The sequence below is a fragment of the Callospermophilus lateralis genome, unplaced genomic scaffold (assembly GCF_048772815.1).
Source record: "Callospermophilus lateralis isolate mCalLat2 unplaced genomic scaffold, mCalLat2.hap1 Scaffold_708, whole genome shotgun sequence".
NCBI classification, from domain to species: domain Eukaryota; kingdom Metazoa; phylum Chordata; class Mammalia; order Rodentia; family Sciuridae; genus Callospermophilus; species Callospermophilus lateralis.
Window position 1 is genome coordinate 62,717 of NW_027515187.1, and position 68,489 is coordinate 131,205.

General features: G+C 57.5%; 4 protein-coding genes and 2 pseudogenes across 5 annotated transcripts in view; 4 read left to right on the forward strand and 2 right to left on the reverse strand.

Annotated features, from left to right (window-relative positions):
• The first annotated feature begins 15,622 nt into the window (after positions 1–15,622).
• LOC143386729 (kelch-like protein 17) lies at positions 15,623–18,886 on the forward strand (annotated as a pseudogene).
• A 20-nt stretch (positions 18,887–18,906) lies between these two features.
• LOC143390186 (pleckstrin homology domain-containing family N member 1-like) lies at positions 18,907–25,857 on the forward strand. Its single transcript, XM_076842726.2, is given in 16 exon segments — positions 18,907–18,937; positions 21,366–21,502; positions 21,588–21,668; positions 21,743–21,815; positions 21,966–22,013; positions 22,016–22,092; positions 22,165–22,296; positions 22,384–22,464; positions 23,040–23,109; positions 23,250–23,398; positions 23,511–23,666; positions 23,877–24,020; positions 24,175–24,315; positions 24,493–24,720; positions 24,957–25,005; positions 25,750–25,857. Coding segments are annotated over 16 exon segments (1,623 nt in total). The 3' UTR covers positions 25,776–25,857.
• On the reverse strand, positions 25,746–30,449 carry LOC143386731 (PGC-1 and ERR-induced regulator in muscle protein 1-like). The gene is given in 4 exon segments (XM_076841615.2): positions 25,746–26,765; positions 27,049–27,174; positions 27,682–28,693; positions 29,390–30,449. Coding segments are annotated over 4 exon segments (1,971 nt in total). The 5' UTR covers positions 30,110–30,449; the 3' UTR covers positions 25,746–26,652.
• A 12,219-nt stretch (positions 30,450–42,668) lies between these two features.
• Positions 42,669–43,610, reverse strand: LOC143640895 (transcription factor HES-4-like). 2 transcript variants are annotated; one of them, XM_077108431.1, is made up of 4 exons: positions 43,503–43,610; positions 43,324–43,419; positions 43,143–43,230; positions 42,669–43,054 (listed from the first exon to the last, which is right to left on the reverse strand). In XM_077108431.1, exons 1-4 carry the CDS (start codon positions 43,608–43,610, stop codon positions 42,669–42,671), a joined length of 678 nt encoding a protein of 225 aa, XP_076964546.1. The 2 variants fall into 2 exon arrangements, with proteins under 2 accessions (XP_076964546.1, XP_076964547.1); XM_077108432.1 differs by lacking the exon at positions 43,324–43,419.
• An 11,247-nt stretch (positions 43,611–54,857) lies between these two features.
• On the forward strand, positions 54,858–55,353 carry LOC143386734 (ubiquitin-like protein ISG15 pseudogene; annotated as a pseudogene).
• A 7,273-nt stretch (positions 55,354–62,626) lies between these two features.
• Positions 62,627–68,489, forward strand: part of LOC143386732 (agrin-like) — a 14,825-nt gene continuing 8,962 nt past the window's right edge. Inside the window, exons 1-4 of the mRNA XM_077108429.1 lie at positions 62,627–62,689; positions 62,803–62,986; positions 67,916–68,131; positions 68,222–68,446. Coding sequence (XP_076964544.1) covers positions 62,627–62,689; positions 62,803–62,986; positions 67,916–68,131; positions 68,222–68,446 — 688 coding nt within the window. The remainder of the gene's footprint in view (positions 62,690–62,802; positions 62,987–67,915; positions 68,132–68,221; positions 68,447–68,489) is intronic.

Consider the following 68,489-nt stretch of genomic DNA (forward strand, 5'->3'; position numbering starts at 1 on the left):
TGTCCCATGGCCCCCAGGAGACCTCCTCTGCACTCCCTGCCCAGCCCAGTGCTGTCCCATGGCCCCCAGAAGACCTGCCTTGTACTCCCTGCCCAGTCTAGTGCTGTCCCATGGAGCCCAGGAGACCTCCTCTGCACTCCCTGCCCAGCCCAGTGCTGTCACATGGCTCATTTGGAGACCTCCTCTGAACTCCCTGCCCAACCCGAGCTGTCCCTTGGTTCATTTGCAGACCTCCTCTGCAACCCTGCCCAGCCCAGTGCTGTCCCATGGCCCCCAGGAGACCTACCTTCTACTCCCTGCCAGCCCAGTGCTGTCCCATGGCTGCCAGGAGGCCACCTCTTCACTCCGTGCCCAGCCCACTGCTGTCCCGTGGCCCCCATAGACCTCCTCTGCACTCCCTTCCCAGCCCAGTGCTGTCCCATGGACCCCAGGAGACCTCCTCTGTACTCTCTGCTCAGCCCAGTGCTGTCCCATGGCGCCCAGGTGACCTTCACTGCACTCCCTGCCCAACCCAGTGCTGTCCCATGGACCCCAAGAGACCTCCTCTGTACTCTCTGCTCAGCCCAGTGCTGTCCCATAGCCCCCAGGAGACCTCCTCTGCACTCCCTGCCCAGCCCAGTGCTGTCCCATGGACCCCAGGAGACCTCCTCGGCACTCCCTGCCCAGCCCAGTGCTGTCACATGGCTCATTTGGAGACCTCCTCTGAACTCCCTGCCCAACCCGAGCTGTCCCTTGGTTCATTTGGAGACCTCCTCTGCACTCCCTGCCCAGCCCAGTGCTGTCCCATGGCCCCCAGGAGACCTACCTTCTACTCCCTGCCAGCCCAGTGCTGTCCCATGGCTGCCAGGAGGCCTCCTCTTCACTCCGTGCCCAGCCCACTGCTGTCCCGTGGCCCCCATAGACCTCCTCTGCACTCCCTTCCCAGCCCAGTGCTGTCCCATGGACCCCAGGAGACCTCCTCTGTACTCTCTGCTCAGCCCAGAGCTGTCCCATGGCGCCCAGGTGACCTTCACTTCACTCCCTGCCCAGCCCAGTGATGTCCCATGGACCCCAAGAGACCTCCTCTGTACTCTCTGCTCAGGCCAGTGCTGTCCCATAGCCCCCAGGAGACCTCCTCTGCACTCCCCTTCCCAGCCCAGTGCTGTCCCATGGCCCCCAGAAGACCTACCTTGTACTCCCTGCCCAGTCCCGTGCTGTCCCATGGACCCCAGGAGACCCTCCTCTGCATTCCCTGCCCAGCCCAGTGCTGTTCCATGGCCCTGAGGAGACCTCCTCGGTACTCTCTGCCCAGCCCAGTGCTGTCACATGGCCCCATGAGACCTCCTCTGCACTCCCTGCCCAGCGCAGTGCTATCCCATGGCGCCCAGGTGACCTTCACTGCACTCCCTGCCCAGCCCAGTGATGTCCCGTGGCCCCCAGGAGATTTCCTCTGCACTCCCTGCCCAGCCCAGGTCCTTTCCCATGGCTTATTTGGAGACCTCCTCTACACTCCCTGGCCAGCCCATTGCTGTCCCATGGCCCGCAAGACACCTCCTCTCTACTCTCTGCCAAGCCCAGTGCTGTCCCATGGCCGCCAGGAGGCCTCCTCTGCACTCCGTGCCCAGCCCAGTGCTGTACCGTGGCATCCAGAAGACCTCCTCTGCACTCCCTGCCCAGCCCGGTGCTGTCCCAGGGACCACAGGAGACCTCCTCTGTATTGTCTGCTTAGACCAGTGCTGTCCCATGGCCCCCAGGAGACCTCTGCACTCCCTGCCCAGCCCAGTGCTGTACCATGGCCCCCAGGAGATCTGCCTTGTACTCCATGCCCAGCCCAGTGCTATCCCATGGCCCCAAGGAGACCTCCTCTGCACTCCCTGCCGAGCCCAGTGCTGTCCCATGGCTCATTTGGCGACCTCCTCTACACTCCCTGCCCAGCCCCGTGTTGTCCCTTGGCTCATTTGGAGACCTCCTCTGCACTCCCTGCCCAGCCCAGTTCTGTCCCATGGCCCCCAGGAGACCTGCCTTGTACTCCCTGGACACCCCAGTGCTATCCCATGGCCGCCAGGAGACCTCCTCTGCACTCCCTGCTCAGCCCAGTGCTGTCCCATGGCCGCCAGGGGACCTCCTCTGCAGTCCCTGCCCAGTCCAGTGCTGTCCCATGGCCCCCAGAAGACCTCCTCTGCACTCCCTGCCCAACCCAGTGCTGTCCCACGGACCCCAGGAGACCTCCTCTGTACTGTCTGCTTAGACCAGTGCTGTCCCATGGCCCCCAGGAGATCTCCTCTGCACTCCCTGCCCAGCCCAGTGCTGTACCTTTGCCCCCAGGAGATCTGCCTTGTACTCCATGCCCAGCCCAGTGCTGTCACATGGCCCCAAGGAGACCTCCTCTGCACTCCCTGCCCAGCCCAGTGCTATCCCATGGCGCCCAGGTGACCTTCACTGCACTCCCTGCCCAGCCCAGTGCTTTCCCGTGGCCCCCAGGAGATTTCCTCTGCACTCCCTGCCCAGCCAGGTCCTTTCCCATGGCTTATTTGGAGACCTCCTCTACACTCCCAGGCCAGCCCATTGCTGTCCCATGGCCCGCAAGAGACCTCCTCTCTACTCTCTGCCAAGCCCAGTGCTGTCCCATGGCCGCCAGGAGGCCTCCTCTGCACTCCGTGCCCAGCCCAGTGCTGTACCGTGGCCCCCAGAAGACCTCCTCTGCACTCCCTGCCCTGCCCGGTGCTGTCCCAGGGACCCCAGGAGACCTCCTCTGCACTCCCTGCCGAGCCCAGTGCTGTCCCATGGCTCATTTGGCGACCTCCTCTAAACTCCCTGCCCAGCCCTGTGTTGTCCCTTGGCTCATTTGGAGACCTCCTCTGCACTCCCTGCCCATCCCAGTGCTGTCCCATGGCCCCCAGGAGACCTGCCTTGTACTCCCTGCCCAGTCCATTGCTGTCCCATGGCGCCCAGGTGACCTCCTCTGCACACCCTGCCCATCCCAATGCTGTCCCATGGCTCATGTGGAGAACTCGTCTGCACTCCCTGCCCATCCCAGCGCTGTCCCATGGCACCCAGGCAACCTGCCTTGTACTCCCTGGCCACCCCAGTGGAGTCCCATGGCCACCAGGAGACCTCCTCTGCACTCCCTGCCCTGCCCAGAGCTGTCCCATGGCCCCCAGGAGACCTCCTCTGTACTCTCTGCCCAGCCCAGTGCTGTCCCATGGCTGCCAGGAGGCCTCCTCTTCACTCCGTGCCCAGCCCACTGCTGTCCCGTGGCCCCCAGAAGACATCCTCTGAACTCCCTTCCCAGCCCAGTGCTGTCCCATGGACCCCAGGAGACCTCCTCTGTACTCTCTGCTCAGCCCAGTGCTGTCCCATGGCGCGCAGGTGACCTTCACTGCACTCCCTGCCCAGCCCAGTGCTGTCCCATGGACCCCAGGAGACCTCCTCTGAACTCCCTGCTCAGCCCAGTGCTGTCCCATGGCCCCCAGGAGACCTCCTCTGCACTCCCTGCCCAGCCCAGTGCTGTCCCATGGCCCCCAGAAGACCTGCCTTGTACTCCCTGCCCAGTCTAGTGCTGTCCCATGGAGCCCAGGAGACCTCCTCTGCTCCCTGCCCAGCCCAGTGCTGTCACATGGCTCATTTGGAGACCTCCTCTGAACTCCCTGCCCAACCCGAGCTGTCCCTTGGTTCATTTGCAGACCTCCTCTGCAACCCTGCCCAGCCCAGTGCTGTCCCATGGCCCCCAGGAGACCTACCTTCTACTCCCTGCCAGCCCAGTGCTGTCCCATGGCTGCCAGGAGGCCTCCTCTTCACTCCGTGCCCAGCCCACTGCTGTCCCGTGGCCCCCATAGACCTCCTCTGCACTCCCTTCCCAGCCCAGTGCTGTCCCATGGACCCCAGGAGACCTCCTCTGTACTCTCTGCTCAGCCCAGTGCTGTCCCATGGCGCCCAGGTGACCTTCACTGCACTCCCTGCCCAACCCAGTGCTGTCCCATGGACCCCAAGAGACCTCCTCTGTACTCTCTGCTCAGCCCAGTGCTGTCCCATAGCCCCCAGGAGACCTCCTCTGCACTCCCTGCCCAGCCCAGTGCTGTCCCATGGACCCCAGGAGACCTCCTCTGCAATCCCTGCCCAGCCCAGTGCTGTCACATGGCTCATTTGGAGACCTCCTCTGAACTCCCTGCCCAACCCGAGCTGTCCCTTGGTTCATTTGGAGACCTCCTCTGCACTCCCTGCCCAGCCCAGTGCTGTCCCATGGCCCCCAGGAGACCTACCTTCTACTCCCTGCCAGCCCAGTGCTGTCCCATGGCTGCCAGGAGGCCTCCTCTTCACTCCGTGCCCAGCCCACTGCTGTCCCGTGGCCCCCAAAGACCTCCTCTGCACTCCCTTCCCAGACCAGTGCTGTCCCATGGACCCCAGGAGACCTCCTCTGTACTCTCTGCTCAGCCCAGTGCTGTCCCATGGCGCCCAGGTGACCTTCACTGCACTCCCTGCCCTGCCCAGTGCTGTCCCATGGACCCCAAGAGACCTCCTCTGTACTCTCTGCTCAGCCCAGTGCTGTTCCATAGCCCCCAGGAGACCTCCTCTGCACTCCCTGCCCAGCCCAGTGCTGTCCCATGGCCCCCAGAAGACCTGCCTTGTACTCCCTGCCCAGTCCAGTGCTGTCCCATGGACCCCAGGAGACCTCCTCTGCACTCCCTGCCCAGCCCAGTGCTGTCACATGGCTCATTTGGAGACCTCCTCTGAACTCCCTGCCAAACCCGAGCTGTCCCTTGGTTCATTTGCAGACCTCCTCTGCACTCCCTGCCCAGCCCAGTGCTGTCCCATGGCCCCCAGGAGACCTACCTTCTACTCCCTGCCAGCCCAGTGCTGTCCCATGGCTGCCAGGAGGCCTCCTCTTCACTCCGTGCCCAGCCCACTGCTGTCCCGTGGCCCCCATAGACCTCCTCTGCACTCCCTTCCCAGCCCAGTGCTGTCCCATGGACCCCAGGAGACCTCCACTGTACTCTCTGCTCAGCCCAGTGCTGTCCCATAGCCCCCAGGAGACCTCCTCTGCACTCCCTGCCCAGCCCAGTGCTGTCCCATGGCCCCCAGAAAACCTGCCTTGTACTCCCTGCCCAGTCCAGTGCTGTCCCATGGACCCCAGGAGACCTCCTCTGCACTCCCTGCCCAGCCCAGTGCTGTCACATGGCTCATTTGGAGACCTCCTCTGAACTCCCTGCCCAACCCGAGCTTTCCCTTGGTTCATTTGGAGACCTCCTCTGCACTCCCTGCCCAGCCCAGTGCTGTCCCATGGCCCCCAGAGACCTACCTTCTACTCCCTGCCAGCCCAGTGCTGTCCCATGGCAACCAGGACACCGCCTCTGTACTCCCTGCTCAGCCCAGTGCTGTCCCATGGCCCCCAGGAAACCTCCTCTGCACTCCCTACCCAGCCCAGTGCTGTCCCATGCCGCCCAGGTGACTTTCACTGCACTCCCTGCCCAGCCCAGTGCTGTCCCGTGGCCTCCAGGAGATTTCCTCTGCACTCCCTGCCCAGCCCAGTCCTTTCCCATGGCTTATTTGGAGACCTCCTCTGCACTCCCTGCCCAGCCCAGTGCTGTCCCATGGCCCCCAAGAGACCTCTTCTGTACTCTCTGCTCAACCAAGTGCTGTCCATGGCCCCCAGGAGACCTCCTCTGCACTTCCTGCCCATCCCAGTGCTGTCCCATGGCTCATTTGGAGATTTCCTCTGCACTCCCTGCCCATCCCAGCGCTGTCCCATGGCACCCAAGAGACCTGCCTTGTACTCCCTGGCCAGCCGAGTGCTGTCCCATGACCGCCAAGAGACCTCCTCTGCACTCCCTGCCCAGCCCAGTGCTGTCCCATGGCCCTGAGGAGACCTCCTCGGTACTCTCTGCCCAGCCCAGTGTTGTCACATGGCCCCATGAGACCTCCTCTGCACTCCCTGCCCAGCCCAGTGCTATCCCATGGCGCCCAGGTGACCTTCACTGCACTCCCTGCCCAGCCCAGTGCTGTCCCGTGGCCCCCAGGAGATTTCCTCTGCACTCCCTGCCCAGCCCGGTCCTTTCCCATGGCTTATTTGGAGACCTCCTCTACACTCCCTGGCCAGCCCAGTTCTGTCCCATGGCCCCCAGGAGACCTGCCTTGTACTCCCTGGACACCCCAGTGCTATCCCATGGCCGCCAGGAGACCTCCTCTGCACTCCCTGCTCAGCCCAGTGCTGTCCCATGGCCGCCAGGAGACCTCCTCTGCAGTCCCTGCCCAGCCCAGTGCTGTCCCATGGCCCCCATAAGACCTCCTCTGCACTCCCTGCCCAACCCAGTGCTGTCCCACGGACCCCAGGAGACCTCCTCTGTACTGTCTGCTTAGACCAGTGCTGTCCCATGGCCTCCAGGAGACCTCCTCTGCACTCCCTGCCCAGCCCAGTGCTGTACCTTGGCCCCCAGGAGATCTGCCTTGTACTCCATGCCCAGCCCAGTGCTATCCCATGGCCCCAAGGAGACCTCCTCTGCACTCCCTGTCGAGCCCAGTGCTGTCCCATGCCTCATTTGGAGACCTCCTCTACACTCCCTTCCCAGCCCCGTGTTGTCCCTTGGCTCATTTGGAGACCTCCTCTGCACTCCCTACCCAGCCCCGGTCTGTCCCATGGCCCCCAGGAGACCTCCTCTGTACTCTATGCCCAGCCCAGTGCTGTCCCATGGCCGCCAGAAGACCTCCTCAGAACTCCCTGCCCAGCCAAGTGCTGTCCCGTGGCCCCCAGAAGACCTCCTCTGCACTCTCTGCCAAGCCTAGTGCTGTCCCAGGGACCCCAGGATACCTCCTCTGTATTGTCTGCTTAGACCAGTGCTGTCCCATGGCCCCCAGGAGACCTCTGCACTACCTGCCCAGCCCAGTGCTGTACCATTGCCCCCAGGAGATCTGCCTTGTACTCCATGCCCAGCCCAGTGCTATCCCATGGCCCCAAGGAGACCTCCTCTGCACTCCCTGCCGAGCCCAGTGCTGTCCCATGGCTCATTTGGCGACCTCCTCTACACTCCCTGCCCAGCCCTGTGTTGTCCCTTGGCTCATTTGGAGACCTCCTCTGCACTCCCTGCCCAGGCCAGTTCTGTCCCATGGCCCCCAGGAGACCTGCCTTGTACTCCCTGGCCACCCAGGTGCTATCCCATGGCCGCCAGGAGACCTCCTCTGCACTCCCTGCTCAGCCCAGTGCTGTCCCATGGCCGCCAGGAGACCTCCTCTGCAGTCCCTGCCCAGCCCAGTGCTGTGCCATGCCCCCCAGAAGACCTGCCTTGTACTCCCTGCCCAGTCCAGTGCTGTCCCATGGACCCCAGGAGACCTCCTCTGCACTCCCTGCCCAGCCCAGTGCTGTCACATGGCTCATTTGGAGACCTCCTCTGAACTCCCTGCCCAACCCGAGCTGTCCCTTGGTTCATTTGCAGACCTCCTCTGCACTCCCTGCCCAGCCCAGTGCTGTCCCATGGCCCCCAGGAGACCTACCTTCTACTCCCTGCCAGCCCAGTGCTGTCCCATGGCTGCCAGGAGGCCTCCTCTTCACTCCGTGCCCAGCCCACTGCTGTCCCGTGGCCCCCATAGACCTCCTCTGCACTCCCTTCCCAGCCCAGTGCTGTCCCATGGACCCCAGGAGACCTCCTCTGTACTCTCTGCTCAGCCCAGTGCTGTCCCATGGCGCCCAGGTGACCTTCACTTCACTCCCTGCCCAGCCCAGTGATGTCCCATGGACCCCAAGAGACCTCCTCTGTACTCTCTGCTCAGGCCAGTGCTGTCCCATAGCCCCCAGGAGACCTCCTCTGCACTCCCTTCCCAGCCCAGTGCTGTCCCATGGACCCCAAGAGACCTCCTCTGTACTCTCTGCTCAGCCCAGTGCTGCCCCATAGCCCCCAGGAGACCTCCTCTGCACTCCCTGCCCAGCCCAGTGCTGTCCCATGGCCCCCAGAAGACCTGCCTTGTACTCCCTGCCCAGTCCAGTGCTGTCCCATGGACCCCAGGAGACCTCCTCTGCACTCCCTGCCCAGCCCAGTGCTGTCACATGGCTCATTTGGAGACCTCCTCTGAACTCCCTGCCCAACCCGAGCTGTCCCTTGGTTCATTTGCAGACCTCCTCTGCACTCCCTGCCCAGCCCAGTGCTGTCCCATGGCCCCCAGGAGACCTACCTTCTACTCCCTGCCAGCCCAGTGCTGTCCCATGGCTGCCAGGAAGCCTCCTCTTCACTCCGTGCCCAGCCCACTGCTGTCCCGTGGCCCCCATAGACCTCCTCTGCACTCCCTTCCCAGCCCAGTGCTGTCCCATGGACCCCAGGAGACCTCCTCTGTACTCTCTGCTCAGCCCAGTGCTGTCCCATGGCGCCCAGGTGACCTTCACTGCACTCCCTGCCCAACCCAGTGCTGTCCCATGGACCCCAAGAGACCTCCTCTGTACTCTCTGCTCAGCCCAGTGCTGTCCCATAGCCCCCAGGAGACCTCCTCTGCACTCCCTGCCCAGCCCAGTGCTGTCCCATGGCCCCCAGAAGACCTGCCTTGTACTCCCTGCCCAGTCTAGTGCTGTCCCATGGAGCCCAGGAGACCTCCTCTGCACTCCCTGCCCAGCCCAGTGCTGTCACATGGCTCATTTGGAGACCTCCTCTGAACTCCCTGCCCAACCCGAGCTGTCCCTTGGTTCATTTGCAGACCTCCTCTGCAACCCTGCCCAGCCCAGTGCTGTCCCATGGCCCCCAGGAGACCTACCTTCTACTCCCTGCCAGCCCAGTGCTGTCCCATGGCTGCCAGGAGGCCTCCTCTTCACTCCGTGCCCAGCCCACTGCTGTCCCGTGGCCCCCATAGACCTCCTCTGCACTCCCTTCCCAGCCCAGTGCTGTCCCATATACCCCAGGAGACCTCCTCTGTACTCTCTGCTCAGCCCAGTGCTGTCCCATGGCGCCCAGGTGACCTTCACTGCACTCCCTGCCCAAACCAGTGCTGTCCCATGGACCCCAAGAGACCTCCTCTGTACTCTCTGCTCAGCCCAGTGCTGTCCCATAGCCCCCAGGAGACCTCCTCTGCACTCCCTGCCCAGCCCAGTGCTGTCCCATGGACCCCAGGAGACCTCCTCTGCAATCCCTGCCCAGCCCAGTGCTGTCACATGGCTCATTTGGAGACCTCCTCTGAACTCCCTGCCCAACCCGAGCTGTCCCTTGGTTCATTTGGAGACCTCCTCTGCACTCCCTGCCCAGCCCAGTGCTGTCCCATGGCCCCCAGGAGACCTACCTTCTACTCCCTGCCAGCCCAGTGCTGTCCCATGGCTGCCAGGAGGCCTCCTCTTCACTCCGTGCCCAGCCCACTGCTGTCCCGTGGCCCCCATAGACCTCCTCTGCACTCCCTTCCCAGACCAGTGCTGTCCCATGGACCCCAGGAGACCTCCTCTGTACTCTCTGCTCAGCCCAGTGCTGTCCCATGGCGCCCAGGTGACCTTCACTGCACTCCCTGCCCTGCCCAGTGCTGTCCCATGGACCCCAAGAGACCTCCTCTGTACTCTCTGCTCAGTCCAGTGCTGTTCCATAGCCCCCAGGAGACCTGCTCTGCACTCCCTGCCCAGCCCAGTGCTGTCCCATGGCCCCCAGAAGACCTGCCTTGTACTCCCTGCCCAGTCCAGTGCTGTCCCATGGACCCCAGGAGACCTCCTCTGCACTCCCTGCCCAGCCCAGTGCTGTCACATGGCTCATTTGGAGACCTCCTCTGAACTCCCTGCCAAACCCGAGCTGTCCCTTGGTTCATTTGGAGACCTCCTCTGCACTCCCTGCCCAGCCCAGTGCTGTCCCATGGCCCCCAGGAGACCTACCTTCTACTCCCTGCCAGCCCAGTGCTGTCCCATGGCAACCAGGACACCGCCTCTGTACTCCCTGCTCAGCCCAGTGCTGTCCCATGGCCCCCAGGAAACCTCCTCTGCACTCCCTACCCAGCCCAGTGCTGTCCCATGGCGCCCAGGTGACTTTCACTGCACTCCCTGCCCAGCCCAGTGCTGTCCCGTGGCCTCCAGGAGATTTCCTCTGCACTCCCTGCCCAGCCCAGTCCTTTCCCATGGCTTATTTGGAGACCTCCTCTGCACTCCCTGCCCAGCCCAGTGCTGTCCCATGGCCCCCAAGAGACCTCCTCTGTACTCTCTGCTCAACCAAGTGCTGTCCATGGCCCCCAGGAGACCTCCTCTGCACTCCCTGCCCATCCCAGTGCTGTCCCATGGCTCCTTTGGAGATTTCCTCTGCACTCCCTGCCCATCCCAGCGCTGTCCCATGGCACCCAAGAGACCTGCCTTGTACTCCCTGGCCAGCCGAGTGCTGTCACATGGCCGCCAAGAGACCTCCTCTGCACTCCCTGCCCAGCCCAGTGCTGTCCCATGGCCCTGAGGAGACCTCCTCGGAACTCTCTTCCCAGCCCAGTGCTGTCACATGGCCCCATGAGACCTCCTCTGCAATCCCTGCCCAGCCCAGTGATATCCCGTGGCGCCCAGGTGACCTTCACTGCACTCCCTGCCCAGCCCAGTGCTGTCCCGTGGCCCCCAGGAGATTTCCTCTGCACTCCCTGCCCAGCCAGGTCCTTTCCCATGGCTTATTTGGAGACCTCCTCTACACTCCCTGGCCAGCCCATTGCTGTCCCATGGCCCGCAAGACACCTCCTCTCTACTCTCTGCCAAGCCCAGTGCTGTCCCATGGCCGCCAGGAGGCCTCCTCTGCACTCCGTGCCCAGCCCAGTGCTGTACCGTGGCCCCCAGAAGACCTCCTCTGCACTCCCTGCCCAGCCCGGTGCTGTCCCAGGGACCATAGGAGACCTCCTCTGTATTGTCTGCTTAGACCAGTGCTGTCCCATGGCCCCCAGGAGACCTCTGCACTCCCTGCCCAGCCCAGTGCTGTACCATGGCCCCCAGGAGATCTGCCTTGTACTCCATGCCCAGCCCAGTGCTATCCCATGGCCCCAAGGAGACCTCCTCTGCACTCCCTGCCGAGCCCAGTGCTGTCCCATGGCTCATTTGGCAACCTCCTCTACACTCCCTGCCCAGCCCCGTGTTGTCCCTTGGCTCATTTGGAGACCTCCTCTGCACTCCCTGCCCAGCCCAGTTCTGTCCCATGGCCCCCAGGAGACCTGCCTTGTACTCCCTGGCCACCCCAGTGCTATCCCATGGCCGCCAGGAGACCTCCTCTGCACTCCCTGCCGAGCCCAGTGCTGTCCCATGCCTCATTTGGATACCTCCTCTACACTCCCTGCCCAGCCCCGTGTTGTCCCTTGGCTCATTTGGAGACCTCCTCTGCACTCCCTACCCAGCCCAGGTCTGTCCCATGGCCCCCAGGAGACCTCCTCTGCACTCCCTGCCCAGCCCAGTGGTTACCCATAACCCCAGGTGACCTTCTGTGCACTCCCTGCCCAGTCCAGTGCTGTCCCTTGGCTCATTTGGAGACCTGCTCTGCACTCCCTGCCAAGCCCAGTGCTGTCTCATTGCCCACAGGAGACCTCCTCTCTACACTCTGCCCAGCCCATTGCAGTCCCATGGCCCCCAGGAGACCTCCTCTGCACTCCCTGCCCATCCCAGCACTGTCCCATGGCCCCCAGGAGACCTGCCTTCTACTCCCTGTCCAGCCCAGTGCATGGCCCCCAGGAGACCTCCTCTGCACTCTCTACCCAGCCCAGTGCTGTCCCATGGCTCATTTGGAAACCTCCTCTGCACTCCCTGCCCAGACCAGTGCTCTCCCATGGCCCCCAGGAGACCACCTCTGTACACTCTGCCCAGCCCAGTGCAGTACCATGACCTCCAGTAGACCTCCTCTGTCCTCCCTGCCCAACACAGAGCTGTCCCATGGCCCCCAGGAGACCTGCCTTGTACTCCCTGCCCAGCCCAGTGCTGTCCCATGCCCCCCAGGAGACCTCCTCTGCACTCCCTGCCCAGCCCAGGGCTATCCCATGGCCCCCAGGAGACCTTCTCTGCACTCTCTACCCAGCCCAGTAGTGACCCATGACACCAATGACCTTCTGTGCACTCTCAGCCCAGCCCAGTGGTGACCCATGACCCCAGGAGACCTTCTCTGCACTCTCTACCCAGCCCAGTGGTGACCCATTTCCCCAGGTGACCTTCTGTACACTCCCTGCCCAGCCCAGTGCAGTCCCATGGCCCCCAGGAGACCTCCTCTGCACTCCCTGCCCAGCCCAGCGCTGTCCCATGGCCCCCAGGGTACCTGCCTTGTACTCCCTGCACAGCCCAGTGCTGTCCCATGGCTCATTTGGAGACCTCCTCTGCACTGCCTGCCGAGCCTAGTTTTGTCCCATGGCCCCCAGGAGACCTCTGCACTCCCTGCCCAGCCCAGTCGTGACCCATGACCCCAGGTGACCTTCTGTGCATTCCCTGCCCAGCCCAGTGCTGTCCCATGGCTCATTTGGAGACCTACTCTGCACTCCCTGCCCAGCCCAGTGCTTCCCCATGGCTCCCAGGAGACCTCCTCTGTACTCTGTCCCCAGACCAGTGCTGTCCCTTGGCCCCCTGGAGACCTCCTCTGCACTTCCTGCGCATTCCAGTGCTGTTCCATGGCCCCCAGGAGACCTCCTCTGCCCTCCCTGCCCAGCCCAGTAATGACCCATGACCCCAGGTGACCTTCTGTGCACTCCCTGCCCAGCCCAGTGCTGTCCCATGGCCCCCAGGAGACCTTCTCTGCACTCTCTACCCTGCCCAGTGGTGACCCATGACCCCAGGTTACCTTCTTTGCACTCTCTGTCCAGCCCAGTGTTGACCCATGACCCCCAGGAGACCTTCCCTGTACTCTCTACCCAGCCCAGTGGTGACCCATGAACCCAGGTGACCTTCTGTGCACCCCCTGCCCAGCCCAGTGCTGTCCCATGGCCTTCAGGAGACCTCCTCTGTACTCTCTGCCCAGCCCAGTGCTTACCCATGGCCTGCAGGAGACCTCATCTGCACTCCCTACCCAGCCCAGTGCTGTCCCATGGCCCCCAGGAGACCTCCTGTGCACTCCCTGCCCAGCCCAGTGCTGTCCCATGGCCCCCAGGAGACATCCTGTGCACTCCCTGCCCAGCCCAGTGCTGTCCCATGGCCCCCAGGAGACCTCCTCTGTACTCCCTGCCCAGCCCAGTGTTGTCCCATGGCCCTCAGGAGACCTCCTGTGTTCTCCCTGCCCAGTCCAGTGCTGTCACATGGCGGGGTCCAGCTGCTCAGACCACACTCCTTCTTCTCACCTTTGCAGACTGCTTCCATTTCTCCATCATGGCCAGGGTCACAGGAACAGACTCATCCTTCTTCCGCTGAGGTCCTCCAGGAACTCTGTCCCCATCCTCTCCTCCGTCATCTTTGCTTGCTTCCTACACCAGATACACCATGCCTCATTTGGAGACCTCCTCTACACTCCCTGCCCAGCCCTGTGTTGTCCTTTGGCTCATTTGGAGACCTCCTCTGCACTCCCTACCCAGCCCAGTTCTGTCCCATGGCCCCCAGGAGACCTCCTCTGCACTCCCTGCCCAGCCCAGTGGTTACCCATAACCCCAGGTGACCTTCTGTGCACTCCCTGCCCAGTCCAGTGCTGTCCCTTGGCTCATTTGGAGACCCATGACCCCCAGGAGACCTTCCCTGTACTCTCTACCCAGCCCAGTGGTGACCCATGAACCCAGGTGACCTTCTGTACACCCTCCCCCAGCACAGAAGAGTCATGCTGGGGGAGGGTGTAGAAGCCACAGGTGCCCTGATGGACAGGCCTGTGCTGTCCTCACCTCCAGTGCACCTGGCAAGGAGTGAAACTGCTCCTCTTCCTCCTTAGAGCTGTCTGAGTCACTAAATTTAGCAGGCTCTGGTCATTGTCTTGCAAGAACTTGTAGAATTCTGGATCTTTTTCCTTCAGCGGAGAGAGCTGGTCCTTGTGCTCAGAGGCACTGCCTTTATGCCTACTGAGAAGGCAGGAGTCAGTAAGCCAGTGAAAAACCAGCAGGAGGTTGGCTTCTTGTCCACATAGCCACTTGTGGGCCTCCTCAGAGAGACCACAAGGTTATTCTGCTCCCTGCACAGCAGCCATCAACAACAAGCAGGAGGTTTCCCACAATGTTAAGTTTTCAGAAAACATAACTCTCTTCTGGACTCCTGTACCCAGAAGCCTCTCCCCATTGCTTTAACCTCTAGCACACAGACACTCAACCTGTGCTCTCCCCAGACTTGCTGTGCTGGCACCATGCAGTCCCCACAAAAGACCTGTCCCTATAACTCATCAACAACATCTTCAAAACCACCAAAGTCTCCTTGCAAACCACCACATCTCTCAACTCTCAATCACCATAATGGCCTCTCCATTCCCACCCTCCTCACCTATGATCCTTTTTGGCACAGAAACCGGAGTGACCTTTTCCCTTTTTTAAAAAATGTCACAGGATGTTGCTTCACAGCTCTCGCTCTGAGGAAACTTCCCATTTTACTGGGTGATCTAACCTGATTCCTCATCACCCACCCTCTGGGTGCATCTTCAACTACTTTCCCACTTCTCCTACCAGTCACCCCTTCCTCATGGGTTCCCACTTCAAGACCTTCTCCGTTCCTGCTGTACGGTCCACACAGCCTACCCCTTCGGGCTGTCACTCAAAACTCAGGCTGTCGCCCTCCCAAGTTTGGCCACTTGGCATCCACTTTGTTACTGTAGTTAGGACACTGGAGACTGACTCCAGGGCTCCTCAAGCGCTAGGTAAGCGCTCTTCTTCGGAGCTACATCCCCAGCCCTTTCTGCTTTGAGACAGGGTGTTGATAAATTGCCCAGGCTGGCCTCAAACTTGGGCTCTCCTGCCTCAGCCTTCCCAGTGGCTGGGTCTGCAGGCACGGAGCCGGCCCGGCTCTCCGCTCAACCTCCCTCCGGCCCGCGTGGTTCCTGACCGCCCCCTGCGCGCTACAGAAGGGTCCGCCCCACACCGAACTCTACTGGGTCAGAAACGCAACTCTGCGTCACCCGCCAACGCCTGCCCCACCCGGAGGAAGGCTGGCACAGCAAGCCACCCAGGCGCGCCGGCTTACCGTGCCGCGGGGACCCTGACGGGCTCCAGACGCCGCGCAGCTCCACATCCGCGTGACTCCTGCTCCCGCGTCGCCGCCTCCGGGGAGCCCTCGGACTCGGACTCGGACTCAGAGTCCAAGCCTGAGGCCAGGAATTCGTCCACCGTCAGCTCCGCCAGGCGCCTGCGGGTCATGGAGGGTCACAAGGCACCAGCCCACTAGCCCCAGCCTTCGAAAGAGGTGAGGACAGGCCAGAGCACAGGCTCCCGCAAGGAACACGGCAGACTTACCTCCTGCGGCTCCTCGCCTCCGCCATGACGCCGAGCCCGCCGCGTGCGCCACACTTCCGGCCCCAGAAAGCCGTGCGCTACAGCACTACTTCCGGGTCGGCCCCGCCCCCGGGCGAGCCCCGCCCTGTGGCTGGCTCTGCGATTCTCCGCTGCGTAGCCGGTGGCTTCCAGGCGGGAGGGCGCGTTCGCACCCTCATGGCTTCAGGTGGGAGCGCGAGAGATGGGGCGGGCGGCGCCGAGAAACCTTGTCTGCAGCCGGGGAGGCGCGCGATGCTGAGGGGCCACCGCTGCTGAGCCTCCTTCCAGCAGTCGCTCTCCTTTGTCCTGCGCCCTTCACGGCGGCAGTTCGGTGGTTGAGCTGATGCAGCCGTGCGGCGAGCACCCAGCCGGCAGGACGCAGAGCCCGGAGAACGGCAGCCCGGGGCCCTGGGCCCGAGGCGCCGCCGCCGCCGCAGCCGCCGGCGTGAGTAGGGCGGAGAGCGGGCGGCGCCGAGGACCGACGGAGGGACGGGGGGACTCGGGAGAACGGCGTTGCCCGAGAGGCTGCCACAGGCCTGGGTCGTGTGAAGTCCGAGCCCCTCGGTCCTTCGGCCACGGCAGCGGTTCTGGGAAGTCCTGAGTGCTGCGGGGGGGCCAGGAAAGAGAGGCCCTAAGCCCCTTGCCTGCCCTTGAATTCCTCCACAACGGGAGGTCCACCTGCTGTACCGGGGGCCAGGGGTCTGCTTTAAAGCAGGCATTGGCCGGTTCCCTGCGTACACCTCCCACATTCCCAGTACTGCTGAGGGATGGGAAGGGTGGCTGGCAAGGCAGGAGCCCTATCCTTAGAAGGGTCGAGGATACCTGTCTCTCAAGGGGAACAAGAGATGGGTGAACTTAGTAGCTGAGAAGGGAGGTGGGCAGAGGAAGCTGGACAGTCAGGACAGCAGTGTCTGGATGATCCCCCAGTGGGAGTAGGCTTAGAAGAGAGTCTGGTCTGGCTCCAGGGTAGCTCCCTGTATAGGAGGGGAGGTCTTGCTCCAGGCGGGCAGCATTACTAGGTGGGCCTTGATGCAGACGTTATGGCCACTGGACTGCTGGACAGATGGCTGACTTGGCTGCCCTGGCCATACCCAGAAGTCTGGTGGTACAGAGGAGGTGGGTGAGCAGCCCCCTACAGGGCTAACCCTGACCTGGCCCTGCCCACCTGCAGCCCAGAGGCAGAGCGAGCGTGGCCCAGGCAGGCCCCCATGGAAGGTGCCATGCAGCTACTGAGCCGCGAGGGCCACAGTGTGGCCCACAACTCCAAGCGGCACTACCATGATGCCTTCGTAGCCATGAGCCCAATGCGGCAGCGTGGCCTCCTATGTGACATCATCCTGCATGTGGCCGCCAAGGAGATCCGTGCACACAAGGTGCTGCTGGCCTCCTGTAGCCCCTACTTCCATGCCATGTTCACAAGCAAGTACCACAGTCTGGGTGGCACTTGGGGGCTCTCTGCAGCTCTCCCGGGACAGGTACCAGCCTGACTACTGTCCCCACAGATGAGATGAGTGAGAGCCGCCAGACTCATGTGACACTGCATGACATTGACCCTCAGGCCTTGGACCAACTGGTGCAGTTTGCATATACGGCTGAGATTGTAGTAGGCGAGGGCAACGTACAGGTGAGGCAGTGTGCCTCCTGCCAGGTCTCCCCATGCCCTGGCCCCTCACAGGCCTCTCCCCAAACCCTCCAGTTACTTTCACAGCCTGGGCACCTCCCACCAGACCCCATCTCCATGTTCCACAGACGTTGCTCCCAGCTGCCAGCCTGCTGCAGCTGAACGGCGTCCGGGATGCCTGCTGCAAGTTCCTGCTGAGTCAGCTGGACCCCTCCAACTGCCTGGGCATCCGGGGCTTTGCCGATACGCACTCCTGCAGTGACCTGCTCAATGCAGCACACAGGTATGTGCTGCAGCACTTTGTGGACGTGGCCAAGACCGAGGAGTTCATGCTGATGCCGCTGAAGCAGGTAACCTGCCCACAGGGCTCAACCCACACCCTGCCCCTTCCCACCCCAGCACCCTCCTTCACCCCTTGCTCTCTGTTCCCCAGGCCTCATTCCAAGCTTCTGACCCATGCCCACCCTGTGACCTGTCGCCTGGGCACCCCCAACCCTATTCCCATCTCCTGGCTCTACCCAGGTCTTTGCCTTGGACTCTTCATCTCATCTCATCCTTAACAGCCTCTGCTCCTAAACCCCAGTCCTGGTTCCATGTCCCCAAGACTATTTGGGATCTAGGCCCCCAGGAACCAATCCACAGCTCCTGACCCTGCTGGGCCCCTTCCTGTAGAAACACTGACCCCACCACCACCTCCAGACCCTCCCTCCCAGATACCTTCAGGGGGCTCCCTGGTCTCGCAGGACCCTCCCCAGATCTCATGCCTGAAGACCCCTATCCCCAGGTGCTGGAATTGGTCTCTAGTGACAGCCTAAATGTACCTTCAGAAGAAGATGTCTACCGTGCTGTCCTGAGCTGGGTCAAACATGACGTGGACACTCGGAGGCAGCACGTTCCAAGAGTAAGGCCAGGCCTCGGGACCCCTTGTGGTGTTGGGGAGGGACCATGGTGGCTGAAGCCTGGGTGTGCCTCATGGAGTCCCTGGCCTCTCCCGTTCAGGGACACCATGGGGGCAGTGCAGGCATCTGTCTCAAGAACCCATCGTACAGGTGGTACAGGCATCTGAGCCAGGGTCTCAGCCCTGAGGCAAGTGTGCCTGAGGGTCCCCTGACCTTGGCACTCCTGCCCCAGCTGATGAAGTGTGTGCGACTGCCCTTGATGAGCCGCGACTTCCTGCTGGGCCACATGGATGCTGAGAACCTGGTGAGGAATCACCCTGACTGCAAGGATCTGCTCATTGAGGCCCTCAAGTTCCACCTGCTGCCTGAGCAGAGAGGTGTACTGGGTACCAGCCGCACACGGCCCCAGCACTGTGAGGATGCCGGCCCTGTGCTCTTTGCCGTGGGTATGCCCATCCGGCCCCTTCCTCTGACACCCCTGCCCTGGCCATACCCAACACAAGCCCAGCCCACCACATTGGTCAGGTCTTGACCTGCTCCCTCCTCCTCCATCCAGGGTCTCTCCAGGCCCTGTGGAGTGTGATCCACCCCCAGAGTCCCAATACTCTTGCTCTCAGGCTATGCTAGACTCCCACTGGTTGCCTCCCAGTGCCTCTCCTCCTATCCTGTCACCTCCCCTTTCCTAGGTGGCGGGAGTCTTTTTGCCATCCATGGCAACTGTGAAGCATATGACACTCGAACTGACCGCTGGCACGTAGTAGCTTCCATGTCCACACGCCGGGCCCAAGTGGGAGTGGCTGCTGTAGGAATCCGGCTGTATGCTGTGGGCGGGTAAGCATAGAGGCCAGGCTTGGGTCCGGGGCTTGGCACATGCTTGCTAGGCCTTCCTTGACCAGTAGTGGACCCCTCTCCTAGCTATGATAGGACCTCAGACCTGGCTACTGTGGAATCGTATGACCCTGTGACCAACACATGGCAACCTGAGGTGTCCATGGGCACGCGGCGCAGCTGCCTGGGCATAGCTGCCCTGCACGGGCTCCTGTACGCAGATGGCAGCTATGATGGGGCTTCCTGTCTCAGCAGGTAGTAGCTGGGGTTGAGGCCCCCATGACCCTGCAGGGTGGCTCGGCAGCAGGAGGTGAGGCTGTACCAAGTTGTGTCTGATGGGGGATGGCAAAGGTACTGCCTGTCCAGGCCATCAGAGTCCCCAAAGCCTCTTTACCTAGGCCAAGCAGTTCTTAGGCCTGGTCTCTCCCCATCCCTTATCCTTCCTGGGGTCCTCTCCTCCAGTCTAGGGCTGGGCCCAAAGGGGACACTTGCCCAGGAATACCCAACCAGGCAGCTCATCCGCTGAAAGTCTGGCCTAGAACGAAACCCAGACTGGGACTGAGTCAGTGGTGAGCCCTGCGCCTGGCCTTTGGGCGGGGCCTCTGAAGCTTCGACACGCTTCTCAGGGGTAGGCGGTGCCAGGTTAGATCTCCAGCTAACTGGTTGCATCTATGTTGCAGTTCTTTGGGTGATGTCGCTTGAGAAAGTTAAGGGTTTCAGGCGACAGAGAGCCAGCTGGTCACCTACTGCAGGCCTTAGTTTCTCCTTCAGGGTCTCGCAGGAAAGTGCTCCCAGATATCCACTGCCCACTGCAATCCTACCTATGCTGGTGCCTCCTGCCCCAGCACAGAAAGGAAGTGACCACTAAGCACTTGTTAGGCTACTTCTCCTGAAGGAACTGAGGGTGCCCCTGTGGGACGATGGACTGCCTGAGTAGAGGAGACCTAGCCTCTTTCCCCAACAGCTGGCACTGGTTTGGGCAGAACCTAGACTGAAGCTCCCTCCTGTGGGACCCTGCCCACGGATCTTATGCTGGAAGTGGGGGCATGGACTCTGGGTCAGGACTGAAGCAGCTGGCATGGGCTCCCAGAGCCTACCTTTCTCACTGTCCCACCAGGCTGGGACCCCATGTCATCCCCTGTCCCCTGTCTAAGGTCTCAGGGCTCTTGTAGTCAGCTGCTGGCTTCAGAAAGTATGCTGCCTCAGAGAAGGGGCTACATCTCAGACCCTGACTCTCTCTGTTCAGCCCAGGATAGGCAGTGTGACCCTGGAGGGAGTCCCATGAGGCATGGTGCCCCTAGTGGTCCTCCCTTGGAAAAGGGTCAAGACCCCTTGAGCCTTGGGAGATAGGGGCCAGGGAGGGCCCTGGCCAGGCTTGGACAGCATCCATGCTTCCATCCCTACTGCAGTTCCTAACTGTCCTGCCCGGGCCCCAAGGCTGACCTAGGCCCCAGGACCAGTGGCATAGCCCTTACGGATTCATGGTCTATTTTTTCGAGAGTGTCATCTGGAATCTTCCCACACTGGGTGTGGGTGCAGAAGGCCCCACCCAGAGGCAGAGAAGCGGGGGGAACTCTGATCTGTCTGTTCACATTCCTAGGCTTGCCCAAGGGGCAGCTTGGCTTGGCCAGGACACAGCAGCCCTGCAGGTGACCCAAATGTGACCCCCAACAGAATTTGCCCCTAAGCTAGTAGGTCACAGTCCTCTCCAGTCCCTTAGCACCTGACTCCTATCTGACCCTGGCTCTGATATCAAAGCCCCCATTGGTAGAGAACAAACTCTCTGCCAGGACTACCTAAGTGCTGTGTAGACATTGGCCCTTCTTCCTTCCCTTCAGCATAATACATTGACCCCCCCCCCCCGCAGCACGTTCCAGGCCCTGGAGACTCAGCAGTGGCAGATAGACAGGATGACTAAGTAGAAATAGAGTAAGTCGACTGTGGTAGGGCAGCCAACTAGAACAGGAAAGGCTGGAATTTTAGAAGAGTGTGCAGCCAGGGAGAAGGTGAGAGCTGAGCAAAGGCCCCAAGGTTGTGATGTGGAGAGTCAGTGCTGAGTGGCCCCAGCCAAGGGAACAGCCCGATTCAGACATGTGCCTGATTTGAGAGAAAGAGAGGGAGGAAGAGTGGAGGGGCAGGTCGCAGAGAACCCTTAGTCATTGCCGTTTTTGTGTGAGAGACTGAGGCCCATGCTCGGTATGCTAGAGCAACTAGCACTTGAGCACCCAGAACCCATGTTGGTATCCAGGCAGGCTGCAGTGCGAATATTACACCAAGGAAATTGGTGTATATTACAGATTAGGGCTCGGGTTTTTGCTTTTCTTTGTCTGTTTTTGCTTATAGAATCAGGTATTAAACATTTACCAGTTTACTGGTAAAAGGCAGGGTTTTATGCACTATCTCACCCAGACACCCCAAAACTCCTTTGAAAAGTCTGGGGAGATTGAACAAACAAAATAGAGCTGCAGAACCAGGAGGTGGTGAAGCTAAGGGTTGACTCCACCAAGTCCCAACTTCTCTGTCACTGCTAGACCAGGTAGCATGGACTGGGGAGCTGTATTGTGTGCATATTGTGTATTCTGCTACCATTCCATGTATACAGGCTGTGTGCATCTGCCTGTGTGTGTTGTGTGGCCTGGCATGGACAGATCAGGACTATATGGGTGGCTGAGTAATGGATTGGGGTTGCTGGCCCTATCTGGCCAGTCCCCAAGCCCTACTCCCCTAGGACTTTCCAGGTCTGGAGAATCAGCCGGAGAACTTGGAGCAGCCCATCCTGAGTGTGTTCAAGAAGGGGCGGCGGAAGGTGCCCGTGAGGAACCTGGGCAAGGTGGTACACTATGCCAAGGTCCAGCTGTGGTTCCAGCACAGCCAGGTGGGGGCTGGGGGGCATGCTCAGGGACCCATACCCCACCATCCTGTCTGCCCCAGTCCCTCAGATGGGCATCTGCTCTCCCCAGGATACCAATGACTGCTACCTGGAGCTGTTCCCTTCCCACCTCTACTTCCAGGCTCACAGTTCTGCAGGACTCACATTCCAGGTAAGGGGCCTGGGCAAGGGTGGGGGAAAGGCCCCTGAGAGTTCCTGCAACTGCTACTACCTGTTCTCTGGCAGGGGCTGTTGCCGCTGGTGGAGTTGAGCATCTGCCCCCTTGAGGAGACTGGAGAGCATGGCTTCCAGATCACAGGTATGTGAAGGACACTGGCCTCCTAGAAGGGTGCCTCCCAGCCAGGGCCATGGATCAATCTGCACAGATCCCTTGGAGAGGGGCCTGTGCTTGGACTCTGGGGCTCCAAGCTTGGGCCCACCTCAGCCCACACTGCTCCTCCACCCCCAGGACCACTGCCCGCCCCACTCCTCGTTCTCTGTCCCAGTGAAGATGAGCTCCGCTGCGACTCTACCACTTGGAAAAGCAGATGGCCCTTGTCGGGGTACTGCGGCACTGCCACTCTGTGCCCCCGCAGGTCAGTGTCAGGAACCTGCAAGCCCCTCCCCCCTCTTTCTCTGCCAGCCTACCCTGATGGCCTCCTCCACAGGGCCCCTCAGGGGATGAGCTCCCCTGGTCCCTGCAATGCCGTCTGACCTGGCTGTGGAGGGCATCTGGGCGTGAATCTGTGGGCAGTGCCATCTGTGCCTCAAGGGTCAAGCTGCAGCACCTGCCTTCACAGGTGGAGAGGATGTGGGCAGGGTAAAGGGGGAGGTGGGACAGCCCCTGGTGCCCAGCCCTACCCATGCTATCTTTTGACCCCTTGCAGGAGCAATGGGATTGGCTCCTGGTCCTGTACCCAACATCCCTGGCCATCTTCTCTGAGGAACCAGATGGGATTGCCTTTAAGGTGGGCCCTCCCCAGGGTGGACCTGCCCAGGGAGGCATGCTGTGTGGAGTGGGGGCGGCAAGTCGGGGAGAACCTGTATATCAAGGCCTGTTGGGACAGAGCACAGGGCTCCACCCATCTGGCTCACTGCCTGGTCAGCCTGATCTCAGCTCTGAGGTGAAAGAGTTCCTCCCTGGAGCACCTTCCTCATCCTGAAGGGCCCTCAGCCACCAGCCAGATCATCGCCCTTGGGCAGGTGGCATGAGGTGGGACCCTCCTGGGAGTCATTGGTATGTGCTCCTGCTGCCTGATGGGAGTGTGCATACATGCCAGTGAGCACGTCACTGGTGTACACTTAGGAGACACACAGGGGCTTCCCTGCCTGGGGGTCATTCCCCATCTGCTATGTGAGTTGGTGAGCAGACCTGGGTGATGATGTCCCCAGGAGAGACTTTAGCTGCCCTACTTCCTCAGGGAACTGGCCTTGGTGCTGGACTGTCTGGGTGCCCAGCCCAGCTCTGGAAGACTGGGGGATGGGGCCAGGCAGGGGCTGGAGCTGCTCCCAGGAAGGCATAGGCCTCACTCACTGCCCACAGGGGGAGTTGCCACTCACTGCCATCCACATCAACCTGGAAGAGAAGCAGACCTGCTCGTTCCTGATCTCAGGTCCGTTCTGACCCAGACTCCGCCCCTGCCTTGGCACCAGGGGGAAGGGGAGTGAGCCTGGTGGCCAGCCCAGCTCTTTATGGGGACTCTGTGGGGTACACCTGTGCTGCCAGGCCCCACCTCATGGAGTCTGTGTACAGGCCGATTCATCCATACCATCCGGGTGGTGTGTGCCAGTCATGAAGATTACCGCCACTGGCTGCTCTGCCTCCAGACGGTTTCCAGACAGGATGGGGGACCCCTGCTGCTCAACCCTGAGAGCTTCCCAGGCCTGCAGGGGCCCACACAGGTGAGGGGCAGCAGAAGGACCTTGGCTCAGGCCCTGGGGATAGAGGGGTGGGTCCAGACATAGGTGGGTGGGGAGAGGGATTGGCCACCCAGCTCATCCCCTGACTGCCCAGGTCACAGGTGGTGTCCGAGGCTCACTTTCCTCTGATGGACGGACCAGCTGGGATTCAGGGTGCCCAGTGCCCACCTCCAAGCACACCAGCCACTCCCTCCCTGAGTCCTCAGTGCTGTCCACTGCAGGCTGCCCTGCTCCTATCCAGCCTGCACCTGTGAGTACCTGGGGGAATGGCTGAGGAAGAGGGGTAGGAAGCATGAGGCTTCTGTGTGCCTGGGAGACTGGTTCCCACGCCTCGTCAACCTGAGCCTGGACCCTGGTTCCTGGGTTGGGGGGACTTAGACTGGAGGGAGTGCCATGGGGCCTCCGAGAATTGAGTGGGAAGGGCCAAGAGAACTTTCTGGAAGGTTTTGGTCCCCCACAGGGCCAGCCCAATTCTGAAACTGACTGTGCCAGCATTGTCCAATGGAGAGCAGATCTGAGGCGCAGCAGCCGGTCCAGGGGCCAGGCCCGAGGGGAGCTGCCTGGTCCTGCCGTACCACCACACATGCATCTGCACCTGACCAAGGTGGCCCAGCCCTGCAGGGTGGCTTTCCCTCCTGCCCTGCCTCCCTGGCCTGGTCTCTCAGCCTGGCTGGGCCTGCAGGTCCCGAGGCCTCTTTCATGCAGAGAGGTTCTGCTACTTCTAACTCAAGGACTGTCTCTTCTACACCTTCGTTCAGGTGGGCAGGCTGGGCCTGGAGTGTGGCCCAGAGGCCCCAGAGCAGCCCCTGGAGGCACCACACTCCCCGCTGTATGCTGATCCCTACAACCCACCTGCCACTTCCAATCGCAGGATCGCAGATATCAGGGGCCTGGATGAGGTCAGTTGCCTGCTGGTGACAGGGCTGAATGTGCCACAGCCTGAAGTCAGGGAGAGGCCAAAACCTGAGGTTTGCTCAGGCTATGATGGGAGACTAAGGGGGTGCCCGGGGCGGGAACCCCTGTGCTCCCTGGTGGCCCTCACCCAGGGCCTCACATTACCCCCATTCTCCTGGCAGTTCCTCAGTGCAGTGCGAAGCTCACCTGGACCAGAGCCTTGCAGCCCATTTCCCTTGGTCCCTGTGTCTGTGCCTGTCACTGGTCCCTGCTCTGGACTCTCCAGCTCTCCTGGCCCCCCAGCTCCTCATTTGGTCTCCAAGAAAGGAGCCCTGCAGTCCCGAGCTGCTCAGGGACACCGGGGTCCCATCAAGGACCGGGGTCCACAGCCCCCAGATTCCCCTCAGCTGGTGAGTAGCAGCCCCCACTGCAGGAGGAGGAGTGAGGAGGCCCAGTCCCTGGGCCCAAAGGGTGCTGGGCAGACCTAGAACTTGGAGGGAGCAGGAGAGAGAGAGAAATAGGAGAATGTGGGGCAAGCAGGACCAGGAGACAAGGATGGGAGGGCTGTGGCAGGTTCTAGGCTGATCTTTATGCTCCCTTCCCAGGGATCTGCCCTGCTCTCAGACTTGTGGTTTGGGGTTCCCAGGTCTCCCCTGCCAGGGAAGTGTCACCCACCCCTCTGCCACCTCCCTCAGGTGAGTGGGGTTCCTGCCTCCCTGGGGGTAAGTACAAACCAGGATGTAGCTTCCTGCAGGCTGATGGGTCTCTGCCCTCCCCACCCGATGGTGACAAGACTTCATCTTCCTCCCACCAGAAATGGCCATGGCTCAGAAGGCTTGAGGCAGAGGGGGGGCTCATGCAGTGGATCTGATGGCCCCTGGCCAGGGCTGCTTGTCAGAACCACATCTGTTCAGTTCTGACCCTGGAGAGGGACCTGCAGTCACCTAATCTTTTGACCTATGTCATATCCCCAGCGTGGGTCTGACCCCAGCAAGTCAAAGGAGTATCCAGGACCTGAGGGCAGATGGGTAGAAGCTGGAATAGCTAAGAATAGGCGCCTCATCCCTGGGGACACCCTGGCTGTGTGGCTGACCACAACCCAGCAAGGGTCTTCAGGGAGGTGCTGAACATCTGCAGATGCCATCTGCAGCTCTGCCCTCAGGGAGGGAACTTAACCTGGAAGTTGGGGGCCACATGGATGTGCAGGACAGAGGGCTAGGTCAGGTTGGCAGGGTCTGAGTGTGTGAGGTTGGAGCATGAGGCTCCTAGGTCTCAAGGTGTGAACCAGCACAGGCAGAGGCATAAAGGTGTCCCTCAAAGTGGGCAGGGGTGGGGGTCAGTGCTTGGGTGTATGGATGGGGCTAGTCAGACACTGATGCCATAAACAAGGAAGAGAGAGGAGATTTTATTGGTGCTGTCTATCTGTGTCCTCCACCAAGGAACCAGGAATCTCCCACCATCCTGAAGACCCTGTGCACACTGCCCTGGGCAGACCCCCTGCCACTGCTCTGCCACCTCCGGCCCCACTCACCTTCCCACCCCATCTCTGACTCTCTCAGCCTTGACCTCCACACCAGCTGACCCATGGGACCAGGGACAATTCCAAGCCAAGTCCTCATGGGTGAGGCCACCAGGTTCTCCCTGAATCCTCATCCAGGTCTCCTCAGAGGAGCCAAGATCCTGCCCCATAGACTCCCCACCACAGGGGCTGCAGCAACCACTGGAGGTGTCTGGGTGTCTGCCCAGGTCTACCCACCACCACTACCTTGACCACGTCCTTTGGGGCTCAGGGTTCAAGAGGCTCTTGTGAGTAGGGCAGATGCCCCAGAACATGCCCCTAGCTCCTATGGCCTCTAGCATCCCTGTCCTGACCCCACCCAAACCCAGCACTCCTTGACCCTCTCTGCCACTCCTAATTCCAGTATCTTCTCCTGCCACTTCCCCCCAACCTATAACCAGATGAAACACAATGCCCTGTTAAGTTAGATTTCAGATCATCAACAATAATTTCTTAGTGTAAATTTATCCCAAATATTGCATGTCTGAAATTCAAATTTAACTGGATGCCCTGTGCTTTTCATTTGCTAATTCAATACCCTATTAACTAGTTCCCTGCTCAGTCCCTACCCACCCATAATTCCAAATTTCCTTCCTCCAAGGGGAGGGGAGCGGCCTCAGCCCCTGGCTGGGCCTCAGGTGGAGTCCAAGGGAGCCAGCCCCACAGACACTGGCTCTCTCCTGGACGCCCTGGAAGACAGGGGTCAGAGGGCAATGAGGAGGGCAGCACCTCCTGGCACCATGCTTGTCTCCTGTCCTGTGTCTTCGTGGTCCAGGTCTGGCTGCTAGGAGGTGGGACTTGGGCTGCGGCTACAGCTGCGGCTGGGAGTGCGCCCACGCCTCACACGCCTGCAGAAGTAGCGGATGGCAGAGATGGTGCCAAGGTTGGCCAGCAAGACTGAAAGAGAAGCACAAGGTCTCCTGGTGCTGGCTCCTGCCAGTCATCCCCTTCTGGTCACATGACTCAGTCCTCAGAGGGTAGGACAAGGCCAGCAGGACAGAGCAATGGGGTGGAAGCCGGTCAGCAGGGGAGAAGCAGAGTTGGGGAGAACCTGTGCCTCCAGCGCATACCTCCTCCCCCCGTGCACACCTCCTCCCTAGGGGCCCAGGTGAGGCTGAACAAGGAAGCCCCTCCTTCTGACTCCAAGGCACAAACTCCCTCTGCCCCCAGAGCCCCACACCTGTTTTCCAAGCATCCGGGGTATGTAGATCTGACGTTCTCACTGCCCAGGTGGCAAAAGCCACAAACACCAGACACATGTCATTCTGACTGAAGGGAGGTGAGGCCAGGGGACTGCAGAGCTCCCCTAGGAGAGAGAAGTACACCAGAGCTTGACTGCTGCACCCTGAGACACGCCTGCCAGGACACGTCCACCCTGACACTTGTGCCCTGAACACATCTGCCCTGGGCACGCCTGCCAGGACATGTCCACCCTGGGACATGTGTACCCTAGACACACCAGTCCTAAGAATCACCTGTGCTGCCATCACCTGCCTCACTAAGGCCCAAGTCAGAGCACCCCCAGCACCTATCCTGCTAGTGGTGATTTAGAGATGGGCTTCCCTGGCATTTGGGCCTGGACTCAGGTCAGACCCTGAATGGCCATGGTGCCTGGCCTCAGCCGCCCCATGTGGACCATGTCCTGGGATTCCTGGAGCTTGCTTGACCTCCCAACAGGTTCCTAAGGCCCCCCCACCCAGAGGCTGATGACCGAAGATTGGGCTCCATCCCCACCCCCATAGCCCTTCTGGCTGGGCTCCCTGGACAGTGTGTTCCTAGACCTGGATGGACTTCGGGCCTAAGCAGAATGCACCTGCCCGCATGACCACCAGGCTGAGTTGTTCCACTGTGGCTGGGCTGGGCTCAGACGAGATCCTGGGCCCCGCTTCCCTGGGGTGCTCTGAGGCCCGCAGCTGGAGAAGGGATGGCAGCACACCCCCAAACCCATCCTCAAGGAAGTGTTCGTAGGCCTCAGGGATAGAAATGGGCACCAGGTCACCAGGGGGTGCCACTAGCACAGCCTCGACCCTCGGGGGCAGGGCTACAGCTGGGGAACAGCACCCCTGATGCCGGGACATCTGGCCCTGAAAATCCCAGAAGAAGAACTCGCATGTGTCCGGCCACTGGACTTCACCTAGGGCCTGGCTGGCTCACTCCTCTGCCACGCTTTCGTCCTCCTCTTCAATGGTGTCACAAAAGAAGAACTCATAGGCCTCTGGGAGGGTCACTGCAAAGCTGCTGCCCAGCCCAGGCCTCACTGAAGCAGAAGGGGCAGGGGGCAGCAGGTGCTTGAGGATCCGCGGCTGCGGGGGCCGGGGCCCGACTGTCACAGCGTTCCAGGCTGCAGACCCCTCATGGCCCCCCATTGCCATTCTGAGGGCTGAGGGCCGGGGTGTGACTGGTGAGGGTGGGCCCTCGGCCCCTGCTGACCTTGGCTTCTCCAGTCTGGGCACTGCCATAGAAAATCGTACCTTCTTCCTCTTGGGAGCCTGCATGGGGCCCTGCAGGGGCTCGCCCTCAGGGGGTCCTGGGGTCCCTTCAGAGGGCTGCTCTCTGGGCTTCTCTTGGGGTCCCCCAGGAGGAACAATCACCTCTGTCCCCACAGTGTCAGACCCTGCTTGGGGGACAGGGGCCCAGGAGGGCTCAGCAGCACTGGCTCTGGGGTCAGGTATGGATACAGGTGCTTCAGACTCAGCCTTGGAAACAGAGTGCGGCAGAGCTGTGCACGGCAGGGGCACAGAGCCAAGAGTAGAGGAATCCACCACTGCTGCATGCAGGTCCACACAGACTCTTGGTGTGGAGACAGGTGTAGATCCAATCTGGACCTACTGAGGCTCAGAGGCAGATGTAGACATGGCCGTGTCAGGTTGAGGCTTGGAGGCAGGTGTAGATAAAGCCTCATCAGGTTGGAGTTTGGGGGCAGGTGTAGACAAATCCATGTTGGGTAGACTTTCAGAGGGAGATGTAGATGAAGCCATGTTGGGTTGAGGCTTGCATGCAGGTGTAGACAAAGTCACATCAGACTGAGGTTTGGAGGCAGGCACAGACAAAGCCACATTGGGTTGAGACTCAGAGACAGACATAGACAGACCCACGTTGGGAGGAGGCTCAGAGGCAGGTGTAGATGAAGCCATGTCAGACTGAGGTTTGGAGGCAGGTGCAGAGAAAGCCACATCAGGTTGAGGCTCAGAGTCAAGCATACACAGATTCATGTTGGGCTGAATCTTGCAAGCAGGTATAGACAGACCCATGTTAATTTGAGGCTTGGAGGCAGGTTTAGACAGAGCCACATCTGGCTTAGCCAGGGAGACATTTGGATGAGTTTCCTGAACAGATATGGATACCGTGTGTAGCTCAGCTCTAGGAGTTATTCTGATCTGGTCTGTACCTTGCTCAGTGACAGGCACAGGTGTGCACAGACCCCAGCCTGGCCCTGGACTGGCAACATGCTCAGGGGGACGAACACTCAGCTCCGGAGCACCTGCAGAGCCTGGATCCAGTGTGTCCTGCTGGGCTCATGCTGTCAGCTTTGCTGCCCCAGCCACAAACCCCTTGCCCCTGGACCCAGCCAGGCCAGTGCCCTCCTCAGGCCTGATCTCAGTGGGCAGCAGGGAGCCCAGATGGGCAACAGCAGGGCCTGGGGCTCCTGAGCGCCCTCCCCCCTTTACACCCACAGTACGTCTCTTCTTGCGCCCAGGGCTCTGTGCTGGGGCTCCAGGGCTGTCGGGGGGTTTCTGGGAGGTGGGGCTGAAGCCAGGAGACTCGGGACTCCGAGGGGGCTCACCAGGGGGGCTGGGGGCCGGGCCCTGCAGGAGCCTCTGCATCTCCTCTCTGGAAGCTGCTGACCGTGGGAGGACTGAGCACTGACCGGGAGGGGCAGCACCTGAGCCAAGGGACAGAAGAGCTTCTGACTGTGCGGACGTGCCGGCTGCCTGCTGACCATGTCCCAGAGCCAGGACAGGCTCACCCTGAGACCTTCTGACCAGCTGTCCTGTGGCCACGGCATCCTCCTATTCACAGCTCTGACAGCCCCTCCTCCTGGGAGCAAGCTGCCCAGTAAGAAGGGGTGGGGGCCCAGGGGGGCTGCTGCCACTGCTGTCCCCTTGGTCAATGTCACTGGACAAGAGCTCATCTCCAGAAGCTAGACCAGCCTGCAGGAGACCACACTCATCAGCAGTGGCAGAGAACTCAGCCCAGTCCTGGTCACTGAGCTGGACGCTGTACTGGAAGTTGTCCATCATGGGTCAACAGAGGCGCTGGAGAGGCAGCAGAACTTGGGGCCGAGTGGAGTCTTCACAGGTCCAGGCTCTGGGCACCAACCTGCGCACCTGGCTACCAACCCACCCACCCCAGGGATGCCGCACATCTCCCTGGTACACCATCTACACCCTGAAAGAAAGCAAAACCCTTTTTTCTGAATTAAAAAATTCCTCGGCTCCCACTTGCCTTGTCTCCTAATCATCTCTAAATGGTAACTTTATCACAACACACTGCCACTGTCCTGCAATCAAACATGACCCTGGATTCATGGCATTTGCCTTCCCCCCACCCCCAGCAGCCCTGACCCCTGCTCAGCAGCCTTTCTGACCTCCTGACTGCCTCTGCTCCCTCAGAGCAGACTGCACCAGGACAACCGGCCAGGAATTAGGGCCCCTGGAGGTGGTCAGCCCTGGGCGGTCCCAGCATGCTCTAGTTGGCAGCAGGTCATAGACTGGAGGCTGCAGTGTCCAGGAGGTGACCAGCCTAGGGCAATGACCTTCACCAGCTTTGGCTGGGACAAAGTTCCTCTGAGCTCACCAAGGTCAGAGCTGGCTCAGGGGTCAGCAGGAAAACCTTGGGCTGGATGTTACAGAGCAGAGCTGAGTCCCTGACCCCCAATGGCCCCCTCACGTTATCCTCAGGATCTGCACCCCTGGCTGAGTTCACCTTAGCTGGTGAGAGCCAGCCTCTGCCTCCATGGGGGCTGCTCTTAGGCTCTTGGTGAGACTCTGCCAGACCCAGAGGAAAGGAGGTCACTGGCTGGGACAGTCCTGAGCCAAAGCTGTCTGGAGATCAGAGTACAGTTTCTTTCTGCCCACTGACTCAAGCCCTCCTCTCTGGCCTGGGGGCTGTCTGCTAATGGGAGCCTTGGACAGGAGTGTGGGGCTGATCACATCCTACCCGATCTAGGCAGCCAGCCGGGCAGTGGAACTGGGAGTTCACACAGCCCATTCCAGGGCAGCATGGTGCTATGCTCTCCCTGCAGGCTCCACCCCTACTGCCCAAAATACCTCATCCCTGTGCACACATGACTTGTGCCAGTCAGGGCTCAGGCCACAAATAGATGGCATTTGAGGAGCCTTCAGTTACGTGATGGACGTCGTCCTGGTGCAGATCCAGGCCCAGAGTTGGTGCCAGCAAAGGTCACAGAAGACTCTGGCCAGAGAATGCTGACCAGTGACCAGCCCTGCACAGGCCTCCCTCTCCCAGGCAGGAGGCTGCCCGCACCTCCATCTTACCACAAGCCTCAGGCCCATGTGTACCCTGCCCCCAGAGTGTCTCCCGCCCAGCTTTTCAGATGAACCCTCACCACCCAGGGCAGGACTGTGCCTCCCTGGCCTACCTCCTGGGATCACAGAGTCTCCCCCGAGGCACTGCTGAACCTGATGGTGGACTTGAGAGCAGGTGGGGGCATTCTTTGCTCTCTGTGGAGGCCTCCCATAATGGGCCTCAGAGAAGGTCCGGGAGGGCTGGGGGTACAAAGTGGTTTCATTCCTGACTCAACTCTTGTGGACAGACCCAGGATGGGGTGGCCTTTTCCTCAGGAAGAGTCTGGCAGGGCAATACAGAATCTTTGCAAGCCCCTGAACACTTCTCTGAAACTCATCCATTCTGAGAGGGGAATCAGGATGACCCTTATTCCTGAAGGTTATGAGGCACAGAGAGGGTGAGTAATGTGCACACAGCCACAAAGTCAGTGGCAGAGTTAGGTCATGTGACCCTGTCCTTAATCCTGCTTCAGCTGCAGAGCAGGGGCACCCTCCAGGTTCTCTAGGGCAGGATTGGTGGCCATTCTCAGACAGGACCCAAGTCAGAGGACAAGAGGAAAAGCAGGGGAGCCAGACAACATGCATCTGAACAGACAGGAAACAAGCTCATTCACAAGCAGCATGTTCTAGGAGATGGAGCAGGAGTGCCCAGAGGAGCCCAAGGCCTCGATGAGCCAAGAGGCTGCAGGGTCCGGCAGGAAGCTGATGGCAGGCCAGGTGGAGGGTTGGCTCTTTGATCTGAGTGTGTGTGCCTGCAGGAGGTGCTGGGAAGTGGGTGGCAAGGCAGACTTCTGCAGAAGGGTGTGGCACTGAACAGACACACCTGGGTGGGCAGCCCACCTGCTTTTATCCCTAATGTAGTGCTGTACCCTTGCACTGATAGGAGTGCCTTGCGGTTACAATCTATGCAACTAGCTACTTTTGACATTGGGGTAGTCGAAAGAAGGGCTGTGGTTTAAAATGGCTACAATTGAGTCTCTATTTAGTCTGAAACTAAATACTATATTCCAAAAATGGACCTCAAACTTTCTGCCTCTCACCAGCTGCCTGGGGCAGGCCAGTCTAGCCTGGCTGGAGCTGTGAGAGGACCCTACCCCACCAAGCTTCGAATCTGCTCCCCACCTCCAGGCTACTCATGGTTCAGGAGGCAGCCATGCCAGAAGGGGCTGCAGTGGAGCGCCCAGCGAGGGCTGGCCATGTGCACATCTGCCGTGTGGCTGTCTGCCTGTGGATGAGGTGTCCCAGCTGGCGGCTGTGCAGGCATGACTGCTGTGAACATTCTGGAGCTTTTTCAGGAGCCCTGGGTGAGCCGTAGAAGGTTCTGCCCAGGGAGTCCCCAGTCAGTGTGCTGACACATCCCCCAATCACAGGGCAGGGGCTCTGTGGCCTCCTTTGGGCATCTGTCTCTGCAACGCCATCAAGTTACTGTGAGGGTCAAACTTCATCACTGCTGCTGCGTGGACGTGCTTCTGTGGCGCGCCCATACCACTCTGTGCCTGTGTGGGTTTGCAGTGTCTCCTGTTCCACCTTCTTTGTGCTGGGCGCTGGGATGGAAGCCAGGGCCGGCAATGTGGGGCAAACATCATTGAGCCACATCCTCAGCCCAATTATGTTGACTTTTGATGAACAGAAGTTTTTAATTTAACATAGTACTTTTGCCAACAATTGTTGCTTAGTACTTTTTCATTTTTTTTATGTAATATCTTTATTTCATTTTTTTTAATGTGGTGCTGAGGTTTGAATCTAGTGCCTCACGTGTGCTAGGCCAGCGCTCTACCACTGAGCTACAACCCCAGCTCCACTTCTTCCTTTTTTAAAGAACTCTTTGCCTGCCCCCAAACCACAGAATATTCTTGCTTTTACACAAATCTTCATCGCTTTATCTTCCACACTTGGATCTGCAGCTGCCTGGCACTGGTTTTCCTGGGTCATGGCACACTGTTTCATGTCCATATGGCCCTGGGGCCCAGTACCACATCCTGCCAGGCAGGGCAGTGGCATTTGGTCACATCTCAGAGGCACCACGTGTGTGTGAAGGAGCACACAACCAAGTCCCACACGGCCCACAGGGAGATGGAAAGACTGCAGGGATCTTGGGGCAGGAGATGGCAGGATCTATCACAGGCTTTTAGATAACTACCCTTGGAGAGGGAACACAGGGCCCAAGGGAGGCAGGAGGCCGCTCCAAGCTGGGGAGGGGAGCTGTGGGAAGGGCTGGAGAAGAGAGGGTCAGCAGGTTTGATGAGGACAAACCTTGTCGGTCAGGTGGAGCTGACCGAGCCTTCAGAAGAAGGCCCTTCCTTCATTCCCATGCCCTGTGAACCTTCCTGGTGGTGGCCTCCCTCAACATAGGGAGGAAGAATGTGCCACGTTTACAACTCAGCTCTACTGTGGAGCCTCCATTACTGGCAGAGACACCTGCTCAGTGGGCCAAGTGATTGGGTGAAGAAGAGATGGCCAGACCTATCCAAGCAGCTGCGTCCCCTACTGCATAGGAGGGAGTGGGTCAAGAAAGAGTGCTGTACCCCTGACTACCACTAGAGGGCATCAGGACTCCTCAGCGAGAAAGACAACCTTAAAGCCACTCTGCCTGGGGTCCCTTGGTCCTGACCCCTGCCATCCAGATAGGAAAGGGATAAGATGGAGGTTCCTGGGGGGATTGCCAAGCCCTTTCCTGAAACCATGTGGTCCCTTTCAAGCCCTTGAACTTGAGACAGCTCTCAAAAGCAAGAGCTAACTTTCAATGAGCAACTAATGCATTCCATGCTGTCTCAAATGCTCATTAAAGCTGGGCATAGTGGTGCGTGTCTGTAACCCAAGTGACTGGGGAGGCTGAGGCAGGAGGATCTCCAGTTCAAAGCCAGCCTCAGCAACTTAGGCCCTAGCAATACCCTGTCTCAAAATTTTAAAAATAAATAAAATAAATAAATTAAAAGAGGTTGGGGATGTGCCTCGGTGATTAAGAACACTTAGGTTCAATCCCTGGCACTAAATAAATAAATAAATAAATAAATAAGCTTGGCAAAGGGTAGGCTTCTTCCTGTTGTTTTGAAATAGTTTTACTGAGGCATAATCATGCATAATAAACTGTAAATATTTAAAGTGTACTATGTGCTAGGCTTTGACATATGGATATACTCAGAAATCATTGCCATAATCCAGAGAGATGACATCTCCTTTGCCCAAAGGTTCTTGTGCCCCTCTGTGATTCCTTCCTCCCTCCTAGGGAACCATAAGTCTGCTTTTCGTCACTATGAAGTGGCACATGCTTGTTCATACAGTAAAAAAGAGAACAGTATGCCTGACGTTGCCATACAGTATTATTTTGAGACTCACCCATACTACTGCATATATCAAAATTTAAAAAAAATTAGTTGTAGATGGACACAATATCTTTGTTTTATTTATTTATTTTTTATGTGGTGCTGAGGATCAAACCCAGTGCCTTACACATGTAAGGCAAGCGCTCAACCACTAAGCTACAACCCAAGCCCTATATCAAATTTTTTAAATGATAAATATTCTATTGTTGGATATATCACAATTTGCTCCCACTAATTAATATGTTGGTGAACATTTGGGGTATTTATAAATGTTGGCTATTACTTATGAAGCTGTTTTGAAATTTGTGTGAAAGTTCGTGTATGAGTACAAGTTCTTGTTTCTTTGAGGTAAATACCTAGGAATGGAATGGGTAGGTCATGTAGTGGCTATGTATTTATCTTTTTAAGAAACTGCCCAGGGGCTGAGGATGTGGCTCGAGCGGTAGCGTGCTGGCCTGGCATGTGTGCGGCCCGGGTTCGATCCTCAGCACCACATACAAACAAAGATGTTGTGTCCGCCGAGAACTAAAAAATAAATATTAAAAAAATTCTCTCTCTCTCTCTCTCTCCCCCCTCTTACTCTCTCTTTAAAAAAAAAAGAAACTGCCAACTATATCCAGTGTGTTTGCTTTCAGGTTTGTTTTGTTGCTTTGTTCTGTATATATATATATATATATATATATATATATATATATATATATATATACATATATATATATATTTTTTTTTTTTTTAATTTATAAATGGACACAATACTTTTCTTTCTTTATTTATGTGGTGCTGAGGATTGAAACCAGTGCCTGCCATGTGCCAGATGAGTGCTCTACCTCTGAGCCACAACCTCAGCCCTGGTTGTTTTGTAATGGTGCTAGGGATGAACCGGATCCAGGTCAGTTGGTCAGGTACTCTGCCACTGAGCCACCCCCACTGGCCATCCAGGATGGCTGTATGGTTCCACGGTCCCCCAGCGGTGATGGAATGTTCCAGATGCCCAGACCGTGGCATGGCCAGTCTTGTCTGGTCATGTCAGCAGGTGTGCTATGGTGTCTCCTTAAGGTTTAATTTGCCTTCCATGTGACATCCTGTGTGCTTTCCTGGATGTATTTGCCATTCATACGTCTTCTCTGGTGAAATAACTGACCAAATCTAATTTTCTTATTTAGGTTGTTTTTTTTTTTTTGATTCAGCTTGAGGATTCTGTGCACACTCTGTCTATCAGTGTATCTCCACATATGGAATCAGCTGTCACTGACCAAACACCTGAGAACCAACTGAGAAGGAGGAAAGACTTATTCAGAGACTTTGGTCCACGGCTACTGGGACCCACTGCTTTGGACCCACGTCAAGCTAGCTTGCCATGGAAGGGAGCAAGTGCTGGAGAAGGTCTTTACCTCATGGCGGCCAGGAAGAAGAGACAGAGCAAAGGGCCGGGTTCCAGCAGACCCTTCCTCCCCTGGGGCCCTACCTCCTGCAGGCCTCACCAGCTCCCAACAGTACCACAGGCCTTTAGCAACGGGTCTTGGGGAGACAGCCACGGTCTACAGTGCAGCACCCTGCATGTGACTTGCGTGTGTTTCTCGCAGGCTGAGGCTTATGTTTTCATTTTCAACAGTGTCTCTTGGAAAGCAAGTGTGTGCGTGCAGGCGTGTGCATGTGTGTGTGCGCGTGTGCACACAAGCCCAAAACCCAAGCTTGCTGGGCAAGTGCTCTGCCTTGAGTTACATTCCCAGCCTTCAAATTTTTACTTTTGATAAAGCCAGTTATTCAGCTTTTTTTTCCCCATGCACTCTTCTGGTTTTGTATCTAAATTTTCTCCAGAAAGTTTTGTAATTGGACTTTGTGCTGAGGGCTGTGTTCTGTTTGGGTTAACCTGTGGTGGCATGAAGTGGGGTTAACTGGTTCAGACATGCACATCCAGTCGTCCCTGAGTCTCTCCCTGAAGAGACTTTCCTTTCCCACAGAAGGGTCTTTCCACTTCTGTCCAATGTCAGCTGACCACATTGTACACGGGTCAGTTTCCACCCCTGTCCAATGTCAGCTGACCACATTATAGAGGGGTCAGTTTCCACCTCTGTCCATGTTATCTGAACATATGTGTATAAGGGTCAGTTTCTGCTTCAAGTACTGTGAAGAGGTGACTGTCTTCTCTTTTACATTGTTCCCACAAGAAATCTGCTGTCACCCGTTGTTTTATTATTCCTCCTGAATGTGCCTGTTTTCTCTAGTTGCACGTTTTTTTTTCTCTTGGTTGCTTTTGATGGCACATCATACAATTCCTCCACTTACACTTGACTCTCTTGTCCGAGTTGTGCAGCTCCATCAGGATGGGTTCTGCAGGGGTCCCCCCCCCCAGCTCCAGCCAAGCACAGATTCACTTTCCATCATTGGCAAACTGGAAGGGTCATGTAAATGGGCGAGCGCCGTGTGGCCTTCATGTCCAGTGCTCTTTCCTTGGCACATTCTCAGGCTCACCCAGTCTGTAGGAGTGCCAGTGTCTCACTTTCTTATTGTCACATACTATTTAATGGCAAGGACAGACCATATCCTGTGTCTGGGAGGCTCCTCCCCTGGGCCTGGACTTTCCACGGTGCATCTCCTCCTAAGGCTGAGCTGGAGGCAGTCACTCATGCTCAACCAGACGATGCCCAGGTGAGTATCCATTTATCTTCAATTCTTCCTGGTCCACCTCAAGGAAAAAGCTTGGCCTTACCCTGGGCTGGATGGGAGAGCCAAGGCCAGGGCTCCACTGTACCTGGGGCCTTGAGAGGTCATGGGAAGGGATCAAGAATTGAGGGTGCACCCTTTGCTGTCATTTTGTCTCTGAGGTCCCAGAGACACCCTTCCTGCTGTCTTGAGTTCTAATGGACAGATCATAGCATCCCAGAGCCATGATTCTGATGAATGTTGCAACCGTGGGAGTTAGGATGAGTCGCCTAAGAGCACTTCTGGCATATGACAGAGAAAATGCCAGGAGATGCTCAAGAAGCCAGCAAGGGAAGAGAATGATCCGAAGGGACTGTTAAAAGAAGTTGGCTCAGAGACAATAACAGGCACTGGGAGAAGCAACTACTTCTCGGAAGCAAAGTGAGAAGGTGTCAGGACCCAGGAAGAGGAATGTGAATATCTGGAGCCACAGGTGGTGGGAAAGGATGTACATGAAGAGATCAGCTGCCCTGAGGAAGAAGACTGCCTCTCTTCAGGGATGTGACCTGCCTGTGCTGAGAAGCAAAATGTGGTGACCTTTTTTATAGTCATGGGCATGGATCTGAACTCCTGACCTTCAGGTGTATAAGCAAGTTTTAAAGAAAGAATTCATAACAGTAAAGATTTAAGCATCAGTTATTCTTACTATCTGCTATGTATTCTTTGGAATTTTTCTTGCTATGTGCCCAGCAATCTGCTAGATATTAAGAGTTTGTTGAGCAAAACATATATCTAATGTATACATCTGTGTGTATTCATGTGCCTATTTTCAAAACCAAATATTGTTAGATAATCTCTGTATTGAACAGCACTACCTTTCCTTTGTTCCTGGTGGGACTAGCAAAGATGTAGGCATTTAATTAGAATTGTTTCTCTGCATTTACACACACACATACAGGGTACCACATGGGCATCTCGTATCTTCTTTGCCCCACTACTAAGTTGTCTGTCTGGACAAGTACCCCTCAGTCTGTTTCCTGTTCGACACGTGCTTCCTGCTGCAAACTTCCATCCCTCATTTATCCTGCATCTGTCATGAACAATCGGTAAACATTTGCCCCCATGTAGACATGGCATTAGGCTGTGGGGACAACACAGGTGAGGACTGTTGGAGCAGGGGAAGCTTTGCCAGCTAAAGGCAAGATCCCCTGTGGCAACAGGAGGCCCTTGACATGGAGGTGCACCCTCTTCCTGGGAGTGTCCTACCCTGACACTCTCCTACCCATCCACACATGCCTCAGGTCCTTTACTCACAGTAGGGCCATGCAGGTGAGCCTGAAGCCACCAGGTGGGTGCTGAGACCAGGCAGGATGTCAGCAACATCTCTGAGGTGACCATGGAGGTGTTTTTTTAAAAAATATATTTTTTGTTGTTGTCAATGGATCTTTTATTTATTTTTTATTTGTATGCAATGCTGAGGATCGAACTCAGGGCATCACACATACTAGGCAGGTGCTCTACCATTGAGCCACACCCCAGCCCTGGACATTTGTTTTAATGCTTCTGTCACTGTGGCCCCCATATCCCACTTGGGCAAGGCAGTGTGCTCAAGTGTGTCTGTGCAGAAGGGTGGCAGGACCACCTGAGAGGTTGTCTGCCTAGGGTAGTAGGCACAGTAATCAGCAACTGATATCTGTGCACACACATTCACCTGGGGACTTTGAGTCCTCACCTGCCCTGATCCAGGATGCCCATTCGGTTATAGCCAGACAGGAAGCCCAATGCTGGCAGGGGCGAGGCCACCAGGGCACCAGGCTGTTCAGGCACTTGGAAAATCTGTGCCAGGTGAGAGTAGGTGGTAGCACCACCTGAGTTCTGCACATCACAGTGGCCACAGTGGCTGCTCCTACTTCACTCCCAGCAACCTCTTCCTCACTCTCATGGCCTCTGGAATCCCTTGGGCATGTTTTCTAACCCCTGGGATCTGTACTGCTAATGCTACTTGCATGTATTCAGTAAATTACATAGAATTTATCAATATTGTTACTTATTGCTGCATAACAAAAATTTAGCAGCTTGGGGCTGGGGTTGTGGTTCAGTGGTAGAGCACTCGCCCAGCACTGTGTGAGGCCCTGGGTTCCATCCTCAGCACTACATAAAAATAAATAAATAAAATAAAGGCCCAACTACACTAAAAAATAAATATTTTAAAAATTAGTAGCTCAAAGCAACAAATGCTATGGTCTCACAGCTTCTGTGCACAGGAGTTCATGCTGAGGTGCTGGCATAGGGCTTGTGGTCCTATCAAGGGATCCATGTCTAAACCCATTGTCATTGCTATTGGCAGGAGGCCACTGCTGCCCAGTGCCCCTCCAGCAAGAAGAGGAGACTTCATCTATCATTCATCTATTATGTTGCTTTCTCCATGGAAAGGGCAGCTGGCTTCCCCAGAGCAGACAGGAAGGAGCCTGCAGCCTTGCCTTGACTGACAGCCCATCCCCTCTCCAGGGCACCCCTGTCACATAGGCCATCCTTGGTGCAATGGGATGTGGCCCATGGAGGAGACTATTGGAGGTGCCCAGGAGGCTGCCAGGCCAGGGCCCCAGTTTCCTTGATGTAGCCCAGGGGTTCCAGGGAGCAGAGGGAGAGCATCCAGGCACAGGTAGGACTGTAGGAAACAGACAGCCTTGGAGTAGGGATGCTAGGTGATGGGAGAAGGGGGCAGGGGAACAGTGGGCCTCACCTCTCATAAGCCAGGAATCCAAGCAGCCCCAACCCGGACCCTGCACCAGTTTTCCAGTACATGGAGTTTAATGGGCCTGGCCACTGACTTTTGTCACCATAGGGATAAGTTCTTCTCCAGATTTCAAATACCTATAATCTGTTGTCATTGTTCAGTCCCCAAGCCACAGGAGAGGACCCAGTCAGACCCACCACACAGGCAGGTAGCCTGCCGACAGTGCACATGAATTGAGCACTTATTGACCCTTGGTCCAGTCCAGGCACGGGGTTGGAAGGGGGGCTGTTGGAGATGAACTGGGAGGGCTGTGACCAGTGCCCCTCCACCCAGAAAAGGGGACTCCATCTGTTATACAGCAGGAAGCCTCTGAAAGACAAGAGCAAAGACAGGAACAGCTGGGGGAGGGGGAGGGTCAAGAAAAGACCCAAGGGTCTCTTCAGAAACAGGAAATATATAGAAGGGTAGGGAGGACAGGAAGAGGCCCCCTGAGAGTGGGAACACCCTGCATTTGGGGGCGCTGCTCCCACTATGAGGGCAGCCCTGCAGAAAAGCACCTGATGAGGGTCTATATTGCCTCAGCCCACACAGTGGTGGTAGGAAACAGGGTCAAGCAGTGTCCTGGCTAGTGTGTAGAAAGGCTGAGACTCAGAGGTAGGGGACTCACTGCTCCTGAGCCCCAGCCACTCTCAGTTGCCAAGAAGGGGGCAGCCTGGGAGACCCAGAACCACCCCTTTAGTGTCCCCTGCTGGGGACCCAGCTTCAGCCCAGGCTATGCTTCCTAGGACCTCCCTATCGACTCAAGAGAGACCCCAACTCCCATTCTGCACACTGTTTACACCAATCGATCAGCTCAGCATGGGCTGAGGTTGAGCCCACTGTTTTAAGGAGGTGCTACGTTTGAAAGGACACAGGTGTGGCTGGTGGGAGAACAGTCCCACAGGACCCAGACAGCTGAAGAAGCCTGCAGCAGGGGAGTGGTCTGAGGTACATAGAGAGGGGGGAGAAATTTGGGGAGGGGACTGAGTTCAAGGAATAGAGATCAGGATGGTCTGCCCATCTGAGAGTAAGGGTCCTGTGGAGCCAGAGTAGTCCCCGAGGGCTAAGTGGTCCCCAGCACAGAGATTCCTTTGGCAACAGTGCCCATAACAGATCCAGGAATCAAGAAGTAAGGGGCAGGGGTGGATGATGCTGCTGCTTCTGGGGACAGGGGGCATCTGAAGCTCAACCTCACAGGTGGCATCCTGGTTGGCCTCTTCTTTTTGGCCACCCAGGCAGAGTGTCCCCCTTTCCCTGCAGTGTGTCTGGAACCCAACTCTGAGCAAGTGGCCCCCCCTACCCACGCACCAGTCTCAATTCCCAGCAGGGGCCCTACCCTCCCTCAACATCTCCCCTCCTCCAGTCACCCCTCTGCAGATCCCTCCAGCCCTCCTGCCAAGAGCAGCCTCCACCTTCTCCTTCCACCCAGATCTAAAGGGAGCAGGGTCCCTGCATGTACGTACACCCAAGGGTACAGCAGCTGGTCCACAAGGTGACCTGCTGTTCAGGGGCACTGCCCCAGCCCCCAGGAGCCCAGGGAGGCAGGGAGGCAGAGAGTAGGGTGACTGTCTTGGTAGAGACTTGGAGGCTTCTGCCAGGTTCCATGGTCCTGCCCAGGAGGACCCAGGCGAACCCGTGGGAAGAGGCGAGATAAGCCTGTGGTAGAGGGACTCACCTCCCTGATGGCTCATCCAGGCAGGTGCCAGGAAAGTGTCTGATGAATTCGGCCACACTGGGAAGCGGGTCTGGGTACACCTTGCACAGGGCTCTGGAAGACTCCCTGCGGTCTCAGCTTGTGGCCCGGACCACTCCCTCAAGCACCTGGAGCCTCCAGCAGCAGCTCTGAGGGTAGCAGGACAGTGGCTGAGGGGGTGCACAAGGTGCGTGCCCAGGGTGGCCTGGCATTTCTGCTTGGTGACCTTAGTTGCATCCAAAGGCAGGTGCTCAGGATTCATGGAAGGAATGTCTCCTGAGTCCAGATTACCATCTGCGAGCCTCTCCCAGACACCCTTCCCGGTTGGGACCCCTACCAGTGCAGACTTGGGGGTCGGCCTGGGTGGACGCGGGCGGCTTTGTGCTGAACCTTGAGCTTAAAAGGAAGAAGACAGTCCTCACCCCAGCGAAGGACAACTCCTGGGGAAACAATGGCATGAAAAGGCAGATCTCTACCTCCCAGGGTCCGGGGAGAAGGTGGGCTAAGTACCCTTAAAGAAAACTTGCCCAGGGAGGCCATGCGACCGCCTTCCAGTACTGAGATACAATCCGGGAAGCCTTCCTGCCTGCGCCTCCTGGGCACGCTTCACATTCCCACCCCAGCGTCGCCGAGCGGGCCGCCCGCCATATCGTGGACCAAAGCAATCTCAAAGCTCCAGAGGCAGGCTGCTGGGCCGCCAGGAGACCACCAACTTGAGCGCTCTGCAGGCCTGAACCAGGCTGTTCACAAAGACAACAAAACCACCCCAAGCCTCTGGAAATAAATACTCTCTGCTACAGTCTTGGCCAAGGCCGCGGCCCTAGGACCCGCTGCAGTTCATTGTAGCCACGGCCTCCAGGGTCCGCTCCGGCCTTGAGACCCCATCCTGGGGGCAGCGGGAGGCGCCAGGGTCAGCCTAGGTGGCAGGAGCGGCGCGAACGCGGCCCCTGGGCGCAGCAGGGGAAAGGGGCCGTCAAACGACCGCCGTGGCGGGAGGCCACCGTAGACCTCGGACTCGGGTTTGTCTGCAGCGGCGGGCAGCGAGGCAGAGCGGCGCGAAGACCCCAGCTGGAGCAGGCAGGCTGCCAGGTGGCCAAGTAAGCGAGAGCGAACTTTGGCTGGGACACCCTCGCAGCCAGCCAGGAAGCGGGTCACCTCGGCCAGGCACTCATTGAAGCCTGCGCGATACTTGCCCAGGACAGCAGGGTCCGAGCTGAGTGCGGCTGCGGGAGCACCAGAGACCAGCTGTCGTGTCTAGGGCGGTGGCCCTGTGCACCTCCCGCCCCCAAGCCTCTGCCACCCGCGCCTCACCTGTCACCTGAAAGCGACGCAGGTTTTGTAGATGTATCACCGTCATCTCCAGGATGTCGGCCTTCTCCAGCTTCGAATGACGGGAGCTCTGGGGGCAGGGACAGGGTGGTGGTCTGTAACTCAGCCATGTCCCATTCTGTTAGCCTCAGTCCTTGGATTCCCCCTTCTCCGCCCGACTTACATCCTTCCTGACCGAGTCCAGGATGAGGGTCTTGAGCTGAGCAAGGCTCTGGTTGATGCGCGCTCGGGGCCGCTTCTCCATGATGGGCTTGGAGGACTGCGGGTCGGGCAGCCGCTGAGTCCCGCGTTCGGCCACCCCTCCCCCAACCACCGAACCCCCCGACGCTGGCGGGAACCCACCTGACGGTGCTCTGCCGCGCTGCGGGGTTTATCTGGGGTCGGGCTGGCGCTGGCCTGCGTTCCTGCCAACGGCGAGGCGCTCGGCTTCTCTGGGGTGTCAGCCGGCATCCCGCAGCCCGCGCTCTGGTGCCGGGCAGAACGTTTGCGCCCTCTGGCGGGTTCCGGCCAAAAGCCCGCGAACCAGGACAGTGGCCGGCTATATAAGGCCGCACCGCCGCGGGGCCTGTGAACCCGGCCAGGCGTCCTTTCCCTCACTAGCGTTGGCCAATGGGCAAAGCGCCTCTCCAGCTCAGCTCCGCAGGCGTGCGACCCCGCCTCCCCAGCTGTCACTCACTCGCTGCCGCGTCTGCTCCGCCAGCCCGGACAGTGGGACCGCGACGCCCCGCTCTGGCAGGTTCCCGGCGCGAGCCAGGAGGGTGCTCGGGATGTAGGCTCACCTACCCGACGCGTTGAAGCCGGAGTGCACGGGGGATGCGGTCTGTCGCGGCGGTGCAGTATGTCTGAGAGGAAATTTCACAAGCCCCTCAGTCTCCAGATTTGTTCAGGCTGCACGTGTGCAGCATTTAGTGCAGGCCTGGGCCTCTAGGGACGTGAACCGAGCTTTGCTGGGACGAAAGAACCAACGCCAGTCACTGGGCTGGAGAGAGGTGACTGGCTGAGCTCGGCAGGCAGTTGGTGGCATTGGGTGACACCATAGGGCAATCTGATGTGGGCAGACTGGCAGTGTCACAGGGTGATGACACAAGCCAGGTAGAAGGATGTAATGGTGATGGGTCTTTCTTCTGAGGGCAATTGTTAAAAAGTTTCTGTCTGTTGCTTGCTGTTGTTTTCATTTTGAGTCACACCATGGGCATTGCTTTTCTGTTTAGCACTCAGGGTCCCCAGCATACATGGCCTGACAGACGTCCTGCATCCATGGTGGAGGTTTCCTGAGGTCCTGGAGCCCCGACGGCTGGAGACTCTCCTGGTGCTCCCAGTCCAGTGGAGGAGGCCTGCCACACACCAACAAAAAGCAAACACACTTTTGGAGAGACAGAAAGTGAGGGGTAGGCTGTGGCAGAGAAGCCTCTCCTTCCTCTGGTTGGTCCTGAAGCCTACAGGATGGATTCTTCATGGGAAGGAAGCTCTGCAAGGTCCAGGTGGAGGGATTGGCATCCCCAGAATCCTAAGGGTCACGGGGGGCCAAGAGAAGACTGGAAGTGTTAGGTAGGGCCAGCAGGGGCCTGGGGGCTTCTGGCCCAGGGAGAGGTCTGGAGAGCCTGTCCTTGGGGCCCCATCTGAAGCTGCCCCTCTGAGGTCAACCCTAGTCTGGCCCTAGTCTAGAGGAAACACAGCCCTGGCTTCACCTTGGGGAAGCCCTCTGGTACCCAGCACTGAGCAGAGAGTCCTCCTGTTCTCAAGGGGCACTGAGGTAGGGTGCAGGGGAGAGTCTGCCTATAACCCCTGAAGTCTACATGAGGTGCACCCTCTGCTTGGCTGTCAATCTGGAAAGTACCCCCAGTGTCCACAGTATCCCCTTCTCCTGCAGGGAATTTCCTCTGAGGGCCTGAGCCTGTCCCTGTGTTCTGGGCCTCACCTTGGGAAGAAAGAAATCACGCATAAAGGGACCCAGAGTGAAGCAGAAGCCTGAGAGCAAGGTTCTCCCTGGTTTCTCTGTGTTACCCACCTCTCCCCACAAGGTTCCTGCCCTTTGAACTTTTGGTTTCTCTTTTTACCCTAGAGTTCTTGGGAAAGACAAATGAGATCTTATCCCCAAAACACATTGAGGGTGCCCAGCACACAGTGAGCACTAGATTCTCACCAGCTGCAGCCCTGTTCCTTCCCCAGGTCTGGCCACCCAGCTGAACAGAGAGGACACTGCCTGTTCTCACCTCTGCTCTGCCTGAGTGCCCCCTCCTGCTGAAGGAAAGCCCCCCGAGGACTGAGGGGCCTGTGCAAACAGTCCCTAGCAAGAGTGCATGAGCACCAGCTTTGTCACAGGCTGAGCCTGCTGTCCAGCTGCATCTCTCTGAGACTCTTCCCTTGTCCCTCTACTATCCCTTCATGGCCTCTTGAATATGAACTTGACCTCTAAAGGATCTTCCTGGGGGCGTTGGGCCTCCACTATGAGTAGGAAGGGAGGGTCCTGGGCTGTACAGGGTCATGGTGGTGATTCCCTTGTGTGGCAGACTGGGTTTTCCAAAAGGGGCACTGACTTCTTGCTCCATAACCTTGTGATGTGTCCCGGTGAGGACAGGGGCCTGGCAAGACATGACTTCTAAGGCTGAGGGTTTTTTTTTTAATATATATTTTTTAGTTGTTGATGTTTAGTTCCTTATTTTATTTGTTTATATAGAGTGCTGAGAATCAAACCCAGTGCCTCACATATGCTAGGCAAGCACTCTACCACTGAGCCACAACCCCAGCCCCTAAGGCTTAATTTTAAAGGTGCTGTACACACCCACCTTGCTGCCTTGGGACATTTGCTGTTGAGACCTGGCCCCATGCTATGAGGAAGGCTTCCCTGGCATGTGTGTGTTGCAGCGGGCACCCTGCCAGGGTCTGATGATACAACAACAACATAAAATCAATGTGTCCTACTCTCTTATTCAACAATGGAGCAGCTGGTGTCCTCAAACTCAGATGACACTGTTTGCCTGGAGATCTCATCAGACCCCATGCATGGATTAAGGATTTGCCCCCATTTTGGATGTCAGCCACCAGCTCCAGGGGTCTTACCTATGCTTCTGACCACTGGCAAAAATTCAGGGTTCCCACAACCCCCTCCTTGGTTCAGTTAATTTGTGCCAGTGGATCACAGAATGCAGGGAATCACATTCACTGGTTTATCATAAAGTGTACTCTAAGCAATGCAGATGAAGAGACACAGGGGAAGAGGGTGGAGAAGGGTCCTGGATCTTCCATGCTCTCCCTGGACACTGTCCTCAGGAACCTCTAAGTGTTCATCTGGAAGCTCCTAGAATCCTGACCTTGGGGGTTTGGTTGGTTGGTTACCAGGGGTTGAACCCAGGGGCACTTAACCACTGAGCCAATCCCCAGACCCTTTGTTTTCAGGGAGAGGGGACCTAAGTTACTAGGGCCTTGCTAACTTGCTGAAGCTGGCTTTGAGCATGCAATCCTTCTGCCTCAGCCTCTGAGTCACTGGGATTACAGGCGTGGGCCACCATGCCTGGCTGTTCTTTGTGTTTTAATGTAGGCTTCTCACGTAAGCATAATGGGTTAGATCACTGGTCACTTGTGATCAACCGGACTTTCATCGGCTCCTCAGGGCCCCCTCCTGAAGTTACCCAGGGGGTTACTAGCCAGCACTTGATATACAAAGACACATCACTCTTTAAAAATTTTTATTGGGCTGGGGATGTGGCTCAAGCGGTAGCGTGCTCGCCTGGCATGCGTGCGGCCCGGGTTCGATTCTCAGCACCACATACAGACAAAGATGTTGTGTCCGCCAAATACTAAAAAAAATAATTATTAAAATTTTCTCTCTCTCTCCCTCTTTCTCACTCTCTCTCACTCTTTCTTTTAAAAAAATTATTGTTGTTGATGGACCTTTACTTTATTCATTCTTTAAAATATTTATTTATTTATTTATTTATTTTTAGTTTTCGGTGGACACAACATCTTTGTTTGTATGTGGTGCTGAGGATCGAACCCGGGCCGCAACGCATGCCAGGCGAGCCCGCTACAGCTTGAGCCACATCGCCAGCCCTACTTTATTCATTTATTTATATGTGGTGCGGAGACTCAAACCTGGTCTTTCACACATGCTTGGCAAGTGCTCTACCACTGAGCCCCAGCCCCAGCCCAAGACACATTATTTTGAAGTTACAAGGTATTTTTCAACTTGTGTGCAAGGAGACAGAGATCAAATATGTACTTCATGGTATCATAAAGGCCTAGCTGACAGCCAACACCAGCTCTGTACATGCACCTCCACAGGACACCACATGGTCCCAGCTGTTGCTGTGAGTGGCCAGCTCACACGTACTGAGCCAGGACCCCCACCTGGCAAAGCAGAGGCCCTGCATGCCCATTCCAGGATCAACCCACAAAAAAAGGCAGTATTTGGGGGTCATTGATTATGTAGCATTATGACTGGGACATTGGGGATGGACTGAATCCTGGACCCAGGGTCAGTGATCTTTCCCTCCTCCCTACTTCCTGTTCCAGTAGAGAGAGATAAGATGCAAAGAGTCTGTAGTGGTCAGATAAGATTATGAACCAGCCAAATAGATCGTTCCTGGCTATTTGGAGCTGTCAGAGTGTAGGCACTTATTCTAGGCCAAGGTTCTGACAGAGGCAGCTTCACAGTGTCCACTTGGATGTCAACTTCAGTTGTTCAGCTTGGAGGGGGTCGTGTGTGGGCATCACAGTCTGGAGGAACCACACTATGCTAACCCTGGAGCACAGATATTTGGAAGTTCCTTGCTGTGGTGATTTTCCTGGGCAAGGCTCCTGAAAAGTGACCAGGTGACATGGGCAGGGTGCTGTCATGTCCAGTCTTGGGGTACCCCTCCTTTTATGGGCCTCAGGTGAGGGCATTATGTCATTTGGTGCTCTGGGGTGTTCGATAAGCTCATGGGCCTGGTTTTTCTGATGTTTGATACACCCTTGAACCCCTGTGCTTCTGGTCAATTTGATAAGTTCACAGGGGTCCTTCTCATAAGCATGGTTAATTCATTTATTTATTATTTTGAGCCTTATGGCTGTGCCAGGCAGATGGTGGCTGTTTACTTGTAGAAACAAGGTGTGGAGTCATGTGCTTCAGTCCTTGTACTCAAAACAGAGCAGCCTATGGCAACCACTGCTTCATGACACGGAGTACTCAGGTTGGGCACAGCCTGGGGACTGCTGTTGTTACGCTGTGGGGGCTTGGAGCCGGGCAGAGCCTTCTCTCCATGGTGCAGTGGGCAGGCTCCTCCCCATGGCCACTTCTTGACAAGACCTGTGTGGAAGGGCCTAGTGCTGACCCTGCGCCATGCTGCTCTTTCCTAGATACTACTCCTGGCTCCCGCCGCTCTTCCAGCCATGCTGTCACAGTCCTCGGGGACTCCACAGTCTTCACAGTGACCTTCCCTCCCTCCTGGCTCGGTGCCCTCCTCGCTTGCCTTATGCTGGCCAAGGTCCACTCCAGCCTTAGGGTTGGGGTCCCCACTACCTCCAGCCTGGCAGCCGCCTCCCTCTCCTTTAGCCCTGAGAGGTGAGGTCCTGGCAGAGGCCCCAGTGCAGTATCCTCATGCTGGGCACCTCTCCTCTCTTGTCCAGGGCACTTGTCTGCAGCCCTGTGGCTGCTGCTGCGCTGCCCATCTGCTCCACCACACTCAACACCACCTGCCTCAAGACTAAGTGTCTGCCATCTTCCTCTCACCTGGGGGCTCTGAGGGAGCCCAGGCTACCTGAGGCCTCGCTCATGAAGTTGCTGTTGGCTGAGGGTCAACTGGACTGAGAGGGCACTGTGCTGGATGCTCAGGGCAGCATCACTGATGCTAGGCTCTCTACCAGCTGCCTGCAATCCTGCCCAGCCTACCTGCCTTCTCAGGGAGGCTCAGCCAACATACCAGGAGGGTAAAGTGGAGGCCTTGGTTCCAAACCCCATAGCAAAACTTCCAGCACATTCCACCAGTCAAAGTAGGTCAGACCAGATTCGAGGGTGGGACCCTCAAAGTGCTGAGCCGTGTCTTTCCCTCATGCTGTGCTGCAGCTGCATGTGGCAAGAGAGGTGCTGTGTATCACCCTGGCCTTGGTCACCCCCACAGCTGTGCCTCGGGTGGCCCTGATTTGCCCAGGCATGACGCTAGTCCTGGTCAACCCTGCTCCTGGTCCACTCTTCAAAGCCTCTGTCTCTTCAAACTCCTTGGGCTGATCCTTTGTAGTTGAGGCAGGTGTGCCCTCCTTGTGCCACTTATGCCTCTTCCAAACCCACCTTTGCTGTATGTGTGAGTGGTGGACACAGTCTCAATGCCTTTCTGCCCGGTGACACCACCTTTCCTCAACTCTGGGTGGTGACAGTACCCATCAACACTCAGGCAGCCATTTGATGTCAAATATGATTTTCAAGATCAAAGCAAGACTTTCAAGGAGTGTGAGCACATGTCCATTGTCTGTCTTGCTCATAGCTCCAGCAGACGGGAGCCCCTGAGGATCCTCTTTACAGGCCCAAGCAGGCAGGGTTGCAGGAGTGGGGATGCTCAGGCCTTTCAAGGTAGCAAGACCAGCCTTTCCCTGGGACAGAACCTTGGTGCATGGTTCCCACAACCACCTCGCAGTGTGGGGGAAGAGGCTACTCCATGGCACGCAGCATCGGTGAAGCCACCTCCAAGGCCGTTGGGGACAGGCAAGGAGGCCTTGCCCTGACTCCATGTCTGGAACAAAGCTACTCAACCTGTGGACTGTGAGCTTCACTAGCACTGTTTCCTGGGCAGGTGCCGCAGGGGCCCCTCTCCTAGAGAGCTCTGACCCCAGGGGACAGTGGCTGATCTGTCCTGGTAGCCTCCCCACCTTAGCACTCCCCTGTCGGTTGGGTGTCTGAGAACCAGAGGCCAGACATGTCATTCTGTGGCAGGAACATGAGGGGGCCTGATTTGGCCTTAGCCCAAGTCTCGACTGCCTGTGGCAGTCCCCGCAGTCCTGGGTCTGCACACGGGTATGGATTTAGAAGACAGCTGACCTCGTGTGGTGTCATATACTGCGGGGCCCTGCTCCCATCAGACCTGCAGCTCCTTCTCCTCCTCCTTCACGGGCCTGGTGGGTTTGAACTGTCCCATGCCTGCTCCTGCCAACTGCTTTTCACAGATTAGAACAACAGCCCTGGTCACAGACCTGTCTCCTCCAGGTTTCTCCACAGATATCACCACCCTGTCCTGAGAGCCCTGTCCCCAGCCCAGGTCTGTTTTACTAAGAACCAGAATCCAGGTGGTTCTGAAGGGTCCACTGGGCTGCTGCATGGTGTTAAAAGAGGTCTCTTTCTTGCCCTGTACTACATCCTGCTCTCCCAAGAGGCCCATTGCTAGGGCTGCCTCTGGGAGTGGCTGTGCCAGCCCAGGGGGCCGTGAGAAAGGAGGGCTCTGGTCTGGCTGCAACCGCTCAGTCCTCCTGGTCCTGGTGAAGGGTCTGGTGAGCTCCTGGCTGCTGTTTAATTAGCCCGGCCTGGGAGCCCCACCCAGGTCTTGACTGACACCTTCCCTGGTCATTGTCCACTGGCTAAAAAGAAAGCCCTGTGCTCCAGTCCTGCAGCCATAGCATACCTGTCGCCCCTGCATCAGGAGGCCTGTGGGGAAGGCCCAGCCCATCTGCCCAGAGACATGGGGTGACCTTTGAGTTGTGACCAAAGGCTACAAAGGGACACAGGGTCAGGTGTCTTGAGTCAGCCAGATGTCATCCAGAATGGTGGCCTCGGGTGGTGACCAGCCCACTAGGGAGACAGGGAGAGGGGTCTGGATCTGACGCTGGCAGACTTGCATTAGATGGGAGAATCTGGTCCCTTGTGCTTCTAGACTCTCGGTGAGGCTAGGTCCGGGCACTGTCATGAGGAAGGCTCTGCCCCCCCTGGAGTTCAGGGACACAGTCTGTGCATCAGGACCCAAGCCCAGCCCTGGTGAGGCTCACCCGCCAGAGGCACATCAACATCTCAGATAGGAATGTTTTTTTAATGGGCATGAAACCAGCTAGGATTAGGTAGAGGAAGAAGCAAAAGCAGACTCCTGGTGCCTGCTGTGCAGACAGTATTCGCCACATGGTCAGGGCTCTCCATTGCCACGACAGGAACACCATGTCAGACCAGATGAGCCTTGAGGTTCTAAATGCTAATTTATGGTCAATAAAATATCTAGGTTTATGCTTTCAGGCAGACAGTCGGGATGGTGCTTGCTCTCACACTGAGTAAAAATCAGAATGATCTTGAGAACATAAGATCCAGCACATGTGTATAGGTTAACAAAGATAAATATATTAGATGTAATTAGATGTATTAGGGATTCCACTCCTTCACACAGTGTCCTCTGCATGGCTAGGGGCAGGCACAGCAGCGAGCAGGCTATAGAGGGAGGAGAGGCTCAAGCCACAGAGAAGTGAATTGCAGGGCTGCTGAAGGCCATAGGCACAGGCAGAAGTACAGGAGAAGAGAAGTAACTGGGGTAAACCCCTTCTCTATGGACCCCCCTGTGGTCCTCAGCTTTGCACACTGTGACAAAATAACATGACCCAGTCAACTTAAAAGGAAGACAGGTTTATTTTGGCTCAGGGTTCAGAGGTTTTAGTCCATGGTCCCTTGGCTCTGCAGCTTTTGAGGAAGCATATCATGGCAGGCATGGGGGAGAGCTGCTCACCTCATGGTAGTGCAAAGCAGAGAGAGGAGGGGCCAGGGTACCAGGGCCCTTCCAAAGCAGCCCTGTCTCCTACTTCCTCCCACCCGGGCCCAACTCCTAAAGATTCTACCACCTCCCAGTAGTGACATGGGCTGGGGACTGAGCTGTCAATGTGTGGCCATTCCAGATCCAAACCCTAGCAGCCTTGTTCTGGACTTTTGATACCCTTAGTCTCACAGCAGGTTGCTGCTTGTGTCTGGATTATTTCATTCAGGACTGTGGTGTGGTGTGACAGAAGCTGGTTCCTTGTCCTGGCCGAGTAATACTCCATGTGTGTGCACACACCACGTTTTCCTTGCCCATTTATCTGTTGATGGACATTTGAGTTGTTTCTACCTGTTACCAATTATAAAAATGCTCGTGTTCAATTCTTTTGGATATGTACTCAGGAATGGAATTGCCAGGTTATATGATAATTGTCTGGCATTTTGAAGGACAACCGGCCTGTTCTCCACTGCGGCTTTCACACTTGGAGCAGCAGTACCAGGGCTCCAGGTTCTCCAGGTGCTTGTCAGTGCTCATCACTGCTTCTGTTACTGGTGTCGGCTCACTGTACCATTGAGCCATATCCCCACATCCCCTCTTTATTTTAATACAGGTCTTGCTAAATTTCCATGCTGGCCTCCAACTTGCAATCCTCCTGATTTAGCCTCCTGAGTAGCTAGGATTACAGGTGGTTGCCAGCACACCACCATGTCTGGCTCAGACTGGTTGTGGTTTGCATTTCCCTAAAAATTAATGAGTGTGTATGTGTGCACACGTGTTTGTGTATGTGTGTTGCTGGGGATGGAGCCCAGGGCCTTATGTAGACTAGGTGAGCATTCTACCACTGAGCTACATACCAGCCCTTTTTGCTGGCTTGGAGATTGAGTTGAGCTGTTTGTCCTGCTGGTGTGTGGTAAGAGTTGTTTTTGTTTGTTTGTTTGTTTGTTGTACCAGGAAATGAACCCAGTGGCACTTAACCACTGAGCCATATCCCCCTAATAAGACTCAATTTAGGGCTGGGGCTGTAGCTCAGGGGCAGAGCATTTGCCTAGCACGTGTGAGGCACTGGGTTCTATCCTCAGCACCACATTAAAAAAATAAATTAAATAAAGGCATGCTGTTTATCTACAACTACAAAATTTTTTAAAAGACTCAGTTTATCTATATATAAAATGGAGTTAATTACTCTTTGCATAGTCATTGAACAAAGTTAAATTATGTATCAATAGGTCCCAATATCAAGGCTACCTCATGGTAGGAACACTTTTTGTTGGTGGGGGGGTACCAGGGATTGAACTCAGAGGCGCTAAACCACTGAGCCACATCTTCAGCTCTATTTTATTTATTTATTTATTTAAGAAAGAGTGAGAGAGAGAATTTTAATATTTATTTTTTAGTATTTGGCGGACACAACATCTTTGTCTGTGGTGCTGAGGATCGAACCCGGGCCGCATGCATGCCAGGCAAGCGCACTACCGCTTGAGCCACATCCCCAGCCCCTCTATTTTTTTTAAATAGAGAGAAAGAGAGAGAATTTTTTAATATTCATTTTTTAGTTTTCGGTGCACACAACATCTCTATTTTACTTTTCTGTGGTGCTGAGGATCGAACCCAGCGTCCCACGTATGCCAGGTGAGCGCACTACCACTTGAGCCACATCCCCAGCCTTTCAGCTCTATTTTGTATTTTATAGAGAGACAAATTCTCACTGAGTTGCTTAGGGCCTTGCTTTTGGTGAGGCTACCGTTGAACTCAAAATCCTCCTGCCTCAGTCTCTCAAGCCACTGGGATTACAGGCCTGTGCCACTATGCCCACCCAGCCCTTTTTAATTTTTTATTTAGAAACAGGATCTCGTTGAGTTGCTTAGTGCCTTGCTAAATTGCTGAGATTGGTTTTGAACTCATGATCCTCCTGCCTCAGCCTCCTAAGCCACTGGGATTATAGCTGTGTACCACTACACCCAGCTGTAAGAGCTCTTTATATTTCCTGGATAGTGGACTCTTAGATAAATGATTTGAAACATTTCATCCCAGACTGTGGGTTGTCTTTTAACTTTCTTTTCTTTTTGTTTTTTAATAGTGTCCACAAATTTATTTTTGTACAAAATAAGATACATTTCTTTTTTTTTAATTTTTAATGTTTATTTTTCAGTTTTCAGCAGACACAACATCTTTGTTTGTATGTGGTGCTGAGGATCGAACCCGGGCCGCACGCATGCCAGGCGAGCGCTCTACCACTTGAGCCACATCCCCAGCCCCAAGATACATTTCTTTCACTAAGAAATAATCTGAACAAATATTGTCCTAAACCAATGGTTATCTCTGGGTAATTTGGATTTTCCCTATCTTATGATTTTTTTCCAGATTAATCATGGTGAAAATTTCCAAGCTAACTAATTTGTAAACTGGTAAATGGAAAGTGAAAGTTATCAGTCATTAGTTCATGTTACTATGACTTTTGTGCATCTTATAGGCAGACTGAGTGCTGGACATTTACGAGCTTCTGAATGCACACCCTGGTGGAGCCTTGGGAGGCAGGGACGGGGTCCTGGCCCTCAGGACCCGTTGAGAGCCAGGCCCTCCAGAATATCTCCCTGTCATTCTGTCTTGTTTCTTCACTCATGCTGGGGCACGCACTGGGAAAAGGAAACTGAAACTGAAGGCTACCAGCCACTGGTGAGGGCTGTGGGAGGCACCGCCCTCTGACGTGTGTAGCTTAGACTCATAAATGGACTGTGGAGCAGCTAGAGGGGAGAGGAAGCCAACTCTTGAGCACTTGAGGTGGACCAAGCACTGGAGACCAGGGCCATGGTGAGGCAGATGGCACAGTGGGGTAGCTGGGCTACTCCAGTCCACTTTCCTCCCTCCCTTTGCTGGGGTCTCCCAGCAGCAGAGCACCCACTGCCAAGCCCTGAGCTTGGCCGGGTTCCCAAGTGTGAGGAGAGGGGATGGGCCCACAGGGGGACACAGAGGGTGATGGGAGGAACGTGGAGGCTGTGGGAGACTGGCCTTCCTGTGCCGAGTGGGTGGAGGAGGCAGCCAGCAGAGAACAGCACCCAGGACCTGTGGCCAGTGTGGGAGCCCAACCTTGGTGATGCCCCCAGGGCTGGAACCTGGAGGTGAAGATGCTGGGGGGCGAGGAGCACCATGTGTCCCTGAGTGACTCCACGATGCTGTTGGAACTGAAGCAGCAGATTTTCCAGAAGACTGGAGTGCCTGCCTTCCAGCAGCACCTGGCCCTGCCCAGTGGCCCCGTGCTGCAGGACAGGGTCCCTCTCATCAGCCAGGGCTTGACCTCTGGCAGCACAGTCCTGCTGATGGTGCAGAACTGTGACAGCCCCCTGAGCATCCTGGTGAGGATCGACAAGGGCTGCATCAGACCCTACAGCATCAGGCTGAAGCAGAAGGTGGCAGAGCTCAAGTGGCAGGTGGGCCAGCAGGAGCACATTCAGGAAGATCTGTTCTGGCTGAGCTTCGAGGGGAGGCCCATGGAAGACTCTTAGCTGCTGGGGGAGTATGGACTCACCCCTCAGAGCACTGTGTTTCTGAACCTGCGCCTGCGTGGGGGTGGGGCCTAGAAGAAGAGAGGAGCCCCAACCAGGATCAAGTGCTAGGAATAAAGATGATGTAAAGGACGAACTGCCTTCTGTCTGTCTGCCTGATCTCCCCCTCTCTGCTGATGAATTAGGAGGGACGAGGTTTGAGAGAGAACCAGGCCTGGGTGACAGGCCTGGGCTAGAAGTCAAGGGACCAGGTGTCACAGAGCCTAGTGGTCTCCACTGTGACTCTTCTCCCAGAAATTGAAGGGAGACATACTTCCACGCCTCCTGGGGTCAAGGGGTCATATCTAAAGAATGATAAAGAGACACATTTGCTGGGGCTGCCTGGCCAGGCTGAGCCACAGACTCACAATGGCTTCACTTTCACATTTGGGTGGGCAGAATTAGGGAGGAACAGGTCAGGCCAGGTCAGGTTCCACAGACCACAGTGTGTGGCTCCATGGGATCAGCCCCTCCCAAAGCCCTGGAAGCAGTGAGGGTGGGTCCTTAGACCTGTGGGTGGGAGGGCAAGGGAGCCTCTTGCACAACACTGGGGGCTGCAACCTTCCCACCTGTTTTGTCCTGCCTGTAGTGAGGTGGGGATAGATGAAGGAGGCATGTGTATCCTCCAGAGCTATGCCTAATGAAGAGGCCAAGTGCAGCAGGCCAGGATTTGGTGGTTTACCCTGTCCACCAGGAGAGCATGTCCCAGACCTTCCCGGATGGGCCAATTCACTCCCTTCTCCCTGTCCCTGCTTCCCTCTTCTAGACTCCAGGTTCTCAGCCTACCCCTTGGCCACACCTAGTGCCCTCAAGGCCCCTCCCCCAGGCAGGTCCAGGCTGGAGGCTGCTGGCACCGGAGACTGCCTGCCACAGGCAAGCTGCCTGTGTGGCTGGGGGAGGGGCTGTCTCCTTCCCACCCGGGTGCTGGTGCTGCTGGTGCTGCTGGTGCACCTGAGTGGGTCTGTCTTGTCTTTGGCTTCCCCGGGTTTCTGGGGCAGTTCTGGGATGGGTGGGGAATGCCCTGGATTCTGTGGGGTGATCTACCTTACACAGGCAAAGGAGGGCAGGATGGAAACAGCTCTTGGCTTTTTCCAGACCCACCCCATTCCCCTAATCCCCACCCAGAGAAGAGCCCCCCCTTCCGTCCGCCCCACCCCCCACTGGAAGTGGAAAAGTCTGCTTTGAAGCCAGCCTCCCTCCCTCTCCTGGGCTGCCCCCATGGGTGCTAGAGGGAGTCCGTTCTGTTGGGGCCTGCCTGCACCTTCACAGCACCCCTGTGGGTGGGAAACTTCGCAGGGGGCTGCATTCAAGGTTAGAGGCCACCTACTCGGGACACCCACTCAGGTCAGAGGCCAACTTCCCAGGCCCAGAGGCTGAGGTGGAGAGACTGGAGGTCAAAATGGGGCTGTTCCCACACTGAAGGTTGCTCCTGCCAGCTCCCTGCCTCTCCCCACCTGGCTGTTCTGCTCCTCTCAGAAGGGCTGATCCCCCAAACCTAGATGATCAAAGCCTAACCCATGGCGACAGGGGGTGGGGGGCAGCTTCCACTGTCTCCACTGTGGGACCCAGGCCAGCTGCTCACATCAGAGCTGGGGGGTGGGCTGGATGGGGTGGGAGCTGCCCTCCTGCCTCTGTCAGCTCTTCCCTATGGGGCTCCTCAGCTCTGAGGCCTTGCTGCAGTCACTATGGTAGCCTTGTCTAGCAGACTTGATCCTCCCAGGGAGAGTTCCCTCTGGGAAGAGGCCTCTGTCCCCTGAATGTTCTGCTGCTGGGCCGCAGGCTGGGGAAGGTCTCCTTGAAGCCTCCAGTAGAGAGGGACCCTCCCCAGTGAAGGGCCCCCTCCCTCCAGCTCAGATCCTGAGAACTTCCTGTGAGGAAGGCCCCCTGCAGGGGCTGCTAACAGCTGGACTGGGAAAGGGGGATGGCCTCTCCCAGGCTTCCCTGCACACACACCCCACTCCATGGAGTGGAAGCGTGGGAGAGGGAGCAGAGCTGCTCACCAGCAGGCTGGTTCCAGCTGTGCTGGTGTGTGCCTGGGGCCGAGCTGTGTGCAGTCGTTCTGTACTTTCCACTGGCCTGGCTGGCAGTGGTGGTTCCTGATGCTCTGTCACAGTGGAGAGAGGTGGAACCCATCTCCAGAGGCCCAGGGTCGGACTCCCTCCCAGATCTGCACCTGAGAAGATAGTGTCCCTGGGCTCAGCCTGGGAGGAGGACGCTCAAGTCTTGGCAGTGGGCGCCCTCTGCCTGGGTCTGAGAGGCCTCTGTCTTCATGCACATGTATCACCTCTGCTCGCTCCTTATGGTCCAGTCTGTCCCTTTGCCCTGTCCAGCTGGGCCTTGTGCCTGCCAGGAGCCCAGCACCTTTACCTGGGGGTTCTGCCTGTGGGAGTAGCTGAGGTGGTGAGATGCAGGGCATGCTTGGTGGGGCTGCAGTGAGGACAGTCCCTCAGGGCCTGCCTGACCCTGAGGCTGATGAAGACACTTCCCCTCCCCACACAGCCAGACAGGGTGCAGAGCAGTCAGGCCTGAGGTTGGCCTGAACCCTCCCTACCCTTCCCTTGGCCACACACGCTGGGCCCTTGGAGAAGCAGCCTGGCCTGTGGGGCATCGTGCTCACAGGTGTGAGGTCCCAGTGCAATCTGGGGAGAGTGAGCACTGATACTCAGGGAAGCAGCGAACAGCAACTGCACCCTGCGCCTTGGATGAGGGTGGGAGAAAGGTGCCATCAGCATGGGGAGGACAGAGGACAGAAAGCCAGCCATGCTTCCAGGACCCCCTGGCTGGGAGAACAAGCCAATCCTCCTCCTTTTCACCTGACTGACCTCCTCTGCTGATCCTGCACTCCTTCATGAGGAAGCTCCTCCCTGACAGCCTCCACCAAAGCTCTCCCCTCTAGGGTCTGCCTCTGCCCTCTCCTTCCTGCACCTTTGGTCCTTTGTACCTCTCCCTTCCCTGTACATCCCAGTGTCCAGCTGGCCAGCACCTCCAGGAAGCTCCCTAAAACTCAGCCCTTGGCCATGGAGTGGTACCAGCCCTATTATGCCCACCTCCCCTGTGTCTGGTGCCTCTTGCCCAGCTCAGGACAGTTGGACTCTCAGAGGCATTGACCCACATCTGGGTTCCACCTATCTCCACACAGTCTCTTTCCTCCTGAAGATGGACAGGGCCTGGCTGAGTTGGGTTTGGAGCTGCCTGGGAGAGGAAGGGCATATTGTATAGTCCTTTCTCACCTGGCACCCCCTGGTTGTTGTGGCAGAGTCCCACGGTCGGACTCCCTCCCAGATCTGCCCTGAGAAGCTGTCGGCCAGTGCCTGTTGCCCCTCCCACTGTCCCCATTGCCCAGGCTTCACCACACTGGCCTCCTGCTCTCCTGCAGCTTCTTGAGCTAGTTCCCATCCTGGGCCTTGGCAGTTGCCTCTGTCTGGGGCTCTTCCTCTGAATCTGTGGAAAAGCCCTCTTTCTGTCCCTGGGCTGTGTGCAGATGTCACCCCAGAGGCCACACTACTGTCTGGGCTGTTAGAAACTGCTACAACATAGCCTCCCTGAGGCTGTGCCTGGGACACTGAGCCCTGCCAGGGACGCAGACTGGCTGGTTAGGGCTCGTTTGTGATAGGGTGGGGCCAGCTGAGAAGTAAGGGGTGGGGTCAAGAACTGCAGGCTTCTGGAGTGTCGCTATTCTGTGTGCTAGCCCTCTGTGCCTCTGTCCCTTAATTTTCACTTACTCACCACCCTGAATAGCAGGTTGTTCAGGGTGGTGAGTACCTGTTTGGGGACAGGTAAAGGGCACAGGCTTGACCCAGACACCTCCTGGCCTCACCTGGAGTTGGCAAGAGGAACCACAGAAGGCCAACCCTTGGTGACTGGCCTAGGCCCAGCAGGGACATCTTGCTGTGAAGCTCCCTATGTCTTCTGAGAGGGACAGGGAGGATGTGGCACAGCTTGAAACTGCATGAGGAGGCTGCAAGTGGTGTGGTGGGGAGCCAGGCTGACATATAGAGGCTCCCCTCTGAGCAGGGCACGTCTGGGCAAAGAAGCAAAAGGCCTCATCCTCCCTCTGAGGTCAGATGGTGCAGGTGCGTCTGCAGATGGCAAGGGGGAGGCCCCTGTGATGGAGATAGTGTGTGCCTATGTGCGGCATGCTACCTTCTGACAGCCCCACCGTTAGGTCCCTTGGGCTCCCAGCCATCCCACCCGACCCCATCCCATCTTTTCCAAGGGAGTCCCACCCCCTCCAGAGCGGAGGTGGGATCATCTGCATGAGAATGGGCCAGCGGTTGCCTAGGGGCTGGACTTTCTACCCTTTCCAGGCCCATAGAATTACCTGGAAGTTCCCAACCAGATCTTAAGTGTGTACACAGGCTGTATGGGGCAGGTGTTAGTGTGTGCAGGCAGGTGGGGGCGTGTGACTCCAATGCTGCAGACTTGGAGGGTGGGAGTTCCTGCACGCCCCAGAGGAATGCTAGTGTGTGGGATTGCTGTTGCTGCGGGGGACTGTTTCCTGGCTCAGTATCCTGTTCATTCCCAGGGCATGGGCCTGCTGGGCTGCTCCAGGCTGAATGATTTTGTCTGAAGATCCCAAAATAGCTTTAGTAGCCTGAGCTCCCCTCCCCGTCGGGCCTGGAGCCTCAATGGCTCTTTGTCTCTCAAGACATCCTGCCCCTGCTGGGGGTGAAGAGACTGACTGGGGCTTAGTGGGGCTGGGCTGCCAACCTTGTTCCCTTTCCTATTGGCTGATACCAAAGGACCCTAAGCCCCATACCCAGTGTTGGCTTGGGCCATCTCCGGCTCCCATGTGAGCATCCAGGCCAGCCTGTTGGCACTCCTTCAGGATCAGATACCAGGGTCTCTGGGGGAGCCAGACTTTGCCAGGGGCTCCCACTACCACTCAGACACCCCTGCCCCCAGCCCCTCTACCCTATTCCTAGCTTCTTCCTGCAGAGCACACCTAGAATGTTCTTAGTGTTTCCTGAGGCTTGGCCTCTGGCACTTTCTGGGAGGCCCTCTGCCACCCAGCAGTGAGAGGCAAATGGGAAAGCCCGTATGAGCCACTCTGGGTGCCCCACACCAAGTCTTCCATCGGCTTTTTGGCTCTAGGAGTCAGACCCTGCCCTGGGCAGGAAGTTGCCAGCACCACGTGGACACTTTTTAGTGTGTCATGGACAGTGTGAGGGGTCCAGAGGTGTTTGGGGCAGGAGCTCCCCAGAGCAGAAGTGAAGGTGGCCAGGGACTGAGACTTCTTGCAAAGTTCCATTAGAACAATGGGTTTCAGGGCCACAAGAGATGGGAAGGTCCCTAACACAGGTGATGGGCAGGGGTGACTCCCAAGTGGGTTGTGTCAGTGGAAGGAGTAGGAGCAGAGGGACAGGGTGGAGTGCGAGTACCAGGAGGCAGTCGGCAGGTTGGGGGCTCCAGCAGGCTACCTGTGGGATGGAGGCCATGTGGGGGTGGGGCCATTTCTGGGCCTGGGAAGGACTCATTCAAGGACTGGGCAGAAAAAGCCCCACAGACAGACCAGGGACTACGGGGAGGTGGGTGTGATCAGTGCTTTTTTCCCAAGGTGGACTGACATGAGCTCAAGTGACCACAAGGTGGCACTGGTAACTGTGGCAGCAGAAGTTTGGCTGGAAGGGAGACCTTCTGAGGGCATATAGAGCTGACAGCAGAGCATGTGGGTACCCCTGGGTGGTGCTATGGGGAGTGAGCACCAGGTTCTGGCAGGGTGCACAACCTGGCCTAGAGGAGGAGAACCCTAGTGCTGAAAGGACATGGCACTGGTGGAAGCTTGTGGGGTGGGGTGTGAGCAGGACCAGTGAAGGGTCGGGGCATGGGTGCTCAGAGATCTGTCCAGGGTAGTGAAGGTGTTAGCCAGGGAGGTGGTCACCTTGGCCTCAGGAGGACAGACGTGGCTAGTCAGGATGGCGTGGGGATCCAGGCTATGGGACCTCTCCAACCCATGGTGCCCCCAAGTTTGGAGGGAGCAGAAGTCAGGGCCTGTGTGTAGATGCCCTACCATGGATCGGGGATTCCAGACTGGCTGCCTTCCTCTCCGGTTCGGAGTTCCAAGGGAGGCCGCTGGGGGGCCTCCCTTTTTGCATATGGCTTATTTGCTTGGGGCTCATTTGCATTTTTTTCTCTTTGCACCGAAGGGAGTTAAGGTTGCACTGATGATTTGAGGTGTTTGCTTCCAATTCCTAGGGGAGAAGTGGGCAAAGCAAATTCTGGGCACGTCACTTTACACCAACACTCCTTCCACCTTGCACTCTACCTGAGGACCCTTGCCCACACACATCAGGGTGGAGACATCAGAACAGACATATTTTCAGGCACACACAAACGAATCCCAGAACCCTAGAACTGGGTCGTATGTGCAGGGCCAAGCCCCCTATAGGTATGTTAAACCTTACTGCCAGCCCCGCCCGCAGGGCACCAGCCCAGCCTCTGCCTGCGACTCAGCCCCAGCTCCTATCACCCTTCCCCAGTGAGGTTCCGGTTCTCATCTTTCTCGCTCCCCATCCCTGGGCCAGCACGGGCCTCCTCTCCAGCCACCACGCCAGCACCTGGCCCGCCTCAGTTCTTTTTCAGCCTCTCCTTTGGCCCCTCCCCTGGCCTCAGCCCCTACCTCCTGCCCCTGGCCAACCCCTCCCTAGGCCCCATCCCCTTTTTAGCACCACCCTGCCCCTGTCTATGCCCTAACCCCACATCAGCGCTGCCCCTCCATCTATTGTGACTCGTGGGCCCTCATCCGCCCATCCTCTGCTCTGAGCTGCGACTCCCCACGGACGCCGGGGTTCCCCAAGGCATCTTCCTTTGTCTCTGCTGCCCGCCCTCCCTCCGCAGCGCCCTCCCTCCGCAGCGCCCCTGGCCCCTCACTCACCGCCCCAGCCTCGTGAGGGTGAGGGCAGCCGCTGTTGCTGGAGGCGGGTGAGCGCCTCCGCGGCCGGCTCTTTATTCTTTCCGATGCTGTCGCTCCTCCCGCTGCTGCCATCGCGCTCCCGCCTCTGCCAGGCACGAGCAGCAGGCCCCGCGCCCGCGGTCCCGCCGGCCTCTGTCTCTCCGGCTGCTGCTCCTGCTGGGCGGACAGCGCCGGCTGGCGGGCGGAAGGGTTGCGGCGGCAGGGGTGGCCCTGGCCTTGTTCCATCCTCCTTTGCCTGCTTCTGAGCCCGCATTGGGGATTTCTGCTCCTGGATTATTCGCCTGGAGGGCCGGGAAGGGCCGGGCGTGCCCCAGGCGGTGAATGGGGCTGAACTTTGAGATCACAGCAGCTGTCCACTGCCCCAGGGGTCCTAGAATGGGGGCAGTAGCCCCGAAGAGGCCTAAGGGCGCTCCGTGAGGACCCCCACTCCCCAAGAGAGAGGCCAAGCCCCAGGCCATGCCTCCGTTGCCGCTGGAGCGCCTCCCCCCCCCCCCCAGCAGCCTGGCGCCTCGCTGGTGGTGCAGTACTTCATGATCCCCTGCAACGTCTGTCTGATCCTGCTGGCCACCTCTAGGTTGGGCTTCGCGGTGCTGCTCTTCCTCAACAACTGTACGTGGCGGCTGGGCGGGGCCCAAGTGGCCCAGCTTGTGCTGGCCAAGTCCTGCTTCCCTGCTGGCAAGGGTACAGGGCAGGCAGGGTCACAGCCAGGCCAAGGGCCACAACTAGCTTGAATGGGCCACACATTCTTCTGGGGATGGAATGGATTGCTCTGGACCCCTTGAGACCTGTCCTTGGGCTCCTGGCCAGCTGACCCCCATCTTGATGGGGCAGAAACTACTTCCTGTGGGAGTAAGAAAGGGGCAGTTGCACTAGGAATGGAGGGGTTGGACTTATTTGGTAAATCTGGTGACTTTACTGGGGACCCATTGGCAGGTGATGGGTGTAAAGCCCTGACCATGCATGCAGCTAGAAGGGCAGAGGAAAGTAAGGTCCCCTGCCCTCTTCTCCAGAGTCTGAGCCAGCCTATGGGGGAAGGGCAGAGTGGGAGTGGTGGTCTCTGGAAGGCCTTGCTCAGAGGGCCCTAACTTGGAGATTTGTTTTATTCCAGACAAACCTGGGACCCACTTCACACCAGCACCTCCCATGCCTCCTGACGGTGAGTGGGCAGCCTGGGTGGAAGGCACAGCTTGGGGTAGCAAGTGGGCAGGGAACTCCTAGGGTGGGTTCATTCTAGGGTGTGTATTCCAGGGGTGCCAGGTGTCTGGAGACGGGAGGCTGGGCAAGGCAGCCTGGGTTCCTCCTGGGGCATTCACTGAGTGTAAGCCGGGGGTCTCAGCTCCTGGCAGTGCTCAGGCAGGACTCTGGTTTCCCTGGGCCTCAAGATTGGGAGGAACCATAAGAAGTGAGATGCTGGCAGGTGGTTTGGGCAGGGTGGGGGTGGGCAGTGGAGTGGGCTGGTTGTGGGGGGATTCCTCTCCTTTGTCCTCCCTTCTCCATTTTCAGGAAGGGCTGGGCCAGGCAGAGGGGAAACTGGGCTCGGGGGAGGGGGGTGTCTCAGCATGACATGAGTCTGGCATCTGTCTATGGGAGGATGCAAGTGATGGAGGGGTGGGCTGGCCTTCTTGACATCCCTATGGGTTGGGATGTCCTCCCACAAGGCTGCTGGAGCAGGGGCCTCTGTAATTAGGTTAATGTCAGAGGGGAAAAGAAGGCTCTATTGCTGCAGAGGACAAGGACCAAGGGGTCGCCATGGTCTGTTCACCCTTCCTGCATCCTCAGCAGGCGGGTGGGAGCTCTCCGTCCTGCCCCATCACTGGGTTCTCTGTCAGGCGGATGCCTGTCCAGTGTCACAGAGTCACATGTCTAGAGCTGTCTGACATAGGCAGGACATGGGTGGGGAGGACAACCTGAGAGAGCCCTGGGTGGCCTGGGGTGGGGGCATGGCCCTGGGCCTTCTTGTCAGGATGCACCCCTGGGTTGCATTAGTCAGGGCTGCTTACTGAATCATGGGGCACCCAGAAGCAGGAGCTGGGTTCATGGGTACAGGATGAAGGGGCTCTGCTGTCCTTCAGTGGCCATCTGGGCAGGGGTCACCTGTGACCAGCTGTTCTTTATTCCTGGAAGCTGCAGGGTTATTGACTGCTTTTTTTTTCCCTTTGTGGGATCAAACCCAAGGCCCTACCACTGAGTTCTAGCCCTTGCTCCACCCTCTTTTTACTTTTTATTTTGAGACAGGGTCTCACTAAATTTCTGAGACTGGCTTTGAACTTGCAATCCTCCTGCCTCAGCCTCCCAAGTAGCTGGTATCACAAGCGTATTTTCAAATGTACCAGAGTCCCTGGGCTGGGCAGCATTTAGGGTGGGGCAGTAGGAATGAGTGATATTGGCTGTGGGGACACACATCCTGGACCTGGGCTCTGCTGGGCAACCCATGTCTCTGACAGCAATGCCCCTCCTCACACTGCTCCCACCAGACCTGAAGGCCCCTCAGAGGTCCGAGCCCCACCTGGGCTGTGGGAGGGGAGTCTGTGGCCTCTGAGGTATCTCTTTCTGGGGGATTGCAGTCCTTCTCCTGAGACACAGGAGCCTTGGGTCAGAGCAATGCAGTACCCCTTCATGGTATGTGACCCTTGGTATTTGCATGTAATGAGGGGACCAGTGGCTGATGGGGTAAGTGGATGTGGGTACATCCCATTTGTCTCAGACCACTGTCCCCCTTCTGGCCTGGGGCAGGAGGCTGTGACCCAGACAGGTCCCACATCTTCCAGGAAGGGGTCCATGTCCTCCAGTGGGGTGACTAAGGAGGAAGCCAATCTGCACTGGGCTGGGGCTGAGCCCTGAGTGTCTACAGCCTCTCTCCTGAGTCCCTCGATTTAACCCACCCTCCCTGAAGCTGCCAACTTGAGTCCCTGTGCACACCCTAGCCATCAGGACACACATGTGGCCACAAGCAGGGCTCTGGGCGGTGGTTCCATCCCCCAACCCACCCTAGACCAGGAGGAGATTTAAATATATCAGCGGCATCTGTGGCTATAAAAAGTCCTTCCACCTCCGCACTGCAGCGAGAGGGTGCTCCGGTGGGATGCTCAGTGGCCAGGGAGAGGCTTCCACTGGGGACTGAGCAGGGCATGCATGGTGGGGCCCCCAGAGGTGACCCACTAGGGAACCATGTCACCTGAATTTATGAGGGGTCACGGGCAGCAGGTGTGTCTTGAGTCCAGCTCTTCCATTCCTTAGTAGTGACTTTCAGGAGACCTCTGCCCTCAGTTTCCTCTTCTGCTGAGTGGGCTTGAGGAGGGGCATTATGTGTGTGAAGGAGTATGCCTAGGAGGGCCTGGCTGCTGTGGCAGGCCCTGCCTGCACCTGTGCGCAGGTGTGCCTGTGTGTGTGCTTGCTGGTGGGCCTGTGGGGGGGTGGGTCGTCTTTGTGTTTATGATTCAAGAAAGTTCAATCAAGAAACTTATCTTCAGCCCTCCCGATCTCTTGGTTCCATGGGCCAGGGAGACACATAAAGGGGCAGTCATGCTATAGGTACCAACATGGGACCAGGGAGCAGCCCCTCTCCCAGCCTAAGCATGGGACAAAGTGGGGCCCATCCTGAAAGTGGGGATTACTGAATTAACTTGGGAAGTTACTTTGCTCTGACCAGCTGGTGGTCACACATGTGATCCAGCTGCTATGGGGAGTTTGGTGGGGTCACAAATTCAAGGCTAGCCTGGGCAGCTCACCAAGACTGTCTCAAAAATAAGAAATGTGAAAATGCCTAAGTATCTCTGGGTTCCATCCCCAGTACCTTAAACCAAGGAAAAAGAGAAGTTACTTTGTCCTGGCAGGGGACAGAAGTAGGGACCAGCATGGTGTGCTCTTAACTGTGGCTTTATAGTGGAAACATTGATGGACTGTGGAGTGAGAACCAGGTTGTGGTGGGGAGGAGTGTGCTGCTCCCCAAGAACAGCTCTTCCCCGCTGTGGGGTCAGGACCTTGGGAGAGAGCTGGTGGCTCAGGTGACCTGGTGCAGAGAGAGGGAAAGCCCAGGGCACAGATAGCAGAAGCTAAGGAGCCCAGGGGCAGGGAGGTGACTGGGCCCTTGACCCTGGGGTTCAACCCTGGAGACCTTGATCAGCAGGTCCAGCTGAAGCCCAAGAGCACCGCTGGGCATTAGCATGGGCCTATTGGACTTGGCTTGGGAGTCACAAGGAACCTGGGCAAGAAAGAGGGATGTGCCACTAGGAGAGAGAAGGGGAAATGGAGGGAGCTTACATCCTGGCATGAAGAGGGGACACTGGCAGACATAGATTGAGCCAGATTGAGCCAGGACAGAGAGGAGGCCAGTGGTGGTGACCATCCATTATTGTAGGTGTAGCTCATCCTCCACTTGGTGCTTGTGCCCGGTGCCTCTTGAGCTTTGCAGTCATTTGGAAGCAGGTTCTACTGTCCCATTCACAGAAAGGGACACTGAGGCATAGTGAGGTGGGGGGAATGGGAACATGGGTGGGGGCAGGGGAGGCAGGCTGTGGCCTCTGTTTTTTCAGCTTTCCAGGGTTGGGTCAGGCAGGTGGAAGCCTGGGGTGGGCTGTTGGAATGGCAACAGCTGGCTCTAGCTCCTGGGCTATGCACCTCTCCTAGGAGATGGGGAGGGGCCTTCTGCTACATTTCCACCACCTGCGGGAGTTGATGGGAGCCCTGACACCATGACTTATTAATGATAATTGAGCCAGATTAAACATTTATTAGATCCAGGCAGCTGCAATCCCTAATGGACCCACCTCCCCCATGGGTACACTGACCTAAGGAGCCAACCTATCCCCAGTCCCAGTGCTGGGCTCAGGGTGGCTACTTGGGGCTATCCCTAATGACTCTGGGTTTCAGTTTCCCTGTGCTCTCTTCATTTGTACACTGTGACAGAGGGCCAGCCTTTCCCTGTGCCCACACGGTGGGACGCAGTGGAGGCCTAATGGTGATGGGGCATGTGCTGCACCCTGCTGTCTGCAGAACTAAGGGCTGAAATGGCAGACTCCGATGACAGGCCCAGCTGTGCCAACAGCTGTGTGAGGCTCTGCAGAGCAGCTGCCCTGGGAGGGGCTGTGGGAGAAGGCTAGGAGCTGGCAAGAGGCCGGGTCAGGTATGGGGAACACCCAGGCACTCCCAGATGAGGCCCCAGAAACTTACGGCCTGAGTTGGGATGAGCCTGGCCTGCGTGGGGGTAACCAGATGGACTCTGGGGCTGATGTGGGAGAGGGCTTTGGGCAGAGTGGGGCCTGACTGCTTGCTTCGGACTTGGCCTGGGGTCCTCTCCTGTTGTGTGTTGGGGAATCTGCTGAGGTGGGATGGGAGTGGGTGGCTTGTCCTGTTGTGGGGACAGGAGGCCCCTCTCCCCTGGTAGAGGGTATAGAGAGTGTTCTCCAGTGAGGAAAGGTCCCTGGGTTGGCAGGGGATCCATCCAGGGGGCCAGGCCCGGTGAACATGCACAATAGAGTGTCCGTGACACTTGTGGCCATGCGTGGGCTTGAACATGCTTGCACACCCGGGTGTGGATGTGCCTGTGAGGGTTTCAGCAGTGCCCAGCCCTGGGACCTGGCTTCAACAACCCCTCCCTGTGCCCGACCTCAGTTTGCAGGGGAATGCTGTGTGGCTTTTGCGTGGTCTGTGAGCCCAGTGCAGAGGATCCAGGCCAGGCCTCCTGCGTGTGCAAGAAGAGCGCCTGTCCTGCTGTCGTGGCACCAGTGTGCGGCTCAGATGCCTCCACCTATAGCAACGAGTGCGAACTGCAGCGTTCACAGTGCCGCCTGCAGCGGCGAATCCGGCTGCTCCGCCGCGGACCCTGTGGTAAGGGAGTGTGCCCAGCGTGGGCGGGGGGGTGGGCCAGGTGTTGGAGGTGGACAGACAGCCAGGGTGACCCCACCCTGCCATCCACAGGCTCCCGGGACCCCTGCTCCAATGTGACCTGCAGCTTCGGCAGTACCTGTGTACCCTCCACCAATGGGCAGACCGCCTCCTGCCTGTGTCCCACGACCTGCCGCGGGGCCCCGGAGGGCACCGTGTGTGGCAGTGATGGTATGGACTACCCCTGTGAATGCCAGCTGCTGCGCCAGGCATGTGCACGCCAGGAGAACATCTTTAGGAAGTTCAACGGCCCCTGTGGTGAGTGTCCACCCCATGTGGGGCTCCTCTCCTTGGGCGTGCA

Excerpts from the sequence above, each read along its gene's own strand:
- LOC143640895 (XM_077108431.1), bottom strand. The coding sequence starts at position 43,610 with ATGCCGGCTGACACCCCAGAGAAGCCGAGCGCCTCGCCGTTGGCAGGA. Across the intron at positions 43,420-43,502 it reads GCGCGGCAGAGCACCGTCAG|TCCTCCAAGCCCATCATGGA; the intron begins GTGGGTTCCCGC and ends CCCGACCCGCAG. Across the intron at positions 43,231-43,323 it reads TGGACTCGGTCAGGAAGGAT|AGCTCCCGTCATTCGAAGCT; the intron begins GTAAGTCGGGCG and ends CCCTGCCCCCAG.